Source organism: Phasianus colchicus, chromosome 1, assembly GCF_987193195.1.
Source record: "Phasianus colchicus chromosome 1, bPhaCol1.hap1.1, whole genome shotgun sequence".
NCBI classification, from domain to species: Eukaryota; Metazoa; Chordata; class Aves; order Galliformes; family Phasianidae; genus Phasianus; species Phasianus colchicus.
In genome coordinates this window covers 96,650,563-96,722,651 of record NC_143436.1, presented here as the reverse complement: position 1 = coordinate 96,722,651, position 72,089 = coordinate 96,650,563, and the positions used below count along the sequence as shown (strand labels likewise).

At 35.9% G+C, this 72,089-nt stretch overlaps 1 pseudogene; it reads left to right on the top strand.

Moving 5' to 3' along the window:
• The first annotated feature begins 23,975 nt into the window (after positions 1-23,975).
• LOC149919886 (uncharacterized) lies at positions 23,976-43,789 on the top strand (annotated as a pseudogene).
• The last annotated feature ends 28,300 nt before the right edge of the window (positions 43,790-72,089 follow it).

The following is a 72,089-nucleotide window of genomic DNA, read 5'->3' as shown; positions in this document are numbered from 1 at the left end:
AATGGGAAATTACTTGCTTGCTGACTAAGATAAAGGATTGCCAGAAGTTGCTGTTAGGAAGTGTTTGCGTTGCTCCATCTTTAGTGTTAAAATTAATCCTTCTTTTGTTTTCTAACTGGAAGCCAAAGTAATTACACAAGAAGAACTTGGTATGTAACTCATACCATTACTTTGAAATAGTGCCACTCTAAAAAGGCACCATTGAATATGAAGAAGTTGGAATGTTTTTGAGGATCCTATCCCCATGTTCCCTGACACCTAGAAGGTCATTTTCAGAGTTTCACAGCAGAAGCTGTAGGCCACTGCAAATCCTGAGCCTCATTCTACTAGGCATTGTCCATGCAGTATGACACTAACTGGATAAGCTCACAAAATTGTATCACAGTCATTATATTAAAAACACAGTTTAGTAGCACCTCTGAGCCAGCAACATCAAAAGAGTAAATGGGATTCTGCTATAGACAGACAACAGTTGGACAGAGCTTTGTCAACTTAGTTTATATCATTCAGAGAAATGAGATAACAGCCCTTTTGACAAAAAATTGTCATTGACTTATGCTTATTTTTGACAATCAGAAATTTTTGCGAGCAGTTCTGTCTTAGAAATCTCCCAGTCATATACCATGCAAGGCATTGCTTCCTTAATCTTTGGATCAGTATAAAATGGAGTAACAGTAGGTCATTAATTCCTTCTGGATTCATTCAGATTGCTTAATTTTCTGCCTGACCATTGTGTTAAAAAATGATTTATTCCACGGTAACATGATTATTGTTGTTGTACAAGTAATTGAGCTACAGCCAGCGTATGTTTGGCTTGTGGATTCATTGATAGGCTCAAAAAGACTGAAGATAATTCAGTTGGAAGGAGCTTATAGCTATAATATAGTAAGCATGACGTTTGCACCTCAGCTTTTTCATTCAGGTGGAGAAGTGGTCCCAGCATGGAATATCTCTGGCAAGTTACTGAATAGGTTTATCTTTTGTTTACCTATATGCAAAATAAGCAGAATAATAGTTACCCCTTGGGAATTTTGTCTTGCTTGCAGCACGACCTTTTAACATTTTACATAGGGAGCTCTGTGGGCACATATTAAAAAGGACCCTGAGGAAAACAAAAAGTATCAGTGACTGGAATATTACTTCTGTTATTTTTATTTTTTATTTTCTAAACCTTGTGGAATTTCTCATTCTCTGTCTGTATATAGTATTTCCATGGAAGGAATGACAGTCTTGAATTAATCATGAATAGGGTCAAGCCTGAGATACCTAGAATTTTGCTAGCTGATGAGAATGGCAAAATAAGATTATTTATAAACTCAGTATCTTCCTGAATCCAGGTAAAATTTCATAGAAGTAAACAGCTAACCTATCAGAAAACTGAAACAACACAAGTTAAAAATATATCTAGATTAATTTAAAAAAAAAAAAAAAAAAAAAGATAGGTATAGGAATGAGTTTAAAATCTTCTGAGGAATAATTTTTAAATAAGGAAGAAATATCCTGAGACCACCTTGTTTACAATTGAAAAGGGGGCTGACAAATCCACTTGCTTACTTTATCAAAGTTATATTTTTCAAATGATGTCCTAAGTGTTTAGGGGTTATATAGATTGTAGTTCCCTGTCCTATGTAGAAGTGTATTCTTAGGGTCAAGAACATACATTGGACAAATAGATGTAGTAGAGTAAGTAGTAAATCTTCAGTGGAAAGAAATATAAGCATCTATTTATCTATCTACATATTTATATACATATATATCCATTTAACACAATCAAGTTGTAGCAATTCTGGACTCCAGCGAAGAGTGAAATAAAGCGAAGCTTTGCTATTGATTACAATGGGACAGTAATTTTCTTGACCTGTTTTCTACTGTAACCAGCATTTAATAGCAAATTCTCTTTGAAAAACTTCCTACTTTTTCAAGTCATACTGATTTCCACTAACTAGAGTTTAGAAAATAACCAGAAGTTTTTCAGGAGATATTTCAGCCAGATAAACACTGTCAGACCTGTTCATAATCTGTTTATTTTCTGCATTACTGTTTTTACATATTAGAGCAAATACAGAAGGCTAAGTTTATTACTACTTTTGGAACTCAAAGTAGAAAGTTCTCAAGAACCAATTGCAGAAAAGACTAAGTTACGAAGGATTAAGTTAGGAAGGATAAAGAATTGTTACTAGCATACTGGACTTAGCAGCTGAATACTGAGAAAAATAATTTTAGTTATTTCAATGAATTTGGCCATTTTAGGGATTTTTTTAATTTTGATTGTGTGTTCTTTTGTTTTTATTTCGGTTGATAATTTCTCTGTATAGCTGGTGCAAGAAGTTGAAAATATACAGTACAATTGTATGGATGTTAAAACTTAGTATGTTGACAAGATGCAACTTTAGAATAGCAATGATAACATCCAGGTGTTTTTGTGTAGGTGCTAAGTGTAATGCAGAGAAATGAAGATTGATAGTAGGCATTGTCTGATATGCCCAGTTACTCGATAGGTCAACATATGCAATGTCTGGAATGTATGCCTTATAAAGCTTTTAAAACTCAAAGTTCAGATTTCAGTAACTTTCCTCATTAATCGATTCCATATAGTTTAGTCATATATAGAATGAACATAGATTCAGGGCTTGAATAAAATGTACCCAGAATTCTTCTTACTAAATAAGTGGAGATGCACTTATGCTGATGTACTTGCTAGCACTTAAATGATGAAGTAGAATAGATATTCATTCTAAAACTCCTTTCAGGTTCCCCACAGAAGTACTAACTTGATTAGACATCTGTAAGTTTGTTAATAGTAACACATCCATAATATCAATTTATTATATTATGAACTAAACAACTACAAATGTTTGCCATTGATTTAAAAGAAAGCAATAAGATTTCTACTTAATTAAAACAAAGCTGCACAAATAAAAACAATACAGTGCAAAACTGCAGCAACAGCAAAACAAAATTAATAAATGAATAGGATCATATTTTCAAGCAGACTTTTTACAAGATTTTTGAATGAGGCCATTTTTTGTAATGTCTGAAGGAAGTATGTATTTACTGTAATGCTGGGAAAAGGAGAAACATGAAAAGAAAGTAGTAGAGAGGGAAAATGCGGAAGCAACAATGAGGTACAGAAAATGACATGCTTGTGTTAATGAGAGAAAAAAAGATTTCATGTGTATTACTGCCCATATGTATCGGTTTCATTGGCACTCATTTGGGAAGGGAACAAAGACTAGGGAATATAAAAGCAATGTCCTCTATTTTCCATACATCTGGTTAACAACATGCATGAATTTCAACACTGAAAGAAATTTAATGTATCACAAAGCTAATAATCTCTATCAGAAATCACAAATCGTCAAATACAGCTTAATTTTAAATCATATTTATACAATTTTCTAATAATTAAACAAATCAATTAAACCTGGATTAATAATAAAAACGTATAAGTCTTGCTTCTACCATATAAAAATTTTTGTTTCAGAGCCAATAAATTTGTAATATGAAATTCTACATGCACTGGTAACTTTAAGTTTGGATACCTTAGCTTCTCACTTGTAATCTTTTCAACTGAATAGCAAAGAAATGAGTAAAATAACCAGAAAACTGTGAAAAGAATCCCTTGGTAAATGTGAGGTCTTCCACATTTTTCTGTCAGGATGAATTTTAAACAATATGCTCTCATCCACCCACAATGTTTAACTGAATAAGAAGGCAAACAAGCTCAATTATCTCACCAAAATATGTTACCATTTAGACTTTAGGAGAACTATTTAGTAGTAAGCATATTTAAACAACCAGGTTGTATTATTAATTCAGTAGGAGGGTCAATTATCTTAATAAGGACTGAAGGTGACATAGTGTTTTGTGATTTTTAATCACAATAGATTATTATGAAATTGCCTGAGGGTGAATATAATCAACTTGGAGCATCTAAGCAACGTTTACTTTGTACTAAAACTGACAAACAACTGCAGGAAATTCACCAGTGCTGTCAGACAGAACACTAACACGCAGAACAATAAAAGTATTATTCTTCCAAGGTGGGTGAAAGAATGACACCAGATATAAGATATCTACAAATGTTTGTGCATCTGTTTTCAGAAACATCTTATCTTATTCTGCATTCAGTTTCTTGAAGAGAAAAACTTGAATTTGCCACCTCCCAATGCACAAATAAATGTCCAAAATTTTATGGAAAACTAGAAAAATAATTCCCCAATTTAGAACTCAATATAAAATATCAGCCTGTGCATTCAGAGCAGATATGACAATGTACTGTAAAAGTATTCAGACATTATTTATTAAACTCCTGTGCTGACTGTCAAAGTACTTATTCTTACAGATAAATTATGTATTACTCAGCATCAAGAAGCTGCTGGGAGGTCACTTATCTGAATTTCTTATTTCTGAATTGACATCATTAAAATGCAAGAAAATTTGCACGGCACAAATTCTTCTTTTCTCATTTGATATAAATGGGTAATTGACAAAAGTATCTTGACTATATTTGATTGTTCCAACATTTCAAACAGGGAGGGAAATATATTTTAATATATTGGGCCTACCTAGAAAGAATTAATATTGTAACTTGACCTTTCTGTCTACATTGTTCAAATATATTCTAAATTGTTCTGAATATTGACTTACAAAAACCTAAGATCTCGAATACTGTAATTAGCTTTGCTTATAGCTGTCAAACCATACTGGAATTTCTTGTCATTAAAAGTGCCAGGGAAGAAAGGCATAATGTGAATCTACTAAGAGAGGGGGGAAAAAAGTTTTTTCATGTTATTCTTTGATTTTCATCATGAAATACAGATAGATTGGCCTTTTTTTTTTTTTTTCTCATCATCAGAGAATCAATAAATTGCGCAAAGCTGTGAACATTGGAAGAATGACTAATATCAACGTATTTCCTGTGGTGATCCAAGCCAGCCTCATTCCCAAAGATGAATCTCTGTGGTTATTGTAAAGCTATTAGTACAGCATGTCTTTAACGAGAAATATTTCATAAACCCTGTTTGTGTTCACAGAGAGGTGGCACATTGTTTATCCCAATAATGAAACAATTAGAATGTGTAGCAATTATAAGGAGGATATGCTCTAAATATTGTCCAAATCTATCATTCTCACTTGGATTCCTGCAGACTTTCCAATCTGCAGCACACAGTTACAAAAATCATTTCCTTTGGATTATTTTCTCTAAAATGAGTGTTTCCTTACTTGATTTGGGATGTAAGGCCACAGCACTACAACAATGAAGTAAAATGGAGGTAAAGGTCTGTCATGTCACTCTGTCGGCAAGCAAGAGAAAAATGAAAAAGAAGATTATAGGATTTGAAGAAGTCAAATGCTGTAATAAATTGAAACTAATTTCAAGAGAAAACTACTTTTATCCTTACACAAACTCATTCATGGATTTAAGTTGAGAAAACAACAGTATTACAAGCTTAAGTGAAGACCACTCAGTAAGAACTGGTGATATGGGAGTCTTCAAAGGAAAAAAAAAAACAAAAACAAAAAAAACCCCACACAATTAAGAGTTCTTCACCACTGAAATAAGAAGTTGGGTTGAAATATTTGAGCAATGAGTTTAATTGATTGGATAATTACAAGAACATATACAATGTTATGAATTTGATAGACATTGACTTGGGAATGAAATTGGTAGCTGAGCCACTAAGATAATACCAGAGGCATATCTGCAGAGCAATCCTAAGCTTTTCAAATGTTCAGTACCTATACATTCTGGCTGTTTCTGCACTGACCTGTGATTTTTAGTCTCTAGAATTCTTGCATAAGCAACGTTGCCCATCAAAAGAGGATATATCCACAACTTGTCCTCCTAAATACCTATATAGAGAGGGTGTTAGAAGGATTTAAGTATTCAAATTAATATGTCTACAAACTGAGTGCTTGTTAAGAACCAATTTAACTCCTTTCATTTCCCTTTCCTTCTTCATTTTTACAAGCAAACCTAGAATCAAAACATGGAAGAAATATATAAGTATGGCATGTGTATAGACCACATAGGTGTATCAAAAATCATGTGCTGGAATGCAGAGTTAGACATCCCTTGAGAGGATCTGTAAATATGAATCATTAGTGAATAAATCAGTACCTATGTAACATAAAACACTAAAGAGAAATAGAAATCAAGGAAAATGGCACCTGAAGCGTCTAAGTGAAAAATGAAAATTCATAGATACAAAGATGTAGAACAAATGGGCATCATCATGTGAATGCCCAACACATGGCTGTAATAGTAGCTGTAATCTGAGAACAGGTGAACAGGAAGACTGTATTATGCAAAACCTTCTATAAGGATTTTGAGGCAGATAAGTACACTAAAAGTGAAACCAAGCATACGCTTTTAAAAAAAAACATCTCAACAGTGTAAAAGCAGATGGGAATTCATGGTGCATATAAAAAAAAAAAAAAAAAAAAAAAAACCTGAATCATAAACCAAACAGCTTCTTGTTAAAAATTAGTAGGTCTAAAATATAATGTCTGAGTTGTAACACGAGAGATAAAGCAAATAAGGAAATCAATGAGAATGTGGCAAAGTAGCTAAAATTAGCAATCACTGTCATTGAGCTGTAAATTGGAGAGAAGAAAATGAAGGATCTGTATTGAGTATAGAGGTAAGAAATGACTGGGAGCTACTTCTGTAAGCAAAAACTAAGAATAAGCCTGCAAATCATACAGTTAGAATGCAATCAGGTAGAGGATTTTCAGATTCTTTTTCTCTCTTTTAATTATGGACAATTAGTCTTCTGCTTTGTGACCTTTCCGTACCTCCTTCCCCTTCTATTTCTGAGCAGGTTTCTAGATGGTCTCCCATCCACAACACTTCTTCAGTACTTAAAGAATTTTGCAGCGGACGAAGTTCTCACATTTTATATAGTTTTAAGAAAGTGAGTTAAACTTAATTAAGGCCCACATCATAAATATTTAAGCAGTTTATATTCACATCATCCAATTGTTCCCAAATAACAAATTATTAAAAAGCCCTTACAACAGGAATCCTAGTATGAAAATATCAGGTCTAAAAAAAAAAAAAAAAAAAAGTCATTTTATTTTAAAGAAGATCCACTTTTATACTTTGAAGCTAAATCTATAATTTCATAGGATTAAAATTTATGTAATAATGAAGAGAGACTGCTTGAAAACTGTTTATCTGCACTTTCTGCAAAGAGTAAGTGAAACTACAGATACTGTAAGTGATTACACAGGAATTCTTTTCTGTTTTTCAGTTTGTTTGACATTTTTGCATTTGGCAGCACATTATGTATTGACAAAGCAACTGTTTCCAGTACATGTTCAGTGTGTTAGTCAATTCATGTGTTGCTGACATGACTCTTCCACACAGCAGCTGAGAAACAAAATCTGAAACCCCCAGAAACGTGACTACAAGCCCACAGAAGCTGAAGAACTATGGTGGTCTAGTATATGAAGTAATTAGATTTTGTAAGAAACCAGATTTCAGTTTTTGTTTTGTTTCACCTTTTCCTTACAAACTACTTGTAGCAGATTTCATTCAGAGCTTTAAATAACATTAAATATAAACCTGATTGGCTGTTTTTCAAGTAAAAGCAGATTTTCACTGAAAAATGCTAACATAAAAATTACAAAAACAGAATCAACAACCTTGTGATAACAAGCAAGCAAATAGTTGTTCTAGAAGCCTACTTTTGTCAGACCAGGTGAGTGGAGAATGGAGGGCTCAGCTTAGCGATACCAATTAGGTTGCTCAAAAGACTATCAGGACTTAAAGCTCTCTGTTTTTGTGATCTTGTACCAGAGCCTCACAATTCAAGGTTTTTCTAAGTTATCTTAGAACAATTAGAGTAATTCAATACTGTGGACTATGATAGTACTAGGGATTTCAAGGTTTCTTATCACTAGATTTGAAAACTTTGGAGTTGAAAGCCTATGGGAATCCCAGGTGCAGCAGGGGCTTCCTAGAACTGTTAAGATAACTTTCAGTTTTCTCCACTTCCTGATGAAGAACTACCTTCTACGCTGCAAGAATGCTGGATAATCCATGGATCTCTTTAAAGTTTTAGTCTTTCAGCTCCATAGCAGTTAGAGAAGTATAAGGAAAATAAAACACAGAATTCCTGAGAATCTTTAAAGTCCTCTATATTTCTTTTTTTTCTTCTCAAAATATAATATATAATAATTGAGAATATATATATTTTTATACTTTTTCTCCTGAGTATTACTTTCAAACTATAAAAATACAGTTCTAAAAGCAAAAGAAATTTGCAATGTATAGTTAATCTGACCTCTTTCCATATCATTTCCATTAGAGTAATTTCTCTCTTCATAGAATAAACTACATGTTAAGAAATTTATACTACAGAACAGATGGTAAGAAATCTAAAAAGCAGAAAACAGAATGTTACAAAAATATATACTTTATCATCTTTTTCATCTTTTTGATTGTGACATACTGCAGATGTAAATGTTCTGACCATGGAGAGTCTTTCACATGAGGTTAGCTTTTTCAGTTGTCCCACTGACAGCTGTGAAACTGCTCATGGCATATACACAGCTACTAGGATAGAATCATGAAACAGTCTGAAAAGTAACTCAAAAAATGCAGTTGGACACCTTGCCTCAGACAAGGTCAATTTTATCTTTGTTTTTCCTGGCTGAAGTTATCTAATCCATTAATGAAGGTGTCCCATGATTGCAGTTGCCGTTTTCCCCCAACAATTTATCGTTAGTTTCAGTATCTTTATCATCACAATGTTCTTCATAATATCTAATCTCTCTTTTTCTGCAATCTGGTCTAATTAACTTCTTATTTTATTCACCATGGATATGTTGAGCAAGTTATTCTTTTCCTCTTTGCGAAAGGTTTTTGTATACTATTCATTAAAGACTGGGAACAAAGTTGAATTTCTTTAGCTGTAATCAGATAGAACTGGTAAAATAATGCCACACCTGCTTGATAATCTATGGTGATTTATATTTCATGCAGGCATGCATTGAGAGCACATTTGCTTGAGCAGAGAAAAACTAGACATAAGAAAATCTAACACAAATGTGCGGCTAGGAATTCAAGTGAGACAAAAAAAAAAAAAAAAATGAGGAAAGAAAAACAAATCAAAATAAAATAAAGCAAGAAGAAAACAAAAGCATTTTGTCCTTGTCTCGGTACATTAGTCTAACTGGTTGTGGTTTTCTACATTCAATCAGTTCAGTGAAAGTAATAATAGATTTATAATAATTAAATGTAAATTGCAGTTTGGTTAAATTTTGCTTATAGAGTTAGTGTTCTTAAGAATCACTTTTATAAGTTTTAAAATAAAATTGAATTGGAAATATGAAATGTGTATGCATTATATAATAAGAATTAAGGCACTTGACAGCCATATTTATTTTAGGCACTTGTCGTATGACAAAGTGTCAGTCTGTCCTGGCTCCAGTGCCAGCAGAATTTCATCCAGAGGGCACTCTGAACATCTAGGTTAGTACAGCACAAATGCAGTATGCAGTCTTACTTTTCCAGGTGTTTTATAACACCTGTAATGCACAAGCAATGCTTGCCTCATACCACCCCTGTTGAGATCAGAACATCTGCCGTGTTTATCACAGTGCATGCAGAATATGTGCACGTTGAGTCAATGATAGTGTTTAGATGTGATCCCTCATACTTTACTTTCCAATTTTTCACAATTTAAACAAGCTGAATCTCAAACTAGAAAAACTGAGCAACTGCTTTATTGCAGATTAACTTCCATTAATTATAAAGGCCTGTAACAGAACTCTTACCACATATTTCCTTTTTGTTACAGAAAGAAGGAGAGAAACCAGCTTGTTATTCTAGCGAATGAGGATAGCAAATCCAAGTCCCCTAGTCCTAACAATATTATAATCAAGTTAAATGTCTCAGAAACACTATAAGCAGATGTTATGTCGGAAGTGAGTGCACTGGCCAAAGAGATTTAGAGAATGGATGCCAGGAAAAAACAAGACAGCCATTAGCTTTACTGCCTGTATTAACCTTTCAATATTTTTAAACCACAAATTTTCTCCTGAAACATCATATAGAAGATCTATATTATTAGTGACTGCCACTGTTGATAGGTCAGTATGATAAGCACTGAACGAGATTTTTTTTTTTTTTTTTAACAAGTTTGAGTTCTTCTTACCACTCTTTATAGCCATTAGAGAAAAGTTTTAAATGTCATATTTGATTTGAATTTTATTTGAAATGGAAATAAGCAGCCCACACAGGCTTAATTATTTAGTATTTGGTTTGAAACATTAGGACACATGGCTTAGTTGTCAAAATACCCTCTTTGGAATTGGAAAGGGTACCAGGTCTTAAAATTCAGCTATTCCAATAATCATTCTAAGGCAAATTGCTTTTCTTCCAGATATTATTTGCTATAAGTCAATTCCAAATTTTGTGATGTGGCTGGATACCCTTTATTATTTTTAGTTCAGTTTTTGCACAAACAAAAATAAAGGAAGTGAAAATGTGAATTTTCCAGTCATTGCCTTACTTCTTAATGAAATATTGCAGCATATTTTTAATGCTGAATATTGTTTCAAAGAATAATATGTATACAACCTGGCAATGGGTCACAGAGTTTGCCAAATAGACAACAGCTGAATTAGATCCTGATCAGCTTCTCCTGTCAAACAACAGAACCTGTAGAAAGAAGGAGAGTTACTGTAATTGCTTCTAGTAATTAGACATGAACACAAGTAGTTAAGAGAAAATTGCTAGGGAGGGAAACAATTTAACAAAAAGAAGAGTGTGTGTCGGAAAGCAGAGTCTGAAAAAGAGCAAAACCAAAACAGCATGAAAACAATGGGACATGCTGTCTTTCCAGACACTGTAGTCAGTAGGTTGAGCTGGGGGCAGGTCTCCCACGTGAGAATGCGATGGAAGCTTTCCAAACAGCACAAAGGTGACTTTGTAGTCTGTGGGAGATGTATCACAGGATACTTGGCTGCAGCACTCACAGCAGAACATGCTGTAAGCTTTGCCATAGTTCAGCAGAGGGGTTGGACTGAAGGAGCCTTTTGCCCTGCTATTCTATCCTGAGAACAAGGGTTTAGTGCTAAACACTACAAGCAGTAGAAAAAGGTCTGGATACCAGGAGAATTTAAATGAACATGAGGAAAGCTGAAATCTGTGCTCTATAAATCACAGCACAAAGGTTATAAAAAATAATTCCAACCGTTCTTTCCCCAATCCCAAACCTATTCACCAAGTAATAAGGAACAGCAATTCTTTCCTAAAAATAAATTTTGCCTTTATTATTATTTTTTTAAACATGATAACCTACTTAGCGGATAAAAGAAATGCAATATATATACCTGTAGTCTAGAAAAGTGCTTGACACAATACCTTGCAGAATTGCACTGAAAATTATTTCCCAGTGTCTTGAAGAAGACTCGTGTCATTGTCACGTGCCTTGAAAGCTGGCCATAAAATAAAGCCTCAAAGTATTAAATGTGGAGTGTGTTGAGGAATATTTAATAGCATTCTGTGGACATTCGTTCAGCTTAATGTCTTTATTAATAATGTGGATGTGGGAGTAAAATATGTTAATGAAATTTGCAGGTAAAAATAAATTATAACTTGAGATGAACACCAGAGAGCAAAAAGGAATAATAGAAACTGGACCAAGTGACATTAAAGAATCAGAAAATTACGAAATGGGATACAAATAGGAAAAATACAAACTAATATTTTTGAGGAAAATAACATAAAATACAGATATTCAAATAATCTGAAAAGCTAGTATGAAGTGTTATGCTGGAAGAAGACCTCAGAGTAATAGTTTATTGAAAACTGAGTAAAAGCTTACCATGCAATATGGGTCAGATCATTTTACCTCTGCTCAAGGCTTTCTTCTTCAAATGATGAAGAAACTATAGCATTTCTGCTTTGCTACGTAATCCAACAATTTCATTGGACTCAGCAACTCTGGACCTTTTTAAAAAATAAGAAATTATAAAATAAAAAAAGGTTATCAGTTCTCAATTTCTGTAACTGTAAAGACTATTACACATAAATATATGAGCTCATTGTCCTGACAATGGCATAAGTATAGCCACGTGAAAAATAAACAAACAAACAAATAGAGCATCAATTTGATCCAAGGACTCAGATCACAGAAACAGAAGATGGAAGATCCACCACAAGTAAGCCAAGGCTTAATTGATCTCTGGTTCTTCGGAGGAAGAAGTGTCTGAGTGATATTACAGTGTGATTATACCATGGTGGTTTTATCACTATATACCATGATTTTAGATTATATCTATCACTATAGAGTGTGTTTGATTTAGACCTCATCTGAGCCTGTTCCCTGATAAACAAAATTGTCTACATGTAATTTTTCTAAGACCAGAAGAAAAAACTGTGTTTGGGAATTTTTTGAGAGCTGTCAGAAGCTGTGACTAAGGCCAGAGCATGCAGGATAATGTTAGGAAAATGGCCTTTCTTCCTTGAAAAATGCATAGTCTGTCTCATGAAGAGCTAGCAAGCATCTGGACTGGTGAGGTATCTGAAGGGTAGCTGCTTTAGCAATTTTCACTTCTTTGCCTGCCCCCATCCCCATTAAGTTGGTGTCAATTCCTGCCGTCCCTCCCACACCTAAATTAATAATTTTGAATCAGAAGCAGGTATGATCATTAGCTTTTGTTAAAGACCTTCAGACACTCTAGGCATCGTCTCTTCGAGATTATTAAATGAATTTTTCACTTACTCACCTTCTGGTTATTTTTCAATTTGTTTGAAGATGGCTGCAATTAAGCCTCTTCCAAGAAAGGGATTCCCCTAACGAGGCACAATTTATGTCTCAGCACTCTCAGCTTGCTCTCTATGATCCTGGAGTGGCTGCACTGCATTAGCTGTGGGGAAGGCAGCTGCCAAGCACCTGATCTGCATTTGTCCCACTGCTCACCAGCTCCCTTTGCCTCCATGAACTCTTCTGTTTCATTTCACATCCCTAATGATCTGCTAGATGCTATCTGAAGAGTTGTCCATGTGCAGACATGTTTAGTTTGGTTGCTTACTGTAAGGAAGACTATGAGAAAAGGGGGAGAGGAATGCTTTATGTACCACCAGTATTATACATTCTTATGTCCTCTGCACTCAAAGAGTACTGGGAAAACTGTTGTGAGGCCAACTAATTCAGCTTAAGGCACACTTTCTAGAAAGCTGACAGCCAAAATCACAGCATGCTGGTTGAGAAAGTATTAAATTGATGAGAAGGTGTCATTGACAAAATGGTTGTTTGCTTGTTTCTTTTTAAACGTACAACTTTAAAATTTTGAAATGATTGAATGAATTCCTATTAACCTATCTTCTTTCATATATATATATTTTTTTCTTTAAAGTGACCTGCCATCTGGAAATTTCTTGTTTGTTTTTTGTTTTTTTTTGGTTTTTTTTTTTACATTGCACAGTTAGCATAAAAGATAATGATAATGAAACAGTCTAAGGATGTTTAGAAGGCACTTTGAATATATTATTAAATGAATGGGAAATGATCAGTTAAGGCAGCAGAAGATTGGGAAGGAAAGCATATTTTACTTGCAAATAGAGCACGAGTTGGCAAGTAAAGTTAAGCAAGTTTTAGCACTATTGAAAAATTATGTTAGTACTTCTGAACATTTGCAGGATGAGTCCATGCACCAAAACACTTCTGCCATAAGGAGTGCTGAGAGATTATTTCATAAGAATGAAACAGAAATACTGCCCTCAAGACAGAGAGAATATGGATTTGCTAGAAATATTGTTAAATTAGTGGACATATGCTTTCTTGTTGCCAGATATCTTGTAGGCTAAAAAATTATGAAGGAAATAATCACAATGTTAGAGCAATATTTAATGAAGGCAGTGGAAATTCACATTAAAATCAAAGTTCAAGCTCCTCTGTTAAATATGTGATTGCACGTGCACTTAACCTTTACATTTAAAAGAACAAATCTACAATGAAATTATGCAGTAACATTATTTTCTCCTCATTTTATTGTTTCTAACCACTTTTAAGATCATTTGAAATTATTAAATATTATATAATAATATATAATATTTAATAATATTCAATAATTAGATCTGAAAAGTAATTAATAGTTTAAAAGTTTGTCCTCTGAAGACAAAGTCTCTGAGAACATGACAACAACCTGGAATTTGGGAAAGTATCTGGAAAGGCTAATGCTGTTGCAGTTTTATTGTCCATGAAGTAAGACATGTAAGGCTCTTCAAGTTTTCAGAAGTGAAATGAAATGGATTTTATAGAGGTAGCAGCAAGAATCCCATCAGTGCAATTCCTCCTCAGCAAGTCCCTTTGGTTTAGGTAGCCAAGACTTGTGGGGAGAAATGTGTATGGGAAAGAGGAAGAATGTTCTTCGCTGAGAAACGGTGAAAAGAGAGATCCAAGAAATACTAATTAGAGTATTATAAATACCAAGAAAGTCAAATGTTAAAAAGATTCTTGCCATAAACAGAGAAGTAACTGGAAATCCGTGCTATAAATTGTCAGAGGATTTAAAAGTACAAAAAAATAAGAAAAAATATAGTAACATTAAACAGGAAAATTAGCACATTTAGTAGTCCACGTCAAATAGATGATAGCATTTTTTAAAGTCACTAGGAACTAGATGATCGTTAAGACTTTTAACTAGATAATCTTCCAACCTAAGTCATCCTATGCTTCTATGAAAGTTGTAAATCCCCATCTTCTATTTTGTAATTATTAAAAATTATGTCTATAGCATTTGGGCTTACAAAGGAGGAAAAAATATACAAAAGATGTGTTTTAACAGATGTGATTCTGTCTTCCCAAATTCTTCAGACAGACAGAGCAGTAAATCAGGCTGTGAATTCCCCGAGTGCTCCAATGAGATTATAGAGCCAAGCTTAAGGACAGCAGTAGATTGTTGTGCCTCAGCCACATCCCTCAAATTACAAAATTCACTGAATAAGAGGATTCACTGTAAGACTAACATTCCTTCCTCTACACAGTATCAAACTACAAAAATTATGCCACTCAATAACACAGAAAGATTTCTTTTCCTCAGTTCTCTCGTGGCATATCTGTTAGTGGTCTAACACTTTGTCACTTAACCTTTAAATTATACAATTTTTTAAAATGTTGTAAAGATAAAAGTAAATAACATACCAAAATCTAATATATGGAGTATCTTTGGTTATATTAAAAGGAACAATTTTTCATTTATGAACACCATTAATCATAAAACACTTCCTTTATATTGTAATATTTTTCATAATATTTTTTTTCATAAAATACATTTGTGTTAGTAGTTTACGAGCTGGTTTGGCCCAGTTCTGTGACTAGTGGGGTGGAGGGATCTGCAGATTTGGAAAGGGGAAACAGGAGATCCTGAATAATTAAAAACAGCAGCAATGATCTGAGGAGAAACAAACTAATTTACTAAAAATGGAGCTGTGCAGTTGGGTCAAGCCACAGCGAGGAGAGCCTGACGATCAAAAAGAGGGATGTCAGGTGACCAACAAGGCCTTATATGTATTCCCCCTGAGCAGAAATTGTAACAGAACAGCAAACAGTCTTCTGGGGAATGTAGTTCTTCTCTTCTAGGACAGCTACCCAGAACTGGAGCATTAACCCTTTAACTCCTAGAGCACTACATGATGTTATGATGTGGAATACTGATGAACAAAAGTCATAAAACAGTAACAATTTGTCATAACATCTATTTTGTGATGAGTATCAAGATACGTGATAGGTTGTGGAACATAGTTCTTACAAGATAAGTTAACCACCTTCTGGAACAACAAGAAGGCATTCCACATATTTGAAGGACTGCTATACATTTCTGTTTTAGCTGAGTTATGATGATACCAGTATCACACAAATTTTATTTTATTGTCCCATCTTACTTCCCATAAGACCTTTCCTTTTCCACTGCTCCACTCACTATTCAAATGGTACATAAAAGTATTAACATTGCAGGCCTTTTAAATTATGTTCTTCTGTCAAAGGTAACAGTTTAGCAAGATAGAAACAGTGTGACTTTTCTGTCACTTGCACAAGAAAAATATGAAGGAAAAAAAAAAAAAAAGAAAAGAAAAATATATTGACCAGAGTTTGATGTTAATAAAAAGCCAGTGAATTTGGATAATATTTCCTGTATGGATTTTCATCCTGTAGTAATTCTATTTTAGGCTTTTTGATTGTTCCTTATAGGAGCTGAAGAAATTGTGCAATTATCTTGATTTCAATGTCAGATGATGCAGAGTTATTATTGATCAGAGTACTTTTCCAACACAAAGATCAGAGGGAAAATATTCATTAATTTTGGTTGAAGCCTATCTTAATATGAAAGATTCAGTACAAGTTAGTCTCACATTTCCAGTGAACTCATGTCTCTTAAGAATTATTTTTGGATATGCATAGTTATTTCTTAATCAACATTTTTTTTTTTTTCCTTGGTTTCTAAGGAAATCGGCGCAGTTTTTTAGAAAGTAGAACATTCACCTAGTTTCTAAGCTTGGGACTAATGTTTATTTTTGCTATCTCAGTTGATTTGGTGATTCTAGGGAGTTGTTACCTCTGTTTCTGTCTTCTATGGTTTGTCTCATCATGTGAAAAATAATGGATGTGATCAGAATGTGCAGATTGTAGTAAAAAACCTCACCTGTATAAGTTACTTTAATTTTAATGAAAAAGGAACAGATGATATGCTATTATAGTGAGAACTAATAAACCCTCACAAATATTTTCCTTCATTAAAACCTGAAGCTAATAAAGTATTTTTCAAAAATATCTCTAAGAAAAGCTCTTTTAGAACATAAGAGCAGAAATTTGAGATTGCCAAAAAGGATGTCTTTCCAATTTTAACAGTTTATATGTGGGTATATTTTGTAAGACAATTTTGCTGTGGGTTACTTACTGACTGATTGATTCATTGATTCATTTATTCATTCATTCAGCTTATAACAATATTTTATTGAGTAGTGAGAAAATGCATTTGAAGACCTGCTGCGATTTTCAGATAAGGCAGAAAGTCTGAATGGAAGTTTTTAAAGCAACCTGTACAGATATACTAGCACTGAAAAGATCTAAAAATGTAAAACCATTTATGCAATGGGAGTTTGAATAAACTTCCTTCTGTTATTCACTTCCCAGATTCTTGTGATTATACAGGTGAATACAGATAGACCCTCAAAGTCATTGCTTGAAAACAGTAAAATAAAACTTCCTTTTCCATTCTTGCAGACCTGTATGTATCTGAGTATTGCTAGGTGGGGACAGCATACTGCTATTGTGATGTTTCAAAGAGGACCTTACCCTCTCCAGCTTCCATATCAAAAACAGGATTTCTTTATTCTTCTGCTTTTTCACTCATGGCCTGATACAGTGAACGAAAGTGACAAAACAGCTGCTGCATCCTGTGGGTAAAAAACATAACCCTGAGATACCCTTGCTCAATTATGCAGCAAAGACTTGACTTGGTTATCTACATGAAACAAGCCAGTGAAACCTTCTGCTTGGGATGCCAAAACAGTAACATCTCTCTTTTCTAGTTTCTTGGACACTAGTTATGAAACTTGGGTTATTCTTCACTTTAAGAAGTTTATCTGTCTCATTTTAATGTTTTAATTTTAATAATCACTTGTAATCCTCCAGGGAAAAAGAGGACTATTGAATATTGTCATTTAATTCTTAAAGGTGTGAAAGAGGAAATATGTCCAGATTTTTGTGAGAGCTAAAATTTAAGATATTTGATCAGGCCTGATAATGTACAAACGTTATCTACAACTCTGAAGGAGAATAATCTCATACCTTGACTGTTTTCCATGTTCTTTTAATGCACAATGATTTTATTCAGTGGAGATGAATTTGATTGTGGGTGTCAGTAGCACAGGCATTTCGGAATTATTTTGGGTTTTGGAATTTTTTTCTATGACTGCATGAATCTTTTTCACAGTGTCAAATATGAGATGGCATTTTATTTGGATGAAAGAGAGAAGCTTAAATTGCACCCATAAAGGAGTTAGCATCTGCGAAAATACAGGATTCTTAATTAACGTTTCAGTCAGAAATCCACATTAAGTAAGTGTAAGAAAGAAAATTAATATATATATACATGGGTATAAACCCAGAAATAGATATATACAGACAAAGAGAATTCTACTGTGAGAATCAGTCAGATTGCTTGAAGCCCTCCCTTTGATCGTCTCTCTAGCGTATAGTATTTTTGAATGGAAAGTAAAAGCAGCTTGCAAATTTTTTCAGCATCAGTGCCTGAAACAGTAGCTAAGACAAGAATGTAGAAGTAGCATCTCTATTCCCTTCACATTTTCTCATGTCATTTCCATCCTTTCCTCCTAGTAAGTTAGTTGCAGAGGAGAAAAGAATGTGAGAAAAATCACTTTTACATTGTGAGTAGTCTGTCCAAGACACTTAAATTGGCTCTGAGTAGCACTGCTCCAGAATGGAGGGGAAAAAGCAATAACAAATGCAGGGAAAAAAATGGTAATTCACTTGCCACCACCTTTCCTTATCTCCCTGGTCAAAGACTTGTCTTTCATTAGATATAACAGAAGATATACTGTATAACAGGCATCTCATTTAATTGTCTGAGATTTGTTAATTTAGATTCTTTATGATCTATTCAGGAAAAATCATAGAATATTTTCTCATCTTTTCTAGCTTTTGGAAACTGACAAGCAGCATCTAATCCAGCTTCTTCCTTAGCTGCTATTCCCTTCCTATTTAAAGAAACAGAATTCTTTTAAGGAAAGGAATGTATCTGCTCATTGTACTAATAATTGGAAGCTTAATTCTCATTCCAACTAGCTTTTATTTTCTTCTGAGTAAGTTTCAAATCAGACTGGGAGAAGTACAAATGTCCACCTCATAGTGCTCATTATACTTTGCCAAGCAAAGGAAATATCCAGTGATTGTGTATGACATTTGAGGAGGAAGGGGAGAGATCCATCATGCTTCTTTTGTCCTTTTCTTTAGAAAAATTTTGTTGATGAATTCAAAAACCTACATACAAATTTTCCTGTATGCTCTTATCCATTATTTTTGTTTGCAACCATTTTCTTATTTTCTCAAAACCAATATTATTATTTGTTTTGCTTTAAAAAATATATTATTCATTTTAAACAGGAGTTTAAAAGAATATTACTCAGTCTAATGTTTTTATCTCCTCCATAAATTTTCCCTTCTTGTTTGGAATAGACTATTTTGCTGACAGATCTCTACTTGTAATTTGTTGCTATCCTGCTCTCTTTAATACTCTGTTTATAACAGTTACCATAACTCAGTCTAGCCAAAGGTTGAGGCGTGAAAAAATTGTTGTCCATCTCCTATTTCTAAAAGTACAAACCAGTGAGTAATGTAACTTCAGCTCCAACATGGAAGTATTATTTCAAAGTGAATGGCAATAATGATCTCTAAATTATGTGGCCCAATTTTCTTCTGACTTTTATGTTTTCCTGTAAATCAGCAGTATATTTCTGAAGGCTATAAAGTTGCACTGACCTTTAATTAAGCAGGTAACCACAGAATTGGCTTCTGCTTTTAATACCTTCAGACAGAAAAAAGACACAGATTCCCCATGATTATAGTTTAGTTCACCTTGATAGCTAAAGGAAGGCAAGCGGGAGTCCAGACATAGGTTATGAGGCAATTCAGTGTGCTAACCAAAGTATCCACTTCCTCAACCCCTTGGGAAACAAACAGCTGGTATCTCTTCAGCATACAAATGCAGCAAGGACTGGGAGCTTTCAATGATCAGGAAGAGGTGCCTTTCTCTCATCTCTGGGGAACCTTTCAGTTATGAGGGATCATGTGGTGTCATTGAGTTTGTGTAGACACTGTGTTATTACAGATGTTACATTTATTGCATTTCAAATTTCCCCCAATCCTCTTCCCCAACAAAATAAATATACATTATAGCAGTTATAAAGCTGAGTACTGAACTTAGTAAATGTACCTATAGCCATCAAGAACTTTAGACTTTCAGTTTTGAGCCTCTGGTACTGTTTTTAAACTCCAATTTACTGGAGTTTACATTCACTGGTTGCTTTTCCTCATGTAAACTTTCTTTTTTTAGGCATTATTCATGTTATTCCAGCATTAATGTGATTTGGTTAATTACTCACTGTGGCTATAATCTTCTGACATTTAATAATGAATTGATTATGTGAACTACTGTAACTGTTTTAAAGGCTTTGGCCAATGCAGAAGCTTTGGGTAAGACTGCTCATGGTAGGGGAATAGACAGAAGTGTATACAAAATGTACAGGAATGGTAACTTCCCAACTAGAGAGCAGACTTTTGGTAAGACAATGTTTTTCCATAGGACTTTATCACTGAGCACTTCAGAAGTTTCTGATGATACTGGATGCTTAGCTTTCTTGCAGAACCAGGTGAAATTAAAATTCCTAGCTCAGAAAGTTCATTCATTCATTCATTCGTTTGTTCTTTCATTCCAAGAAAAAAAAAAAAAAAGAAAAAAAAAAAAAAGGAAAAAAATTACAATCATGAGAATTTAATAATAACATTAATAATAACACTTTCCCTCTTATATCTGAATTCCTTTCACAGAAATTACCCAAACTACTCCAGGGTACTTGAGCATTGTTTTTCCTTGTTAGCAGCTTTGTTTTGATTTTAGTAACACTCTATTCTGAATCACTAAACATTTGCATTGTCATAAACACATATTATGCCATGACTGGACAATGTCCAGATAAAATGAAAACAGACTCTAGAATAATCTTCTGTTAACATATGTATTGACATCAATAAAGGCTAAAAGATTATGACAGTTATTTCTATGCCAGAGAAAATACGAGGCAGAAAACAAGGCACAATGTGTATTTGGGTCAGTGCTTGCATCAATGGATGCATGATAAACTTTCAAAAGAAACAGAAGGTAGTTTAGTTTAGGCTCAAAAGAGGTAAGGAAAAAAAGAGGTCTATTTTTTTTTGACCTTGTGACAGGTTGACAAAAACCCCCAGTGATGTACTAGGAAACTCCTCAGGAGATCTATTCTGAATTGAAAGAAGGACCTTTCAAAATGTAATGGCTTTTAAAAGAATTTAAAAGGAATTTATAACCAGAAGCCAGACTTCTTTCTGAGATTACATGTCAGGAGATATTTACAGTATGTTGTGGTCAAGCTCATAGATAGTACTAAAAAATTCAGATTCAAAATATGAAGGTATCATCTTAACTACGGACTTAGATTTATTTTTTCCTAAAACATTTTGTAATGTTAAAATTGTATTTAATCAGAGAGGACATTTCCTATGATATGAAAAGAAATTGAAAGCAATGATAAGTTAAAGGAACCTCAGCCTGAGTCGGCAGAAAGCAATTTAGTTATTTTTGTATTGTTGATGTGTTGCCAAGGTCACAAACAAGACTGATTTACACAGGAATATGAGTTAGAAAGGCTATTTAAGGGAGCCATAAATACTTTCCTTAGATGTGCCTAGATGGATTTACTTCTTCCATCAGTCGCAATGAAAATTATGATTTACCAGTAATCTTCTTGCACAATTCAGTGATAGAGTATTTGATAACTTTTCTGGAAAGGAAATAATTCTCCCCATATTCTGCATTTTAAATTGATATGCAGAGTAGAATTCAAAATCAAACAAGATATCCTGGAAATCTGAAAGGAACTCATCTGTTAAAGAACTCTTAGCATCATAGAACCATGATCTGAAAGGGTTAAGGAAACCTTTTACATGGCTTTGTGTTAATGAGAATGTCTGCCAAGACTTGGAGAAACAAGAGTATACTATTTACATATGGGGAAAAAAAAAAAAAAAAAAAAAAAAAAAAAAAAAAAAAAAAAAAAAAAAGCAAAACAAACTACCAGATCCAGATCCAGTAAGCTTTTCTACCAACAGCCCTCTTCCAAGAACCTTTTCTCAGGATTATCTCTGCACTATTGGAAAGGATATTTCACTACAGTTTAGCAAAATTCTGCTGGTAAAATGGCCTAATAGTTTGTGGTTTTTCCAAGGATTCAGTCAGAATGTACATTCAAGGAAGAAAATGATCAGCATGTGCTTCAGAAACTTTGGTATGAAACAATTTCCAGGGTGGAATCACCTCTTCATCCCCTTAGCAGTGTGCTTGAAGAAGTAACTTGGGTCCCAGTGCAATGCAGATTGAAATCAGTGGCAGCTGGGTTGCACAGCTGATCTCAGCGGGGAAAAAAAGCCCATGTTCAGACAGCAGCTTGAATGGTTACCTCTGCTTCAGATGTGATACATTCGTTAAAGCTTCTCCCAGAAGAAGATCACCAGACAACAGCAACATTTCCTCTCCCCAGACTTTCCAAAATGGCCTAGGAAACTCAAGAGAAGTTACCCAGAAGATGACAAGAAAGAGAAAGGTGCAAGTCTTTATCAAAGTGTTTAAAAGATATCCAGTACCGTGGACTTGGGAAATAAGATAACTAAAGAACTATAGGCTCATGCTAGGAGGGGAGAAGTCAGTCACTCCATTGAAATTATGATCTCTCCATAGCAAGTAACTTTCTCATAGCAAGTAACTTTCTCATGAATAATACAGAAATAAATATTTTGAGGTGGAGGAAGGTTTGTGATAAATTAAAGATTTATGGAAAACAAACAAACAAAAACAACAAAAAACAAACAAAAAAAAACAAACAACAACAACAACAACAACTTTCAAACAAACAAGCTAACTAATCCACGCGCTGCTCACAGACTCAGTGACATTTTATCCCAAAACTTTGTAGAACTGCTACCTTGTTTCAGCTTCAAATAATTCTTAACATGCTTGGCATAACTGCAGTGGTATCTGGAGCTTTACTTGAAATTACAGTAACAGTATCAGAGAGAACTCAGTCAGAAGTAGTCCAGGTAGCTCCTCTAAAATTGAAACAATGTTAAAAAGTAGAAAGCGCTCATTGCAGATGCCAGGAACTGTCACTGCAAGATCACTCTAAATCACTTATTTATCAGTAAGCAATCGAGGAGATTTAAATTAATATTCTTGGCTTTCAGGACTTTATCATGCCATATAAGCCACTAATAAAGTAGTTGCTCAGTGATTAATCACTACCCACAGCCAGTATTCTGCCCAGTTTCTCATTTCTTATATCTTGCATCTTCTGACATATGTACTCTAAAATTCAATCTCCATCTCCATGACCTCAGGAAAGTTTTGTTGTTGGCTCCAGAATGGCTGCATTTTCCAAAGCTGCTCCTCTTCCCTCTTTCTTTATTTCTTTCTTTTCTTTTCTTTTCTTTTTTTTTTTTTTTTAAATATATATATATTTTAATTATTTATTTTTTTCAGGAACACAAATCAAACACAAAAAAGCCTGTGAAGTGCAAATAATTCTATGGTATACCAGTGGTAATGAAAACTCATGCTTCATACTATTTATACTGGTTTTCCTCTCTGGGTAAGGGCATCATACATGCTAACTAACAGAGCTTTTAGCAAAATGTGAGACACTAGCTGAGAAAACACAAAGAGCTGAAAAACTTGTGCTAAGAGAAGAAGGAAAACAAATCAAATAATAAGAGTATTTTGCAGCAAGTCACGTTATTCTAAAAATTTTACTACAAAGAGAAAGCCTCCTGCCAAAATGAGTATGATGTATTTCTGTATTAGGAAGTACTCTTTCTTAGAAGGAAATGGTTTTGGGAAAAGTGGAGAAAAGCAAGAGCAGTGATAATAAAGAACTAGAATTAATCTTCCACATTTTTTCTTTCTCACTGCTCCTCTCTGAATGACATTTCCATTTCTTCCGTACCCAGTATCCCATTCTCATGTATTCTTTTACTGCCAGTGATCTCTCTTTTCCTCACAAACATAACACTCCAGTCAATAGACAGTGTTTTCATCCCTGAAAATCACTTACACATACAACAAAAAAACCCTGAATACCATGGAGAATCTTGGGTAGTAAGTGGGTAACATTGGACTCAGAGTTGACCATGACCCAACGGGAAATGAGAAAAGGAAATTCAACACTTCTCTACAAAAGAGGAAAAATTGAGGTTAGTGATCTACTTGAGAATTGTGAGTATTTTTTCAAAATATCACCTAATATAAACATGAAGGCAATTTTCTCTATATAAAATTGCTTTGCTACTTCCTAATAATTCATAGAATTATTCCAGAGGCTTTAGTTCTGGGGAAGGTAGGAGAGAGGTAATTTTAATTCTGATGTAAGTAAATATAAAAAAGAGAAAACAAATAAACCCTTTGTTTTCATGAAGAATGTTAAATTGTCAGAACATGAGTAGGACTAAATAAATTAAAATCTGAAACAATTATTTGAGAGTCAATAATTAGGGTTTTAAATGCAAAAGTCTTACACATCAACCACTAAATCATTACTGAGACTGTGACAATGTGTCTGCTTGCCATTGTTTTTAGTTAATGGGAATGAGTTTTCTGCTCTTAGTAACGGCCCTTTCTGAGAAAATCCTATTCAAATTTATAAACTGCAGACATTTCTCAGAGCTCTGCCTTTGTAATCCTGAAGGAGTATAGTAAAGGGCACTGAACAAAAATATCCATGGTTTTTAAAATATCTTCCTCGAGTAGATTAAAATAAATTAAAAAAAAAAAAAAAAAAAAAAAAAAAAGGATGTATTTACTGGAACTACAGACATCTGGTTTAGTGTCAGAGTCAGATCATTCTAAGAAGCTTTTCTTAGCATAGGCTTGAGGAAATTTTATAGCAAGATGCAATAGTAACACACTTCTGGTATAACAAATTGCTCTTTATTTAAAGTTACTCTTTTAATATGAATAAGACTTTAAAGCCTGTCAAAGATGGCATGCAAAGATAAAAATAAAGAAGTGTCAGGAACAAAAATGTTCTTTTTCTCTTCCTCTGAATTAATTTGCATGTCAGTCAAGAAATCTGTCAATGCATATGCAATATAAGCAGCATGACTTACATTACTAGAAGTGTAGGGAAAAGGAACAAGAACTGAAGAATAGGAAAAAAAGACAGCTGCGATGAGCAAGGATTCTTCCTAATCTATAGTATGTATTCAACTATAACAATACACCCAAGATGGCAATGAAGTGATGACAGAACTGTCAATTACAGCTGAGCAGAGTGTAAACAGATCTACAAAATCTGCTGAGCAGAACTAAGCACCAGGTGGTTGGTAGGGCTTCTTTTTCAGTCCAACCCACCAGCTGGAGCACAAGCCTTGCCTAGTCGTAAGGTCCCACTTCCCCCCTTGGCAGCCTGTTGGTCATCCTGGGACACCAAGTGTGGCAGGAACAATCTCGGAAGAAACAGGACTAAAATAAATTCAAACCTGATGGAAAGCTGTAGACATAAAAGGTGTTGGCTGAGATGTAAATTGGATTATTGATTGCTGTAGAGCAAATTCATTTGAAGCCTAGGAAGGGATGAGTTGGAACTCTCATTTGAGGTCTTGTTTGTCTAGCTGAAAAAGGGGTAGGGATTTTGACAGCTTATTTAGAACGGTCTTTTAAGTAAATTTTTCATTTGAAACTTTTCTACATTAAAAAATCATTTTGTTTTTCAGCATTTATGTGAAATGCACTGGGAGGCAAATTGGATCTGTGTAAAAAATACCATTATTAAAGCTAAAGTTGCCTTTCAATCAAATCCTGCAAATTTCTCTATTCAGAATCTGAAGCAAGACTGATTTCAGTCATTACATGAAGGAAAAATCCCAAGGGAGTGGGATCAACCTCCCCTCAGTTGCTGTTAAGCTCATCTCTAATGTGGCCAGAAGAATGTAACTAGAAACACTATACAGTACACAAGTTAGAACAGAATTCAGCTTTGGCACTGTCTTGGAAGAAAGGAGAAGCAAGGAAAAAAAAAAAAAAAAAAAGAAAAGAAAAAAAAAGAGCAAAAAAAAAAACCTTAAAATCACTTTTCTCTCAAGCATGAGCAGCTGCAACTGAATATATGGAGATAGAGGATCTGCTGAATAATGAGTTCTTATTTCTTAAGTGCACTCTTGCACTTAACTGGAAGTTTTGGATTTCAAGGTTCCAGTCCAGTCAGCATTGCCAGCACCCAGAGCTGGCATTTTAAGTTATAAGTAACCCTGTGAAAAGTGAAAGTTATGTGTTGTTTCTCTCAAGCATTAAGATTTCATCAATCTGAGACTGTTGCTCATAGAAAGTCTGCCAAGCTTTTATTCCACAACCCAGCAAATAACTTTGTTTTTAGTTAAAATCTGTCTAAAGAAATAATGTTTCATTAGGTCCCCTTCTTAATTCACTTTTTCACAATACTCAACCTTCATATGCGAAATGTGGTTTCATTTTTCTGTCTTGACTGAGCCATCTCAGCCCCCTATTTCCAACTTGCAAAAGCCTTACTGATTCTGCCACTCCAAACTTCATAGAAGAGACACATTCTCTTGCTGTTGTTTTTGCAAAATAGATAGAGTGTATCTTTGGGCCAGAAGATCTATGGAAAATAGATTCACCACAAAATTGAAGATACTTGATTTTCATTCTCTGCTCCAGTGCCATTTGATGATTTTATACTAAGTATCCTATGAATAAAATACAAATACTATTACTGAATCCTGTGGGAACTAGAAGGCTTTACCATACCAGATGAATTCATACATATTTGCTTTTTTTCCTTCTTTCTCTAATTTTGTCCTTCTTTCTGCTAGGTTTGTCAACAACAACTTTGGGGTCAGAAGGAAGAGGTTGTTGAGGATTCCAAATTGGCCTTCAACATCTCACAAGTGAGTCACATTGTTGTAAACAGGAAAGATGGGAAGGTTCCAGATGCAACTCTGGAATTGAAAAGATTTAAAAAATTTTAAAAGAAAAGTATTCTTACTCACAGTCTCTCACACCAGTGGACATATTTCCAACTGATCCTGGCAGCTAGGCTTCAGAGGAGAGATGGTGGCTGCCATATTTTCATATGCCTCTTGAGGTTGATGATCATTTCTGGCTTTGAATGTCTTTTATACTCACTCAGAGCTAGCAGTGATTAGGAAGTTTCACCTCTCTAGCACATCCCATTTCAAGGAGTCTTTGTCATCTGTTCACTGTTTTATTCCTTACTGGGGCATCATAAAGCTTCAGTCATGTTCTCACCTTCTTATCACTGCCTCCTGATGGCTGGAGTCTTTTGAACAGGCTATCATGCTAATCCCAGGGGTACTGAGAAGCTGCATGGAAATGTGCCAGGTCTCTATAACCTACTGACAAAAATGCTTTCAATTCCTGTACCCTTTCTCCCAGTGTTCTTTTCTGGTGTTTCCACAGTCATTCAAATGGTCCCATTCATACCTGCATTTGCACTAAAAATCTCTTCAATGTAAGGCCAGAAATGATGAGTCAGATCCTTTCCTTGGGTTTCCCTTTTAGAGTGAAGAACAGATAAGATTTTTATAGAATCAGAAAATATTAAGAATTAGAATATTACATTCCTCTTGTGCCTGCTTTATTAGACAGTCCTTAATTTTAGAAAATTGAGTAATTCAGTCACCATGATAAACTCAAATGAGGGTGAAGTTATCAGATGTAAGGAAAGGGTGTTTCCTGCCAGTAAGATTTAAAAATAAATTAAAATCTGTGTGTTCATCTATTTTCTCATATTAGTGTTCGATGACATAGGCAAATCCTAACCTCTCAGTTCTCTCCCTATCTACATGATGATAGACACCAGGGCTCACAAAAATTCTGCTGCAATGGTAGTACAAACATAGCCTAAGAGACTGGACTGCTGCTTTACATGGTAGGAGCTGCAATGCTCCAGGCAGAATTTTTGAGATTGAAAATTAATGAAGAAAACACTGGGAGCACATAACACATCGAATTTATTTCTTGTGTATTTCTCTTTCTGCCTCCAAATTTTCAGCATGCTGCTACATCTTTTTTTTTTTTTTTTTTTTTTTTTTTAAGCTCTCTCACATCCAACTTAAAAAATATGAATTTGTTCTTTTCTTTTTTTCCGGAATATTCCTTTCCCTTTCCCTCTCTTCTCTTCTCTTCTCTTCTCTTCTCTTCTCTTCTCTTCTCTTCTCTTCTCTTCTCTTCTCTTCTCTTCTCTTCTCTTCTCTTCTCTTCTCTTCTCTTCTCTTCTCTTCTCTTCTCTTCCCTTCCCTTCCCTTCCCTTCCCTTCCCTTCCCTTCCCTTCCCTTCCCTTCCCTTCCCTTCCCTTCCCTTCCCTTCCCTTCCCTTCCCTTCCCTTCCCTTCCCTTCCCTTCCCTTCCCTTCCCTTCCCTTCCCTTCCCTTCCCTTCCCTTCCCTTCCCTTCCCTTCCCTTCCCTTCCCTTCCCTTCCCTTCCCTTCCCTTCCCTTCCCTTCCCTTCCCTTCCCTTCCCTTCCCTTCCCTTTCCTTTTTATGAAATACTGTTTTGCTGAAATGGAGTGTTCAGATTAATGTGCTTAATATTTATAAAAATGAAGCATTTGATTTCTGTATTTTAATTGTAGAGCAGAATGATCTGTGCAAGTATTTTCTCAGTGGCATAATCTCAACATAAAAAGTAAATTAACCAAAGCATTTTGTGCCCCTTCTTTGCCTGCTTTAATGGACAAAACTTTAAAGCTATGGAAATTTCTGGCGATTTCAAACATACCAAACTTTGCTCACTATAAAGACACGCATTCTTTTTATTATTATTATTTATTTTTTTACTTGCACAGTCCCATTCACATACCACAGAAAAAGTGCGTTTCTTGTAATCCCTTGATAGTGTTTCAAAAAGACAAACATGTTATTCACAAAGTAACAAACATTTTCTAATGACCATTCCATTTGAAGACACCTTTACTGAATGATATAAAGTTACTTCATGCACAAGTTAAGCTCCCATAACCAAAGAAACTGAACTTTGAGATCTATGAATATAGAAACCACTTAGGCTTAACAGTGTTAGTTACATTAATACACACCTTGCAAGGAAGCAAAATATATACATACATATTGCTGAAAAATTCACAGAGTATAGTTTTTATAAATTAGGCCAGCTATTTAATGAATTAAATCTAGTCCCAAATACAGAGAGAAGTACTTTAATTTAAAACACGTTTTAGTCAGTAGGACTACTCCTTGGGCAGTCAGTTTGGAGACCTTGCTGTTTTGGGATTAGAGCTGAAACTCAGAGAGAAGAAAAAAAAAAAAAAAAAAAAAGTGAACCATCTGTCCATTTTTCTATTTATCTGTTTTATTAAATGGATATAAAAAAAAATGTCAGTTTGAAACTGGTGATATTTTGATCAAGAACAAAGCATCACAGTATTATATACTATGCTTGTACTATGCTGCCTGAAGATGAAAATTATTACAGGAGCTTGTAGTGAAAACATGTGAATTTGTTACTGATCTTAAAGGAAAACATCAATGAGTCTCTGGCAAAAGCCCAAGTCAGTCAGCCTAGATTTCTAAGATTCCTAATTTTACCTTTTTTTTTTTTTTTTTTTTTTTTTTTTTTTTTTTTTTTTTTCCTGAACGGATATTTGTCTCCTGCATAGAACACCTGGAAATCTGTCATTTTACTTCCTCTGATCATTTTAATGGTTTATTTATCTGAATACCTGAGAAATTATTGCAATAATACTTCAGTTTGCTGGCAGATTTAAAATTCCCTCCAAAATGATAACTCTTTTAGAAGTCATATATCACTTTAGAGAGACTTCCAGGTAAGCTGACTATTACAGTGATCACTGTCACACTGTAGTGGAAACAGAGCTCTACATTAAATAAAAATGGAAGACCAGACACATTCTACATCTCAGAACATCACGTATCACTGCAGATGATTTCAGTATGACAAAATAGAAACACACTCACAATTTAGAGGAACAAGAACAGTCAGCTTGTACTCTGAACAAACCATGGGCTGAGAGGAAACAAGAACAATGGGTGGAATCATACAAAATAAGTATAAACATAAGTTTTGATGCAGAGAGAAAAAAGACTCGGCCCTTAATGTCTCTGAAATATCCATGTATACCTAATTTTCTAAGCTTCTCATTTCTGGAAATCAGGCTTTAGAACTAATTATTATTATTTTAATAGGAAAAAGGTTCTTTGTGGAATCAGGTTCTAATCCTGTTTTGATCAACTTACTTTTACACATAGGATTTAAAAAAAAAAAAAAAAAGGATAAAAAATGGAAAAATCGAATACAGAATTTGTCTTACCATTATTTTGGATAAAGAAAGAAAGTTGCAAAGCCAGATATGCATCTCAATAAGGTACATAGTTACCATACTTAAGATGTGACAGTGCTATTGTAATGCTTGACAAGATCTCTTTGCAAGACCTCTCTGTCCTTAAGTGAATCAGCAGATCCTTCTAGTTTAGTGTTGTCTGCAAAATTACTTATCATATCTTCAAACCTTATATACAAGTAATTGATGAAAACATTGCATAGGACCAGCCCTAAAAGAGAGCCTGTGGAACCTCACTAGTGACAGACTGACAGACAGATGTAACACTGTTTACTATAATTCTTTGAGCTTAGAGTGCTTACCAATTGTTATCCTGTGATGTTTCATTCAACAAGTTAGGAATTTAAACTTCCCCCCCCCCCCAGAAACTAGAAGCTTTTATAATATAATCCATTTAATGCAACATAGAAATCTTTCTGAGTACAATTTCAAAGGCATAATCTTTGATTTTTTTTCCTAGTGTTTCAGTAAAGTATTTGCTTTTGTTTTGTTTCTAGCATCATAACCAGCAAGTCTTCATTCTGTAAGAAACTGTTTTTATTTTAATAAAAACACTAGAAGTATCTTGACAGTGGGAACAAAGATGCAAAGATGCTTCCATCCAAAGTCCGTCTGGCAGAGAAGTCAGGGACAGAACTGTGTACCCATTTCCTTAGGTTATGTATACTACATGATTCCTTAGGTATGTCTTGAGAATACCTCTGAAAGGAAGGAGATGAGGGAAAACTTTGTTTTCATGATTGGGGAATGTTAACATTAAAAATGTATCGACACGCAGTCAAGTGTGTAGTTAGCTCTTTGAAACTCATCTACAGCTCAGCTTTGGGCATATGTACATAAATCCTGAAACCATCAATAACTGTGTGATTAAATCTCTTACTGGATAAGAGATAATACTATTTTGTTAACATTAAATATATATATATATATATATATATATATATATATATATAAATGACTTCTGATTTTGAGAAGAATTTCACCTATGAAAGACTGCATGACAGACTGGCCAGAGGGCAGACTGGAAGTATTTCAGACTTGCACTATTTGTAGACAAGAGTTAAAATCACACCTATAGTCATTTTGGGAAATCCTGAAATCCTCAACTTCACATATTGGCCCTAACAGCATAAAGAAATGATGAGTTTTTGTTGTGGTTTAGCCCAGCAAGCAGCTAGACATCACACAGCCTTTCACTCCCTCCCTCCTGTCCCACTGGAATGAAGGAGAGAATTGAAAAAAAAAAAGAAAAAAAAAAAAAAAAAAAAAGTAGAATATTTAGGTTGAGATAACAACAACAACAACAATAAAACCTATTTACTAAAACAGAAAAGGAAGAGAACAGTAATGATAATGATTACATATCTATCTATTTACAAAACAAGTGATGCACAAAGTAATTGTTCACTAGCCAAAAACAGATGCTTTGTCAGTCCTTGAGCAGCAGCTGCCACCCCAAACAATTCCCCTCAGTTTCATAACTTTTTCACATGATGTCATATAATATGGAATACTCCTTTGGTCAGTTTAGGTCAGCTTCCCTGGTTTTGTCCCCTCCCAGCCCCTAGTGCCTCCTCAGTTCCCTCACTGGCTGGACAATATGAAAAACTGAGGAGCTGAAATGTCCTTGGCTCTGTACAGCACTTCTCAGCAACAACTAAAATATCAATGTGTTATCAACATTGTTTTTTCTCATAAAGCCAAAACATAGCATTATATTGGACACTGTGAAGAAAATAGTTATGTCGCAGCTGAAACTGTGATAGTTTTACAGAGAAATCTGAATCAAAAGAAAGTCAATTTTCCACATAAATTGCAAGTGTAGCAGTTGATCTGGATGCTGAAATATTCTATTCTGATATGATTTTACTAAAGTATTTTTAAGGATATTACTATTGCTATTCTTAACTTTCTAAATCCTGAGTGTGTTCCTGCTTCACGTATTGTTCTTCAAAAGCCATATGTTCAAGCATAGTGACCCAGGCTATATTTTTAAGGTTCTTAAGAATAAATCAATTTACCTGCATTCCCTACTATTCTGTATTGAAGAGCATCATTATATTGCTGTTTCATGTACATTTTTTTAAAGTGAGTTTTGAAAAATAATTACAATTATATGTTACAACACTTTGGCATCTCTGGAAGATATTGCTTACATTGTTTTAGTAGGGGAAGAACAATAGGCAGCTGAAGGGTTTGTTCCAGCAAAGACATTGAGATGCAATATATGAAGGATGGAGTTCAGTTGTCGAAGAGAAACTGTTGGAGCAAGAAAAATGATGACATGGCATCAGAGCTGAAGCAGCTGCATATGGGATAATCCAAGAAGACAATACATATGCTGAGGCAGGAGCAATTGTCAATAGGGACAGCTTGTCTGGTTATTTGGATGCCAGTTCCGTAACACGTGTTTGATTGTTTACTGTGTTAGTGGAGACAGTCACTTGACAGGCAGCTTGTTTGAGAAGTTCAGTGTTACCTGTCTTCATTCCTTTGTTAGGAGAAAGGGATAAGTTGCTGCAGGCAGTGTGAACAGAAAACAAACAAACAAACAAAAGAAAACAACAACAACAAAAACAATAAACAATGTCAAACTAGCCATATTTTCATATTTATATTGAAATTTGTGTTGTCAAAGACAAGTCTTGTTAGAACTAATCAAGACAGCTGACTATGACTCCCTCTCACCTCACAACGATATTTTCAGAAATAGCCACATTTTTCAGATTCCCATTGTAAAAAAAGAAAAAAGACAAATAACATCAGCAAAAAAAAAAAAAGCTGATAAACTAGAGACATCTTTCAGAAATTAACAGAAAAAGAAGAGCCAAATACAGTGGTGAAGAGAGGAACAAGGGGAAACTTACTGGTGCTTAGCAGTGAGTGTAGTGGGTTAATTTTATATGGCAGAAGACAAGTTACATATCTAAACAGAAAATAAATAATAATAATAATAATAATAATAAAAGCAAAAAGCAGTTTAGCACTGGAATTGCTTTTACCACCACCCTCTGTGGTCTTTCTCTCAACCCCTGCTTACTCTCTCCAAATTAATTTTCTCTGAAGTTCATTTTTGCAGTCTTGTTTTTTTCCTTGTTTTATTTTTAAAATGTATTTGTTTGAATCCTCTGTCTTTATTGTCTGCTTAATGTGTTACCTCATGTCAGCTTAATATTCACCATGCATTTGCTCTGTGCATTCTCAAAATAATTTTGTTGCCTTATGCTTGTGAAGTGCAGAATTTGTCTTATCTTTCTCTAACAAGAATGTGCTTGTTGGTCCTGTTTACCTGCACAGCAGATGCCAGTGATCTGGTTTTCAAAACAATCTGAAGAGCAAGAACTTACATGAGATGAATATCTGCCTTTCCTGCCTGTCACATGCTCTAGTTTTGGTTCATTTTCTCAGAAACAGTATATAATAATTTCACTTACCTCATTTTAGAAATCTCATAATTGTGAATCTGAAGGCTAATATTGTGGGCACAGAAAAATTTATAAATAACAAGAATGAAACTTCAATTAAAACATACGCAGCATAAAGACATTGCTCATTTTTACATTTGTATCAAAATTAGTCAGAATTCCAGACAAGGAATGAATGGCAAAAAGATGGGGAGCAATCTGAAGGGATAAGAACAAAGAAAGCAATAGGAAGGAAAATAAAATGAGAAGGGGGCAATTGACTACAAGCTTCCGTCTGACTGTGTACTAAGACTAACTGCTATGATCTGGAAACTGCTTCTTGGAATCTCTGAAGGTACTGACTTGGATGATGGAAAATGTTTTGTAATGTTTATTTGTAGTCTTAGATTAAAAAAAATATGTACTATATAACATATATATAATTGCTCAAAAACACATAAAAAAGAAATTTCACCTAACTTTTCCTGAAATGACAAGTTATGCACTACCAACTGAAATGGATTATAAAATATAGAACATTGGTCCAAAGCAGTTTTTTAAAAGAACTTCTCCACAGATGGCAATTAGGAAGTACAATGGTTGCTGAGTGAAAACCTTTGCTACAGCATTCAGCAACAGGAACAAAATTCAGTAAACTGTAACACCTCCAGCTTGGCATACTGCAGTTATTCGAAGTTACATATTTTATTTTTCTAGTACAAGCTGTTTCTCTGTAACTAGCCGAAGAGCAAACAAATAGCTGTATATTGTATGTCATTTATTTGTTTTTCTATGATTGCAAATACCTCATCAGTACAGTGAATACATAAAAATGAGAACACTGCCATTGAGGGATTTGAAATATATAGTTTGTAAAAATATCCCATCCTACTGGTTAGGGCCAAACTTGAACAAATAAGGTAAAGACACTGCAGAGGCTATGGAACATGTAAACTAGGAGAATGTGAGAAGCTAAAAAGCAAACACTGAAAAAAGAAAGACAACATTTCACTTGTATAGGTGTTTAGAGCTACACTGAGGCATTCTTTTATGGTAGAATGAAGAACTGATGTTGGAATGACTATGCACTGACAATAAATAGCAGTAATTCAAAGTGTAAAATTAATCTGTCATAGGCATAATTTTAAATGTTACTATTCTACTCTATTTTATAGTACTTCTAAAAACCATGCAGGGGGACCATCATAGCTGAGATGCTAAAAAAAAAAGACCCAGCATCTCCACTTGGCGTACTATCCTAGGAGCCTAACAGCTATTGCAGGGAAAATAACATTTAATATTGCAATCTAACAAATCACTCCCCTGAACAATTAACAAAATATTCACAGTCACTTTACAGGACTACTAGCACAAATTAAAAGTAAACAAAAGAAGTTTTTGATTTAAAACAATTATTTGTCTCCAGCTGGGAAGAATTTAAGAAGCAGAACAATAGAGAAGTTCGAAAACACTTTAAATATCCAAAAGGTATAGACAGCTCAAAAGAGGGTCAGACTATTATAAGAGAATATTTTTCTCCCCACAGAACAATAGATAGGAATAACATTTCCTTGAATATAAAGGAGGGTGAAGTCATCACTATAGTGTGTTATTACTTCAGAGTTCAGGTACTCAACTCCTTTCTTTTTTTTTTCATAGGAATAATTCCACTGGGTTCGATCATTAGATGTTCATTCATGAAAAGCATTTGTGTTGTTGGTAGTAGTTTCATTTGGCTTTGGAAGAATGTTTTCCCAAGGCTCAACATCAGAATTGCACATAAAATTGAGAATTATGCAATCTGCAAGAGAAAGAGTTTGAAGTTCAACTTCCAAATGATCCTACTGCATTTTGAAACAGTCTGAGGAAGCAAAATGCCAGACAGCAGTAAGGTATCTGCACCCTTCAGAAATACTTCTCAGATGACTTAGCACTTATTCAAATCCTAAGTCCTCAGATAGTTGACTTGCATAAGTGGAGGGAAACATAAGACATTTCAGTGACATATTTAACAAAAAAGTTTTAGATCCCATTTCACAGCACTAACAACTGCAGCACTGTCACTTTCCTAATATCTAGCAAGTATAGAGGAAGTAATTAGTTAATCAAAAGGAAAAATTATTCACTTCTATATTTACAGGTGAACTTAAATATGCTTAAATATTCAAAGATTTGGCTCATTTATCACATTAAACATTTGTTTTCTTTTAACCTAGTTCAAAAGCTAAAGTAGGATATATTGTTTAATCTAGTAAAATTATACTTTGCTCAGATTATGTAATTTATTCAGTTGCCTTTCCTACTGCAGCTAAGACATCTTTAACAATTAGGATATTCCTAGTAATCTTCCAACATTTGGGAATAATGGCAATCTACCTTTATGGGAAATGTTAAGAATCATTCTTTGGAAAAAAAAAAAAAAAAAAAAAAACATTCCTCAAATCAGATCACAAACATAAGGTAACCACACCTTCATTCTCATGCCTGCACTCACTTGTGCTCTTTCTCTTTCTAAGTCACTGGTTCACTGAAATGTTAAGTACTCCATGAAAAGTGAAACAGCTACAGAAGGAAGAAACAAGAGCATCTGTGACCCAGGTCAGCTTAACTACACTGGGAATTGTAAATTGAACTCCTTTCAGCCAAGGAAAGGAATTGAGAACTATTTCCCAAACCTGTGCTGGCCCTTCAAAACACAGCCTGATAAAACTGGTGGCACAGCACAAGTCCAAGTTTGGGAAAGTGGGAAGAAGCTGGGATGAGTTGCCACCTTCCCAGCAGTTCTATTCTGTGCAGTACAGCATACCTATACAGCTGTTCTGCTTGGACCATTGAATTTGAAATAAGAAGATATGGTGTCTGGTTTCATTTTTGAACAAGATGCATTAGAAACATTTTTCAGGGAAAAATATAGGGCGGAAAAGTGTTTCCTGTCTCACTATTGTGTAAGACATCTGCAATAATCTTGCAAATGGTAGGATAGCTTTAAAAAAATAAATCCATTTATAGGGAATTCTTAAGCATTTTAGGGGACCGTTAATCTTATAGCTGCAAATTTTGCTGGCAAATTAGTAGCTTCTAAGTCAGGTTCTGTGTCTAAGTTATATTTTATGTTTGAGTTTAAAAATCACCTGACAACTACAGAGAGGTGATCAGGTATGGGCTTTGACTTTGGGATCACAGCAGGGGATATAGCCAAGCTCTTGTCAGCTCACTGTGCACATGTCAAAGAGCTTGTCTTCTTGTAGTAGTGATACTTTGAGCACATGCACTGTCAGCCCGAGCCTGATGCTCTCTATGTACCAGTTCATGGGAGTGGAGGGGAGGTGAGAGGCCAAGGCATTTCAGTTCACAGAGAAGGAAAGACAGTAAAGAAAACTAACTCCCAATACATGCCTCCATTTACATTGAGAAAACCTTTTATAAACAAGAGCATAGGTGCCTATTTCAAAACATACGCAAATTTTCAGGTTTTCACCAATTGGTGGAATATTTCCATTTTAGAAATATCTTGTTTCTAAAGATAAGTAACTGCAAGTTATAGGTTGCAAAAATTGATATCATAGACTATTGTATCTTCTTAGTTTAAAATAGACATCCAACACATGACTACCTGAAACATTTTCTTTCCCCATCCATCTCCTGCCAAAGTTCTCAAAGGACAGTATTTGTACAAAGCAAGCATTAAAAACTCACATAGAAAAAAGTACTATTTACATCCTCTATGCAGCATTATTTACAATACCTTTTATCATGTTTGGTCCCAGTTCATAACAAAGCTTTTCTCTTTCACATCCATTTGGTTTTCCCTTTTTAGTAAAGCAATTTGAAGTTCAGTTTCAACTGAATGCATAATGATGAATGTATATTTTGTATATGATTTTAACATTGAAGGTCTGCAGTATTTCACAGCAAATGTAAAACAGTTCACACTTTCCTGCTTTTCCTCTTAAAATCATTATATCTCTTAATTTGCATAGAAGGTGGCCACTGGAATTATTTGATATCAAAATGAAATTGGATGTGTTCATTTGAGTTGTACCTATGCAGTACACGTGTTCCCTGACTAATCACACTCTTCAATGATTTCTGCTGAAGAAAAAGATAAACACAGTTTCCACAAACATTTGTTATTAGCTTTGTTTGGAAATATTCAATCCAGTAACCTTGTATGCTGGGGTACTTGCAGGGAAAAACGTCATTTGGGATGCAAAAATAATCAAAACAACTTCAGTTAAAACTTCAGCAAGTGATTGGAGAATGCTTTTATTAGCATTTGTTCAACTAGAAAGGGAAATCTAATTTCCATACAAAAGCCTCTCAGATGAAATAACAAATGAAAGTCAATACTAAAAAGCAGATGCATACTTTTTTTTAATTAAATGAGCATTGTATAATCAAAGCTAAATTTCTTCTTTTGGTCAAAGCATGATTCTGCACTTATGCGATTATTATTTCAGAATTATCTTATATGTGAGAAAAATAGCTGAATATAATTACAATTAATAGCTTTATATACAAAATGTATTGGTTTTGAAAAAAAAAAAAGGAAAAAGGCAAATCAAATTTAATACATTTACACTTAGAACTATTAAAAATAGACAAAGATTTATCACTGTAAAGAATAAATATTTGACAGAAAGTTAGCATCCCCACAACAATGTTTTCCTAAAATAAACAAAAGGACTACAAATTTTTTTTTAAACAGAGCAGAAATCTTTCTGAATATTTTATTTTGCTCAAGAAGACTTTACACAGCAAATATAAGGCTTCCTTACTCTTTTTATTTTTAAAAAATAAATTATCAATCTGTTGAATTATGCTATTCATTCATTCCTCTATGGCATATTCTAACTACTCAGCAATTAATAACAACCAGTATGTCATATCATATGAAATCAGAAGACAATATCCTAAAAAGGGTGGCAGAGCCATATGTAAAACAAAACTGCCTTCAAAATATCAAATGAAAGGTTATTGTTATCTTAGATATTATATTGTATAAACTCACGTTGTAAATGTGTGTTTGCACTTTTGATTTACAGTAATCACATTCACTAATGCGTGACTTATAAATAGGAATACCATTTAACCATTTATTCATTAGAGATCTCTTTCACTAAGGAAAACTACACTATTTTAAAAATATGCTTTGCTTTCTTATCTCTGAATATGTGTGTGTAGGACCTACTTTCTGGTACATATTTATTGAAAAACAAATCTGGATTTGCCTATGGGGGGCGAATGAACTGAGAAGAAAAAAGTATAATGCAGAAGCTTACTGTATTTGAAGAAATTGGTATAACTAAACAAGTCTATATTTGGTTTAGTAGCCACAGGATAAGTTCATTCTCTGTTTGTTACAGGGAAATAATTCACACAAAAAGTTCTGCACCAAGTTGAACCATGATATGGTTATTGATACTAGAAATAAGAGCACTATTTAACATTGAAGTTGGAGTGCATGTACACAGGTACGTAACTGCTCTAGGATCCTTACACACTGACAGTTTCTATTTTAGCTCAGTAAGCCAGGACACTGTTTACAGGCTGCCAATTCAATTATAAATCTGTGCTAAACTTCCACCTATGGATTTTGGCCAAAGTGCTTTCTAATCCCCCTTCCACTCTTCCTGCAGGATAGTTGAAATTTACTCACAGTCTTTCAGAACAGAAGTCCATTGGCTGCAATCCTGGATTTCCGTTTCTGTTATCCAGCCCTTTGGTGCCTTCTCTTACATCTTAGTTTCTTTAGGAGCTATAAATAGAGATACCACTTGAAAAGCAAAAATGAACTATTGAAAAGTTCTATACTGAGAAAGATCCCGCTGAGTACACAAGAACCTCCTACTCCACTGCCATCTGGCTATGGCATGATGAAGACATCCTAAGATGTGGCTGAGTGTTTAAGGCTGGCTGCGGTTTGACCCTAGCATCAGTATAGATTTCCTCTATGAATATACTGGAGGAAAAATAATAAGAGCTGCTCAGGAAAAAATATTTCGGTGTTTTGATTTCAGCCCTATCACCAGCACCAGCATCATCTTAATCCATAAAGCTAGATTTCCAGACATACCCCACTAATTTAACATCCTTTTAAGAATATATATATAAATGAAGAAGTATTTGTTTTTTTTTTTTTCTGATAACTCATATTTTTTCCTCACCTGCTAAAAGGATTCCACTAGCTCAGAGTCTTAAAACTAATGCTTTTTGAATTAATTCTCATGTATTTTCAAGGATTGTCAGAGGAAGATTTTGACCCTAGTTATCCTATTAAACATAATTAGACAATTTTGAACAGCAGCAGCTACAAGTTATTGGTTTTTCAACTCCTTGCATTCCTTGCATTGTATGAGATTCACCTATAACATTTAGACTGTCATTTTCTATGTCATTATGTTTTTCTCACACTAACGATGCCTTAGAAATGTTATGGAATAAAAGCCTGCAAAAAATGTCATTCAAAATAACACTTATCTGGAAGGTTTTGGAAAACAAAACACAACAAACCAAGAACTCAAAGCTTCTTCTCAGTGTGTAGACTGATTTTTCATAAGCTATATGATAATATCTTGGAGCTTCAAACTTATCAGTGAATTTTTAGCAATTTGCAAGTCTGGCACTAAACTTTTTCAGCTATATCAAGTTGCCCAGAAAAGCAGATCAAGAACTTGAGGAGTTTTCATGTGTTGCAGCTAAGAAGGAGCTTGCAGGATTACATCTGGACATACACACAGAGTGCATATGTGTCTACATACATAACAAAAAAAGCCCTTCATGTAGCGTGAGCTTCTGTCATACACAGAATCAAGTCAATGGAAAGGAGACAGCTTGTTTGTTCATTTAAGTTATACATACATATATACATTAAATATGGAATATCATACGTATAGGTTCTTTTACCACGTGACTGGTAGCAACATACGTGATGTTCAAATTCTAGGTGCCACTAAGAAAGAAATTATAGGTGCTTGTTAGCTGCAATTCCTCAATTAACTAGTGATCCTAAATGATTTACACAACAGCATTGCTCTGACAGGAGAAAGGAAAGAGGAAAAGGCAAAAAAGGAGAAAAATGTACTGTGGTATTTCTTCTTTTGAAGATATTTTTTTCTTTAGCAGATTTGGACTAGATATTAGGAAGAAATTCTTTACTGTGATGGTGGTGAGACACTGGAACAGGTTCCCCGAGAGGTTGTGGATGCCCCCTCCATGGAAGCATTCAGGTCCAAGCTGGATGGGGCTTTGAGCAACCTGGTCTAGTGGGAAGTGTTCCTGCCAATAGCAGGGGTGGGAAGTAGATGATCTTAAATGTCCCTTCCAACCCAAATCATTCTAGGATTCTATGAATTTTGTTCTGTTTAGTTTTTGAACTGTTTTTAAGACCTAATCATTGCTGCATCCACTGAGATACCCATCACCTTTTAGCTAATTCTTTTGCCTAACTGCTCCCAGTTCACCTACTGACCAAATAACTCTACAATATTCTGCCAAAAAGCTTCCTCAGTTATTTCTGCTTTCTATAAGGACAAACATGTCATTAAAATGTGTTTTTTTTTTCTTCTCAAAGTAATTTATTCTGCTGGCCTCATTTTATTTCAGTCCATGACTTTTGCAATCCAAAGCTATGATTCTTTGGTGACTAGCAAACCCAGAAATAATTAAAAGATGAGGGAAAAAATAGTTAATGCCTTAATTAACCTTAATTAATAACATAATATGCCTTAATAATTAATAACATAATATGCCCTAATAATTAATAACATAATATGCAAGCCTACATGTTAGATTCTTGGTTTCTTCTGTCCATTTCCCTTTTTTTTTTTTTTTTTTTTTTTTCCCATCAAACATCAGCAGAATTTCCCTGTCAGGGATTCTTTCACTCCTAGGAGACACTTGTTAAATCTAAGGTGTCAGTCACTAAACTTTTAACTGATAAATAAAGATTCCACAAACTTCACAGTGCTCTCTGAAAAGAAACAGGATGTTCAATAAAGAAAAGATATAGGATGGGTACTCTAAGAACTATTTTAAAGTTATAGTTAGGAATTGATTAAATCTTCCTAATCTGATGCTAGAAATTTTACCGAGATTAAACCTGATACAAATGTTGGACAATCATATGTGATTATGATGAAATAGAGAATCTGGTGGAAAGATTAAAATACATTGGTTTTCCTTCATTTCTTCTTTTTTGTCTGTTTGTTTTGTTTTTCAACAGTTATGTGTTCATGCAGTCTTCAAACAGGTCTGAAAAATCCAGAATGAGATATTTCCCACAATTTAATGTAAAGCAAATGAGATCCCAGACTGAATTTTTTTTTGCCAAAATCAATGAAAACTACACAAACAGTTTCATCTTTTGGGACCACTTAGTCTGTATCATTAGAAGTCCTTAAAATAATGAATTCTGTGTAGTACATTGGCTGGGATCCAGAAGGAATAGGAAGAATAGAAAATAGTTCACTGTTAAAGAATGCATTAAGCTGAATGCAGCCAAGTTCCTTGATCTTTCAGATGCAGGACTGCAAAATATATATATAAAAAAAAATAGTTAATTAATGTATTAGTAGTTTAAATTATGTCCTTCTTTAAAGCAGTTGAGACCTCGTAGATCTCAGAAGAATCTTTTCTGTACTTGTGCTTATGATGCAAAACATCTTAATTTCTGGAATGAAGAGAGAGTAAGAGCTTGACTAAGACCTGAGATCAGCACTTTGAGAAATACCAAGAACAACAACAGCCTGCTCCTGGAAGAAATGGTAAAGAACATATCCATTGTATTTATATGTTGTATTTGGAATGGCAACTAAGGAATAACTTATTATTCTAGTTCTATGTGAAAATAGAATCATAGAACATAGAATCACAAGGTTGGAAATGACCTATAAGATCATTTAGCCCAACAGTCTTCATATTACCACTGCTACCACAAGGACTAAACCATATCTCGCAGCTCCTCATCCAGGCGCCTCTTGAACACTGCCAGGACGGCGACTCCATCACCTCCCTGGGCAGGCCATTCCAGTGCCTGACCACTCTCTGAGTGAAAAAGTTTTTCCCCATGTCTAACCTAAACCTCCTCTGATACAACTTGTGGCCATTTCCCTGGGTCCTGTCTGTTGCCTGGGAGAAGAGGCCAAACCCCTCCTCACCACAACTTCCTTTCCAGAAGTTGTAGAGTGCAACGAGATCTCCCCTGAGCCTCCTCTTCTCCAGACTAAACAATCCCAGCTCCCTCAGCCGCTCCTCATAAGACTTGTGCTCCAGACTCCTCACCAGTTTCGTTGCCCTTCTCTGGACATGTTCCAGGGCCTCAGTGTCTTTTCTGTAGTGAGGGGCCCAAACCTGAACACAGTGCTTGAGGTGCAGCCTCACCAGTGCTGAGTTCAGGAGCATGATTACCTCCCTGCTCCTGCTGGCCACACTATTTCTAATGCAGGCCAGGATGGCACTGGCTCTCTTGGCCACCTGGGCACACTGTTGGCTCGTGTTCAGCCGAGCATCAATCAACACCCCCAGGTCCTTTTCCTCTTCACAGTCATCCAGCCACTCGTCCCCAAGCCTATAACGCTGCATGGGGTTATTGTGGCCAAAGTGCAGGACCCAGCCTTGTTGAACCTCATCCCATTCACCTCAGCCCGGCGATCCAGCTTATCTAAATCCCTCTGAAGGGCTTCCCTACCCTCAGGCAGATCCACACCACCTCCCAACTTGGTGTCATCTGCAAACTTACTGAGGGTACACTCAATCCCCTCGTCTAGGTCATCAAACAAGATAGGCCCCAGTACCGATCCCTGGGGGACACCACTTGAAACACGTTGCCAGCTGGACTTAACTCCATTAACCACTACCCACTGGGCATAGCCCTCTAGCCAGTTTCTTACCCAAAGGAGTATATACCTGTCCAGGCCACAGGCAGCCAGTTTCCCCAGAAGAAGCCTGTGAGAGACCGTGTCAAAGGCTTTGCTGAAGTCTAGGTAGACTACATCAACAGCCTTTCCCTCATCTACCAGTCTGGTCACCCAGTGATAGAAGGAGATAGGTTGGTCAAACACGACCTGCCTTTCATGAACCCGTGCTGGCTGGGCCTGATTCCCTGGACACCACACACATGCCGTGCAATCTCATCCAAGATGATTTGCTCCATTACTTTCCCCGGCACTCAGGTCAGGCTGAGGATGTAGGCTATCTGGTCCCATGGACTTATGACAGTCCAGATGGAGGAGGTGCTCTCTGTCTCCACCTGAATCGCTGTGGGTGTTTTTTGAGTAGCGTCCCAGACTTCCAAATCAGGGCATAAAATGCCCAGAGGATAACTGGTCTGGCTATTAAAAGCAGATGTAAAGAAGGCATTGCGGACCTCAGCCTTCTCCTTGTCCTCAGTGGCCACATTCCCTGCTGCATCAAGTATAGGATGAGAATTATCCTTGGTTCTTCTTTTGCCGTTGATATATTTATAAAAGGATTTTTTATTGTCTTTAACTTCAGTGGCCAATCTGAATTCAAGTTGGGCTTTTGCCCTCCTAACTTCCTCCCTGCATACCTTAGCTACTTCCTTGTAATTTCCCCAAGTAGCCTGTCCCTTTTTCCAGAGGACGTAGACTCTCTTTTTCTCAACAGTATTTCCTGGCTCATCCACACTAGTCGTCTACCCCTGCAGCTCACCTTACAGCACTCAGGGGCAGCCTGTTCTTGAGCCTTTAAGATTTCCATCTTGAGGAGTGTCCAGGCATCCTGGACCCCTTTACCCTTAAGAAGTGACTCCCAAGGGACTTGTGCTACAAGTGCCCTGAACAGATCAAAGTCCACCCTCTGGAAGTTCAATAAAGTAGTTTTGCTGGTTGCTCTTTTGACACCCCCAAGAATAGAGAATTCTACAGTTCCATGGTCACCCTGCCCAAGACGGTCCCCAACCTTCACTTCTCCCACCAGTCCTTCTCTGTTAGTGAAGATTCAGGTCTAGCAGGGCACCACCTCTGGCAGGCTCTCCTACCAGTTGCATAAGGAAGCTATCTTCCACGCAGTCTAGAAACCTCCTGGACTGCTTTCTCTGTGCTGTATTATACTTCCAACATATATCAGGGAAGTTGAAGTCTCCCATGAGAACAAGTGCTGGCGATCGCGTGACTTCTGCAAGCTGCTCATAGAATGCTTTGTCCAACTCTTCATCCTGGTTAGGTGGTCTGTAGCAGACCCCCACCAAGATGTCGCCACTACAGGCATTTCCCCTAATCCTTACCCATAGACACTCAACTCTGTCATTATTAGCCCCAAGCTCTTCAACATCAAAACAGTCTTTGATATAGAAGGCCACAGCACCACCTTTCTTTCCTCGTCTGTCCCTTCTGAAGAGCTTGTAGCCATCTATCACAGCACTCCAGTCATGGGAGTGGTCCCACCATGTTTTAGTAATAGCAACAAGGTCATAATTAGCCTGACTCACAATCGCTCCCAACTCTTCCTGTTTGTTGCTCATGCTGCATGCATTGGTATAGATGCGCTTCAGTCGAGTCATCTGCCTCATCTCTGGCTTAATCATCATTCTCCTAGGCTCATCTCTTGTGAGACCTGTTTTGTCCCCTTCCCCCTTTGTAGCTAGTTTAAAGCTCTTTCTATAAGCCCTGCTAGCTCCTGTGCTAGTATTCATTGTCCCCTTTCAGTTAGGTAGGTTCCATGGACAGACAACAGGCCAGGGGCTGAGTAAACTGCTCCATGATCAAAGAATCCAAAGTTTCTGGCTTGACACCAGCCTCCAAGCCAATTATTCATTGCTCGTGCTTTCCGATCCCCCTCGGTGTCCCTTACTCCCCCCCCTGAAGATATAGAGCAGAAGATTATTTGAGCTCCGCCCTAAATGCCTGAAATCTTTTTTCATAGTTCATAGATTTGTCTAATCAATTTCATCACTGCCCACCTGAATTACGGGTAATGGAAATCAGATGACCTAATCAGCTTAGGGAGCTTCCTGGTTATGTCCCTGACCTGAGCCCCAGGAAGGCAGCACACTTCCCAACGGCCAGGGTCAGGTCTGCATATGGGGCCCTCTGTTCCTCTGAGAAGGGAGTCACCCACCATGACCACCCTTCTTTCTTTCCTGTCAGAAGCAGTCTCAAGGCGTGGGGGTGACTGCCTCGCCCTAGGCTCTCTCCTAGGCAGATCCTCTCTCCTCTCCACTCACCTCCCCTTAAACTGGAACCTGTTGCTTAGATGGTACCCCGCTGAGATGGAACAGTCAAAACTCATATCATAGCTTGCTTTGTAGCCGATTCCAGTTTCATTTTCATAAAGAGCGGTTCAGACATATGGTTTTGTCAGAGTGCACAAGGTGCTGCAAACAAGTACTGCAACTTTCCTAGTGGGGACAGCAGGAGGACCTGCGGAAAGGTGGCATTATAATGCCAATCACAAGAGCAGTGGCTTTCCAGGTCACAAACATTCCCTGCTGAATACTAGAGAATACAAGGATTGCTATTCATTGTCCTCTTGCTTTCTTTCTGCTGCTTTGACTGACAAGGGAGAAGAAAAGGTGGGTTCTTAGTTTTTCTGACCCCTTTGCATAACTTCTGACAGTATTGCTCAGAACAGCAATGCTCTGGTTGAGGTGCTGCATGTTTTTTGTTTACAATACGTACAAGAACACATAGTTCAACAATAGCAAATCTAAGACCTTTCTATGTAAGCTAATGTTTTATTTGCTATCCTTAATAAAGCTTGATTTTTATTTGCTAAGCTAACTCTGTTTCAAAGCAATTTTCTTAATGTTTCTAATTCCTTGACTGAACTTTTGTTTTTGCTTCACAGAGAACACAGAATGAGAAAAGATCTCCTATGTCATCGTATCAAGCCTCTGGAAACCCCAAAGCCAGAAAATAAAATACTTCAACACAGAAAGAGATGCCAGACCGAAAGGAAGGATGCAAATTACAAAAGCATACGGCTGCTAAAATGTATTGGTTGGATAGTGTTCAGCTACACAGTGCTTGGATATTCAGGTAGAGATTTTCTGTGATACCAAAGAATCCCAGCTTTAAATCTATGCTTTAATAGATATGAATAAAGGATATGTAAGAAAACTGAAGGAATATTCTTGCTGATCAACATTACGACCCAGGGGGACATTGGAAGAATGCGTCTCTGTATACTCTGAACAAAGAGTGGATATTAGTTTTCCTATGTAGCAATTTTAAATTCTTCTTATCATTTAGTCCTTTCTGTATGTATTTGTGCTATTACATACTTTAGTGTATCATTGTAATCGGACTAAAAATTTGGACTATTAAAATGTTAAAACATGAATTGGACTAAAAATATGTGGGTTTTTTTTTGCTTCACATAGATTGTGTGATTTGAATGCAGTGTATTAACTATCAACTGATAGCAACATATGTTTTAGTGCAGGGTATCTCCTTCATACTCTGCTCTGTTTTCTCAGATGAGTTGACATTTGTAAATTACTCCTTTCTACTATGGTTCAACAGTTAACAGTAAACAGCGTAACCAGTACAATGCTAACTTATCTGCTTCTATTACTGCAACTGCATGACGTTGGTCTGGTTGGCTAAAGAAATGAATGAATATCTGGAGATTTCTAAGTCCTTACTTTATATGTCAAGGTTTTGGGAGGAGAAGATTGCTGGGGGTTTGTTTGCTTCTAACTGTCATTGATTAATTTTTATTTTTAGAAAAAAAGAGAAGTGAAAAGATGGAAAGTGCCTACCTGAGAACTACTGAAGCAAACTTGGAAATTTCAAAGATGATGTTTCATTTATCTTCTATCTGAGACAAATGCACTCATTCAGCTTAATGCTTATTAGTACCACTATAGGGCACATACAGGAAATGCAGCATAAGATTTGATTATTTTATTCTACTTATGGACTGAATACTAAATCTACACAAACACAAAAATCCTTACAACAGAGTTGCTTTAAATTTTAATAAGACTCAGTGAATAGACTGAATAAATTATTGAATGCATGCAGCCACCCAGGACACAGGAAAGAGAGAGAGAGGGAGATAAAGAGAGAAATGGTTACTAGTAATAAAAGAAAAGTAGCAATCCCAAATATGACAGGCAGACAGTTGGCCACATTTTCTTCTTTGACTTAAGAAATGGACTATATAATAAAGAAAAAATATTAAATTCACTCAAGAATATTTTCAGATTTCAGAAATACAGCTTTCTCTGTGGAAAAGCTGAAGGATATATGCGTGTGTACATACACTGATTACAGTGTATGTACACACACATAAAAAAATGTACATGTGTGTGTACAGCTTAACTCTACAGGAAATATTTTGATCTCATTCTCCAAAGTGTCAAGTTTCATGGCACTTTGAAAAAAAACACAAAAACATCTTTCTACCGAGGCAGCATAGAGCCAAATAATGTGAGGAACATCACCAAAAAATTAGTTGTTCATCTCATACTGTCTTTATTTGGACAGCATAGTTAGTAATATTTCTTCTAGCAAACAGTTCATTGAACTTTACTTTCAAATAGAAGAGAAGTGATGACAAGCTTTTATTTAAATTCCTATAAAGAGAACTAATTAGAAACAATTTACTTAAATTCCTCCTAAAGCTATGGATCACTACAAGCAGTTTTAAAGAAAAAGCACTGGATCCATACTTGGCAATTCATAGTACTGTCAAAGTGACAGCAGCAGGAATACTTCATTTATGTTATTTTCCTTAACCAAATTGTCTCCCTCAATACTACTTTCTGTCAAGTACTTGGCAACTTCAAGTACAGGATTGATAAAAGGAAACTATTATAAATGAGTTTTTTATTCTAGGGAACATTTCTCTGTAACAAATACACAAAATAATACAAAAATGCAAGGCCCTTTTGAGACTTGTTTTCTATGATTGTTAGCTGAAGAGTACTGGGAGGTTAGAACTCAGCATTTCATGAAGAGCTGTTTGAAATAAAGAGAAAAATGTGAGAATTTCTAGGAAGTTAAGGGCTCTAAGGGGAATGGATGCTCCAAGTATTTTGTTAAAACTTGTATTAGTGCATTATTAACAACTGTCACTATGCTGTAAGTCTGATCCCTGAAGACTCATCATTGTGCTTTCATAAAAGCAAAACACCTACCAATTTCAAATTATCCATGTTGGCATTTTTGCCTGTAGTGCAGTCATGGCACCTGGAGTAGTTCCCTAGAAATATTTAGATTCAAGATTTCAAATGTTATGAGGCTAATCTATGGCATAGTCTGAGTCAGTGAATAAGTTTAGTCTTTATAGTCATTCCCAAAACAAATTAGTCAGACAGACTCCTTAAAAGGCAAGTAAATATGGGAGAATACATGCTGGAAGTGAATTTTAAGCTCACAGTACTCAAGAATTTCATGAGACTCAATATTATCTTCTGAAGGAAAGAAAAGTATCACAAGTGGAATGTTTATATATATATATATATTTCCTAATGTATGCATTCAATATTTTTAGTAAATTAGTTGTACTCTTGGCAAAACGTCTGGATGCCAACAACTCATCAGAAAAAATATGTATAAAATTATTTTGCAAAATGTCTGAAGTCAAGAAAATTTTCTGTTGCTCATAGATAATGTATCAAGAGTAAAAAACTATAAATTGGTTAAATACATTATTTAATGTAAAATATATACACAGTTCTAGTCTACAAGTGAAGCTGAAGTAATATTTTTCAATTTGTGGGCAGTTCAAAAACAATCTGTGGTCTCAAAAAGACAGAATTTTTTAAGCTGATTAATTTCTCCTTGATAAAGTGTTTATAACTACTGAAATATGACTGTGTATAGATATACCATTTGCAAGACATTCTAGTAGCAAATTGACATGATATAAGAAAATGTGAAAATTCGTCTTTAAATCTTTCATAACATTTTTAAGAAGGCAAATTGTGTTTACTATCCAACTATTTCATGTAACTACACAGTATTCTCAAAGCCCTGAGTTGACAAGTGTGATTTCCTAAAAACACACTGTAAACATATATGCTAGGAGATGTACAAGGTCAACAGCTATGTGAACACTGGTGTTTTCCTTCTTCCTCACTAAAATCATCTCTCACTCCTAAATCTTCAACTAACAATCCTTCATCTCTAAAGATGTTTATTTGTATTCTAATATTTCAGAAGTTCCTACAAAATACAAAATAAAGTATTCCTAATGGAGTAAGCTTTCTTATATCTATAGCAAAAAACAAAGGAAAGGATTTAACCTTTTAAACTTTTTCATAACCGAAGTTTCTTAGTTTAGATCCAGTATTAGATCACAGAACTAATAGTGAACTTCCCTTCCCACACACATTAAAATAACTGTCTAATTTCTAAAACAGCTAAAAGAATATAGGTGAGTAGCTCTGTTCAATGCTAGAGTCAGTACTGACTATATATATATATATTTAAAATAATGAACTATAGTTTTAATAGGAAAAGTTGTTCATAACCAAATATTTTCCCCTTAAGACTCAAAAAAAAAAAAAAAAAAAAAAAAAAAAAAGCCATATCTACATTTCTTTTCCAAAAAAATACTTTGTAATTGAGACAGCTGTTAATATTATTATTTTTTTAACTAACAGAGTTTCATTTTTGATTCATTGAAGCTGTAATTTCACCATGACAATAAAAGCCCCTTTAATCTCCTAATTATTGGCCCTACACAGTGTTGTCCATTCCAGGCTTGGGACTTCAGAATTTTATGAAGCAACTTTACAACTGGGCAGAACTGAACATGACAATTCTCTTCCAGGCTGATTTTAAACTGCTAACTGTACATAGAATTGGCCAAAGCTTTCATAAAGTCCTGAAGAATTAGTGTTACCCATAGGTAAAAATAACTGAGAAGCAGAGATCCACAACAAACCTATTCTTCACACAGATTAAAAAGGTACAATATTCACAAAATATTTTTACATACTTTATGTATACATGTGTATATATATATATAAGCTCTTTTATATATGTCATAACAAACAAGACTCTAGCCCACAGAAATAGGTATGAAGGGGGAAGGGTACAAAATGAGGGCTGCTGGGGTTGAGCGGGTTGTTCAAGGGCTCATACCAAGCTTGATGGGTGAAGATGGTGGAGTACAAAGGGATGGAGGGGGGCAGGAGAATGTTGGGGATGCTGCTGTTCTAGGGGATCCTAGATCCTCTATAAAGGCGGTAAGATGGAAAGCCCAGCTGAAGTGACTTTATACCAATGCACACAGCCTGGGAAATAAGCAGGATGAGTTGGATACCATGATGTGCTTGGAAAGTTATGACCTTGTTGCTATCATGGAAACATGGTGGGATGACTCCCATAACTGGAATACCACCACTGAGGGATATTGGCTCTTTAGAAGGGGTAAGTGAGGTAGGAAGGGTGGGGGAGTTGCCCTCTATGTCAAAGATTGGATAGACTGTGAGAAACTCCCTCTGAGAAACAGTCAGAAACAGGTTGAGAACCTCTGGGTTAGAATTAGGGACGGGACTAACAAAGGCCAGTTGGTGATAGGTGTATACTACAGGCCACCTGATCAACAGGAGACTGTTGACGAGGCTTTCTTGCTTCAGATGCAGAAGGCTTTGTGCTCACAGGATCTCATCCTGATGGGGGACTTCAACTATTCGGATATCTCCTGGAAAGACCACACAGCCAGTTGCAAGAGGTCCAGGAGGCTCCTGGAATGCACTGATGATAACTTTCTAGTCCAGGTATTGGACAGACTGACCAGAAGTGAAGCATTTCTGGACCTGCTCCTCACCAATGCAGAGAATATCATTAAAGGCATTAAGGTTGGAAGCAACCTGGGCTGCAATGACCATACCCTGGTTGAGTCTGTGATCTCGAGGGATGCGGGCCTGGTGAAGAGTGGCATTAGGACCCTGAACTTTGGAACAGCAAACTTTAAGCTGTTCAACGGATTGTTGGCCAAGATCCCCTGGGATGCTGTCTTTAAAAACAAAGATGTTAAGGAGAGCTGGCTACTCTTCAAGGATGCCTTCCTGAGAGCACAATAGCTCTCCATCCCTCTGAATAAGAAAACAAGCAGAGGAGATAGGAAGGCAGCAAGGACCTGCTGGGCACGCTGAGGGTAAAGAAAGGTGTGTACAAGCTCTGGAAACAAGGTTGTGTCACCTGGGAAAAATACAGGGATGCCGTCTGGACTTGCAGATCTGGGATAAGGAAAGTCAAGGCGCAGGATGAACTGAACTTGGTGAGGGACGTGAAAAACAATAGGAAGACTTTCTACAGGTACATTGGCCAGAAGAGACAGGCCAAAGCGAGTGTACCTCCTTTGGTAAATGTAAAAGGAGAACTGGCTTCAACAGACAAAGAGAAGGCTGAGGTACTGAATGAGTTTTTTGCCTTGGTCTTCACTGGGGGCCAGCATTCTACTATTTCTCATGTGCCTGAGCCCTGCATCCTAAACCTCTAGGTGAGGACCGGGGCAGTAAATCCCTCCCACTGTAAGGACAGAGCAAGTCCGAGACTGCCTCATGAGACTGAACGTGTACAAGAGTATGGGGCTGGAAAGCATGCATCCCAGGGCTCTGCAGGAGCTGGCTGAGGTGGTTGCTGAGCCACTCTCCATCATATTTGAAAAGTTCTGGCTGTCAGGTGAGATTCCAAATGACTGGCGGAAGGATCACATCACTCCCATTTACAAGAAAGGGAGCAATGAAGACGTGGGGAACTACAGGCTGGTGAGTCTCACATCTGTCCTTGGAAAGATCATGAAACAGATCCTCCTGGACAACATTCTTGATCACATGAGGAATAAGCATGTGATCTGAGACAGCCAGCACAACTTCACCAGGGGAAGGTCATGCTTGACCAATCTGGTGGCCTTCTATGTTGGAGTGATGGCATTGGTGGACAAGGGTAAGGCAACCAATGTCAATTAGCTGGACTTGAGCAAGGCCTTTGACACGGTCCCCCACTGCATCCTTATCTCCAAATTGGAAGGATGTGGATTTGATGGGTGAACCACTCGATGGATAAGAAATTAGTTGAAAAGCCACAGACAGAGGGTGGTCATCAATGGCTCTATGTCCAGGTGGAGGCCAGTAACAAGCAACGTCCCACAGGGGTCTGTCTTGGGACTGGTGCTCTTTAACATCTTTATCAATGATATCAATGACAAAATCGAGTGCACCCTTAGCAAGTTTGCTGACGACACCAAGCTGAGTGGTGTGGATGACACAATGAAAGGAAGGGATGCCATTCAGAGGGACCGTAAAAGGCTTGAAAGGTGGGCCCAGGTGAACATAATGAGGTTCAACAGCAAAGTGCAAGGTTTTGTACTTGGGCTGGAGGAATCCCAGGCATCCATACAGACTGGAAGGAGCGGTCCTTGAGAGCAGCCCTGCAGAGAAGGACCTGGGGTCTTGATGGATGAAAAGCTTAATATGAGCCAGCAGTGTGCCATTGCAGCTCAGAAAGCAAATGGCTCCATCAGAAGAGGGGTGGCCAGCAGGGACAGGGAGGTGATTATTCCTCTCTACTCTGCTCTTGTGAGGTCCCATCTGGAGTGCTGTGTCCAGGTCTGGAGCCCCCAGTACAAGAAAGACAGAGCTGTTGGAGAACGTCCAGAGGAGAACCACAAATATGATCAAGGGGCTGGAGCACCTCCCCTACAAAGTCAGGCTGAGGGAGCTGGGCTTGTTCAGCCTGGAGAAAAGAAGGCTGCACAGTGACCTCATTGCAACCTTTCAGTACCTAAAGAGAGTCTACAAACAGGAAGGGAATCAACTCTTTGAAAGTGTAGATAACAGCAGGACAATGGGAAATGGTTTTAAGTTGAGAGAGGGAAGATTTAGGTTGGATGTCAGGGGGTAGTTCTTTACAGAGAGAGTAGTGAGGTGCTGGAACAGGCTGTCTAGAGAGGTTGTGGATGTCCCGTCCCTAGAGGTGTTCGAGGCCAGATTGGGTGGGGCCCTGGGCAGCCTGGTGTAGTATTAAATGGGGAGGTTGGTGGCCCTGCCTGTGACACGGGGGTTGGAGATTCATGATCCTTGAGGTCCTTCCAACCCTGATCATTCTGTGATTCTGTGAAATTCAGTGATGAAGACAAATATCAGTTACATTTACCCAGGAATCTCCTTACAATTAAATTGATTGAGAGCCACAGAGAGGCTATTGAATTGTTTCAAAGTAATGGCTAAGGAAATCCAAAATTATGAGTGTTTTTACTGGGTAGAGAACAGAGACGCATGCTACAATAACCATGTTGAGAGCATTGCTAAGTGGGAGCAAGCATATCAGAGTTCTTCTACAAATCCCCTGGCAGCCTGCCATGAAACCAGTCAGTTTTGGTGGCTGCAAGGAACAAAGTTGAAAAACAAGCAAACAAACAAAAGAGTCTGGATATGAGCCAGATTAGGCATAATGGGTAAACAGCAGAAAGCTATTTCACAGCTGGGAATGGCAGGGGAAAAAAAGTATATAGTGAAGGGAAAGTCAGGATCCAGGTACAAAATTTATTCTTTTTGTAGTTAACTACACATCTGAGGGTCAGAAGATCTGAGTTTTAGATGTGGCCAAGCTGACAATGCAACTATAACATGGGGCTAGCAAATACATTCTTCTCTTGCCACAAATGACAACATTCTGAGAGTTGTTCTTGTGCTGAGTAGCTGGGAGTGGGACTGTTGTTTTTTTTTGTTTTTTTTTTAGACCCAAATCAGATAGTGAAGTTTGTATGTCTCCAACAGTTATATATTGTGCTATCATTTTGAGATAAAAGAGAATAATATTGTATTTTAAAGTACAGAATTACATCACCTCAGGACTCCTAGGAAAATCTTCAGGAAGTCATTGTCCGTTGTTATTTTGAGTTTTTCTTCTATCTGGTTCAGGGGAAAATACTAAGTGTCACTTATGTGGGTGAGTATGACTTCCAGTGAAAATAAAACTGTTTCAACTTACAAAAAATACACTCAGAAGCTGTCACTATGAGGAACTGAGTTGTTATTAGTTGTTTAATGAAGAGATTTATGGTCATGCAACAAGAGTTTTAGAATGTTTATACCAGATCATAGGCCAGAAAGTGAAAAAAAATAAAGAGATTCAACATCAGCCCTAACTGCTCCGAACTGCACATCAGATATTTTCCACTATTATTTTACAGCTCTAAATAAATTCAACATAAAGACTTTGTCATGGTTTTATGTTTTTAGGCTACTGGTATTTCACATCATAGCATCATGTCATGCATGCACTGTGTTCATGCTCGTGTTCTGGGTACCAGTCCCGGGAAAGAAGAAGAACAACATCCCCCAGAGGACTTTGTGTTCAGAGTGGAGATAAAGCCACTGCTAAGGTCATGACACCTGTCTCTCCTCCCTGCTGCTCAATCTGACTGCACGTTTCATCTCAGCATTAGAGTAAGACCTTCAGTTTTTGGATACTCTCTCTCATTATATTTTATTTATTAATTTCAATTCTAATTATATTGTAGCATATTGGATTATAGTGTGTTATCTTTCATTCTTATATCTTATTTAGTAAATTAGTTTGTTTTTCCTCATATCATTGCCACTGTTATTTTTTTTTTTTTGGGGGGGGGGGGGGGGGGGGCAGCATTTCTCTACCCTCTTTCCCTTATCCCCCTTTTCTGGAGTCTCTCCACCCCACTAGTCACAGAACTGGGACAAATCAGTCCCTAAACCACTGACAGACATTTAGATAAAAAAACAAAAACAAATTAATTATGCTTTTGGAAAAATAGTTGCTGAATGTTCTACCTCACAACTGTAGGTTCATAATTTTTCCTATATAGCAGTAATAACAGTTTTATCATTTCATTTCCTTTTTCCATTAAAAAAAAAAAAACAAAAACAAAAACAAAACACTATTATTAACAGTATTAGCATTTAAGTAGTGGCAATTAAACTTGAAGTTCTTGCACATAAAAAAGTGTAATTAGAAAAAGCCTCTTCTTCCCTTTGCAGATTTTGTTTGGAGACATTTTCTTGAAGACAAGGTGCACAGAGTAGCAAAACTTCTAGCTCACAAATTGTTATGCCTTTAGAAAGGGGCAGGAAAGAGTGAAAATCTCATCCACAACTCTTTCCCCTCTAGATACGATGTATTTAAAGTCAAAGAACACACACTGATGTAAAACTGGCATAAATGAGAACATAAAAGTAGGACTTCTCTCCAAGAAATTGCAGATTATTATATCATGCAGGAAGTTGCATAGACTTCATAATAGCGGAATTACCCAGTAATTTATTTTGCTCCTGATATTGAGGCAATTAAAAAAAGAGAGAGAGAGAGAAAAAAAAGGTTTTCCTGTTTCAGTTAAACTCAGCAAGGCTACAACTCTATGAAGTTGCTGAAGTAGTCAGGAAGGAACACTGATTTCATTTTACCCGTGTCCAAGCCAGTGCAAGAAAGCCATATACCAAAACAAATTACTAGATATAGGGATTTAATAATGTGGATTCATTCTTCTTTTCCCATTAAAATGGGCAAAAGTAAGAATTCATTTGTAATTTAAACCAGAGACAAAAACTTCTGTTTGAATATTGAGGAAGACAACTCAAGGCAAACCTAACCCCTTCTGATCTGGGCCACTGCCATAGTAAAATGCGGATATTACCTGGTTTATTCCTTGAATAGATTAAAGAAAAAAAAAAAAAACCAAAGATGGAGCACATACATGATCGTGACATCTTGAAACATGATTATATGCAACAGACATGGTATATTAGAAAAAAAACACTTTTTGAAAAATAAATCTTGTTTGCTATTTACTGAATTACTTCATGAGCCTTCTCAAGAACTCTACATCTTTTAGGTTTTTATTTCATTAGCATGACCTCAGAATGCTTGAAGTAATTCTGGCAGATTTAGGTCAATGATTATTGAGCTACACATATTGTGCAAAACTTTACTACAAAAGATTTTGTTTTGAGTTTCTTTTAATTTAACTATTCTTCACATGCACAGGCAAATAGCAGCTCCATAGGACTGTAAAATCTTAAAAAAAAAAAAAAATCTTTAAAATTAAACAAAATGAATACACTTTAATTCTGACAAAGCATACTGCCACTATACCCATCACTGTCAGATTCAACTCAGCATTTACTCCTGGACCCTCTGTTTTGCCTTTGTGCCTGAAAAATAATGGTAAGGGTAACACAGGAGAGTTTAGAGTAGGTTTTTGGAGTTCAAATTTCTGTTCCTTCAGATAATGAAAGAGATTATGCTGTACTTTTTCTCTTCCACTTTATGAAACAATATATGATATTGTAAAGACTCTTGAGAAAGAGCAAGAAAGGAGCGTGACAGCTAGAAGTTGGTGTGCAAATAAGAGAGTTTAAGTCACTTTGCTTACATGGTGACCAAAGTCTTTCATTTCTTCTACATTGGTTCTTGTCATTTGATTGACTCAGCTGCACATGGCAGATATGTGTTTACTATCTGTATGGAAACCAAACCAAACCAAACCAAACCAAACCAAAACAAAACAAAACAAACAAACAAAAAAAAGGTTACAGCATTAGATACGATTATTTTAGGTTTAATTTTGTACTTCACTGCATGACCTTAAAAACTCACCCTCCAGACTAAAGCTAGGGATAAGAAACTAATGGCTGAAATGAACACCAGGTTCAAGCACTCTCTTTTGAGCAGCTTTGAGAGGATTAGACTATGTTATCTATTTTCATCTCTTCCTTTTCAGCAGTAATTGGCACAAAATTAAGTAGTTTGAAAGACCTATCCAATTCATGACTGGCTTTGCTTTATTTGATGAAGTCTATGAAGGCTTGAGGCAGAAAACAGTCTAGTCTGTCTTCTGAAACGTGTTGCTTACACTAGATATTAAAAGAGGCTCAACAAGAAGTGCTAGTTAATTGGAAGACAAAACAGTACAAAGTGCATCTCTAAATATACAAGTATTTCCCAGCATTGTAAACTCCACACTTTGAGACCAAATGTACCACAGTTTTCATTCCAAATGGCTAAATGCATGACTGGAATGCAATTAGCTGCAACTCAATAGCCACATGAAGGGATGTCCTGCACAATAGGCTTCTGTAATTTGTACCTGAGGTTTCTGAGGAAAAAGTGGGGACAAAACCCTTCCTTCTAAAATAGTTTCCTTTTTAAAAGATGAATTCTCTGAAGTTTTTGAAGGTTCACAGAACTTTCATTTAAAATGTATTGTTTAAGCAGAATTAATATTCTTACCAAAGAAATTTACTTTCTTCATGTCACAGATTCAGCAAAGAATTCGGAAAAAAAGAATTCAGACTTTTATCCTGCAATAGACCTCTCCTTTCATAAGTTCATCAAAGAATATTCTTTTTTTTTTTTCTTTTTTTTTCTTTTTTTTTCTCTCTGAAACTAGATTTAAGATTTCTATACAATATATTGTAGCATTCCTATTCTTTGCACACTTTTAAAGGACTCAATAGGATTTGGCCAAAGCTCCATTTGTTACAGGAAAGAGGCTATATTACTTGTTAGATATAAGACATTTAATTAGTTCCTTAAAAGAATTATGATCAACTCATCCTATGCTGAAAAGAACACTTCCATTTCTCTAAAATGGTGAGGAATATGGATTAATCTCTCTCATTATACCAAGTTTTTTTTTTTTTTTTTTTTTTTCTCTTTGTGTTTTCACAGTCTTAGTAAGTTGAACATCATGCACATGCACACAAAATACTTAAATAGATGTCTAATGGCTAATTCATTTCCTAACCAAAGGATTAAAGTTATGATGAATATATAGATTTGAACTCATTTCTTTCTCTGATTTGTTCATTTGAAAGAGCTTGAATCAGATATAAACTGCAATACTGAAAAATCTTAATAATTTATTTCAAATACATAGTTTAGTGTGGAATTGGTCAAGTTTACAAAGAGCATATGAGATGAAATTCCCTTGAGTCTATGAAAGTGAAGATCATATTCTCAGAAAGATTTCAAGGACAAAATCAGATTATTTCAGGGACTTAAGAATAAATTCATTCAGGATGCCTGGAAGGTTGCCTGAAAACACAGGAAGAAATTTTGCAGTCTGAGTCAACCATTTGCTGCTCAGACATTCTCCAACAAACACTTATAACAAATACTCCATCCAATTTGTTCTGCTGAGCCATGTGAGGTGGTCTTCCAGACTCCATGATTCACAGCCATCCCTTGCCACTTCTATTTCCAGTCTGCTTTTAAATGAATATTGTTTTTCTTGGGTGAGAATTTTGGTTCTTGTTAGGTGCATAGTCTTTGTAACTCTCTTGAATTATTAGTGTTCAGTACCACGTCCCAGCAAGCACTTATAATACAGTAAAATCCCATTTGTAGTATTGTGGCTTGTCTTCTAATCATCTTCTAAGTCAAGGTTTTAAAAGGTCTGTGATTTTTCTTTTTCCACTTAGGATTCTCTCTTCTCTTTCACTATGGATTACTCATGTACAAGAATGTGTATTTTCTTGACCATTGTTTCAAAAAACAATCAAACAACAATATCAAAACAAAAAAGCAACATCAGCTTAGAATAGACCATTCAGAATTACGAGACATTATATTTAATATGATCCATGCCAACTCTTAGGGTCACAATTTGGAAAAGTTTATACAAAAAAATTCAAGGTCTAACAAAAGGTTCAGTGAGGATTATGGTTACAGCTGACAACATGCATCAAATTTTTGGAATGAGAAAAGCCTAATTGGACTTTGCATGTATGCCCAAACTGAATGAATCCTAATGCTGTATCTTGTTTTTCAATTTTTCCATTTAAGTGCTCATCATTAACAGTTTTTTAATGTTTTGGTCCTTGCTGTTGCTACAGGTTGTTTCCTCTCACATATTGAAGCAAAATTCAGTTTAGGATAATTTTTAAGATGTAACCTGCCTCTTGAAAGAAAAAAAAAAAAAAACAACTTGGAAGAGAGTACATTTTTTTCAGTATTTACATGGTAACCATGACAGTTCTGGTATAATTAAACTAAAGCTATTTTGGGGGAGTAAAAGCCAAAAAAAGAACTTTTACTTAAAGAAATAAGACCATGGAAAATCCATCCCAATATTTATCAGTGCTTGATGAAATGTAGTAACATAATATTTCTTCTCATCTTTTTTGAGGAATATAATAAATACATTGACATTAGACTAGATCAATCTATGCATCAAGAGTACAAGCTAAGAAAAAAGAGCAAGAATTTTTAGCTATAAATTATGCTATTTTTTTTTTTTTTTTTTCTTTCTTCTAATAGAGCTCAGATCATGTGGGGATCACTTGCATTAGTGATCTACTCCAAAAGTAGAAATACTGTAATCTCTGATCCTTCATAATTTCTTTGCATGGAATCAGCTATACGGATTTCGGAAATTTAACATAGAAAAGATAATGATACCTCAGGTAATTAGTCTGTATGTTGCTAATTTATTTAGCCCTTAGAAAGAACAAAGAAAATGAGAAAAAAAAAAAATCCAGTATATAAATCATCTTTTTCTTATTCAGACATAAATATTAGCTATAGAGATGGATCATGGTTTGCTATCTTTATAAAATGAAAGTCAGGCTTTGTAGCGAACACGTGAACTAAAATTTCAGATCAAAGAAAGAAAGCAGAACTTTCCCCATGGAGTTTCATTTGATTTAGGAAATATTTTTTTCCCTTTCAACTAGTGTAATCCAAACACACTGATCATTAAAGGCAGACTATAACAGGCTGTCTGTTACGGTCACAGGGCAACATCTATCACAGCACTTACAATCCTTCTCACTCTAGAAAAAATGTATCAGCATTTTCCACTATTGTGTTTATGCTTTCTTATTGGTTTCACTAGTACTGGCAAGGACTTCAGAACAGGCAACATTTTGAAACAGAATTCTGTGCAAAAAATGTAATGTTTTCAAGGCATATGTACTCGTTCTAACTGCATAGCCATTTTTGTCTCCTTACATAAGAAACTAACAAATTTATCTCAATTATTTATTATTACTGTTAGAGAAGATATTCTTTTAAGGATCCTGTTTGAGAATTACAACACACACAGTGACAAACTAACAGCAAATTATAACAAAGTAATGACTGACCAAAATGATTAGTGTATGCCTTAATTCTTAAGAAATACAATGAGGACATTTTAAAGAACAATTATACCAGTGGCATTTCTGAAATACCTGTGATATTTTTAAACCAAACTCAAATTCAGAATAAATTATTAACAACTAACCAGATACTATTTTTTCATAATGTCTAAACATTCATCTTGTCCAGCAGTTCTGTTTCCTAGCTGCAGTGTTCTAGGTACACATCTTTTTTTATGAACATGTGTACATGTCCAACAGGTTGAAGCAGATAAATTCTGTTGAACTCAAAAAGTAAAAACAGTAAAAGATTTTGATTTTTTGCAAGCTCTCGTAACAGATACCCTGCTTTATTTCCCCTGTAGCCACCTCCTTCAATATCCTTTTCATAGATAGTCCTCTTGAATAGAAACCTAAAAGCTGAAATGATATGTAAAGAAATTGAATGAAGAAAGCAGGTGAATTTTTAAATTTCTTTTCTATATACTCAAGCAATTTGCATTTTTAAAAAGCTGTAGGTTTTGTTGGTGGTGTTCAGTTTCATCCAAACTCTCCTAAACATATGTTAAGCTGGGTCTTCTTAGAAACATTAACTTAATTGTACTTGTAAATTTTCTGGAAATGTAGTTAGTAAATTAAATCCTCTTCAGGAAGACATAAATTGATACTTTGTAAGGTGCTATAAAACACTGATGATAGAGACAGAAGGTACCAATAAACTACATATTGATTTTGCTACCAAATCCCCTTGCAATTCTAAAATTTCTCCTGAGCATCTCTGGGCACTTCTCAGAATAAAAAATTGATTTCATAATGTTTCTGTTTTGAGTTGAAGAAGCATCATTAACTACATTTTATAGTCAATACATTTTCAGATTAAAAGGATGCCCTAAAAAACTGTGGGACACTCGTTCACACATGTGAGGGGAATGTGTATAGAAATCCTGGCAAGCAAAAGCTCAGCCATAACTTCACTCACAAAGTGGGTGGGGAAGTCACTGCTTTCTGATTTCACGCCTTTAAGGGTTATGCACTCTTTGCTAATAGCACAGACAAGACCAGGAAGGGACCTGCACCTCTTTAACTACTACAATTTGGCTTAGAACCTCATTTTTACCTAACAGCACAATGCTGTGTTACTCACCACCAATTCAGTGATGCATAATTGGAATACAAGGCACTTCTGTAAAGATATGAAAGCATGTATGTTTTTATTGTTATTTCAGAAATTCTGGAAAATATGCCATTCTGATTCAGTTCAGAAAGTAATTTGTATTTGAGCCAGGTTGTTAGTGAGCCCTTATACTCACGGAGACAGTAAGTACCCATTAGCTAGAAAATGCAATGAACCTAGCAACTTGAATCAAAAGTCTTTTGCTGCTATTTTATAGAGGGAAAGTCAAGAAGAGTTGTTCTTCTAAGCAGCCTCCAGGTTTCCTGAAAACAAAGACTTACTCTGCATATCTGCATAACCATATCCTAGTCATCTGCATAACCTTCAGACCTGAGAAAGTTTAAGATTAAATGAGTTGGAAAAGATTAAGTAAATTACATAAGGCATTTGTAAACTCTCACCACACACAATCAGGTGGAGTACTCTAACTCCATTGCCCAGAAATATTTTCGTCTAGTTTATCTTGGTAATCATAAAAACATTCAATTAAATTCAACGGTAAGGGCATTGAGACATGTGAACACTCATTCTTTTATTTTTGATACTTTGTTCCAAGAAGTAGCTATGAAGCTGCAAGGATAACAAAGAAGAACAATCGGCCTTTTGGATTTAACCAGGTGGACTACCTTGACAAATATTTTGGAAAGGGAAGCTGTTTTACTAAGACTAATACAAGAGACAGAAAAAAGCAGTACTGTTGAAACATGGGCAGTAAGATGAACAGAAATAAAATTAATGGGATACTGTTGTTGTTTTGTTGAATATGGAAGGTGAAATATTTACAACAAATCTTGTTTCCTATGAACAGATGCATAGCTGCACAAAGTCAGATGTAAAATATTGACATATTAATTTTAGCATTGCAAGTATTTCACTGGGACTTCTTTTTAGATCTGTTTTCTTCCTTTGAGAACAATAATTAGGTCTCTTTTTTAAGCATGCAAACCTAGATTTTTATTGACTTTGGAAGAATTTCTTCCACTTTCTACATTCACTAGGCTTGCTGTAAAATATCTGTTTAATTAGGTGGTAAGCCACTGTCTAACTGATTTCCAAAATAATTTGAAATTGGATCAGATATTTTGAGTTGCCTATAAATTCCAGCTTGTGTGAAAGCCAACTCTACATCTCATGACTGTTTTAATAAACTGTTCCATCATTATTCCAATTTTACCTTCTTGAATGGAACTCTGTAAATTCCTAAAATTATCTCTTACTGAGTTCATAGCCATGTCTTCTAACATTTTAAAAGCATTAAATTGCTGAGAAGATTGAATCAGGAAGAAAATACAAGACACATCAGTTCAAACAATCTCATGATGAGTTAATCAGTGAGCAATCTAGTCTTCCTCTTCTATGACACTAGAAATGATAAAATAAAATAGTCTGAGCAATGCATTCTGTCTGCTATATCACCCAGGTATTTGCACAACACACCAGCCTGACAGTTTTTAGAACAATACACTTTCACAACATGTTTTACAGTTCCTTTGCTGGGATGGTATACTTCACTATTCTTGCTCACCCTTATCCATAGCTTAGGAGCAGCTTCACCTGCCAAAACCCAGAAATTTGTGAATATAAATGAAAGAAATGACTACTGTGCTTTGCTCCTTAAACTGCTATAAGTAGATAAACTAGTATAATTGTTTCCTTCCCAAACATTATATATATATATATATGTGTGTGTGTGTGTAAAGGTGTGTATCTGTGTTACAGAAATTGACATCTTACTCCTAATTATAGTTCATAATTAGAACATTGCAGTTCAGCCTGTATAGCACAGACATAGCTAAAAACAACTTTTAAAAATCAAGCCTATTGTTTTTTCTCCTACATAAAATCTAGTATAGATTAACAGATCTCAGTACGTTTAGACTAAGATACAGGGATCTGCATTTAAGAAATAAAGAGAGCAAACTCACTTAGACAATGAGAACAAAGATTTTATCTTTCTCTTTCTCAAGATTTTTGCTCTTTGAAGAATGTTATTTAAAGAAACACATTATCTTTTTTTTTTCTTTGAAAGATCATTTTTTGTATTTGTAACACTCAGTAAAACTTGATTTTCAAATTATCTCCACAAAATTCTGCAGAGAAAGTGGTCTCTGTTGTAAGAAATTGTGATCATAGGGCAAATAATTTTGCCATGTAATGAATATTTCTGTTTTACATTGTTCTAGTGTAAAGAAGAAATTATAGACAAACGTTTTTCAAGTATTATTGTCTGAAAGTACAAAGATCCATTGAACGTTTTTTTGAAGTAATTTCCTACATTATACTACTTATTGAAAATATTTATATACTTATTGAAATAATTATGAAATTGCTAGTAATAATTTATGAAATCTATCTAAAAAACAGCTTTACTAAATAGAAAAGTTGTATCTATTTTATAAATTTAAAGCAGTATCCCAGGTTTTTTTTCTGGATATAAAGTTTTTTCTTGCTGGAGATGCACAAAACAAGTAAATTAGGATCTCAACCAACTCACTGCTAAGCTGCTTTGAAGACCAGCTGCCCATGGAATATCTTCTGAAGAATGTGATGGAGAGTAACAGACTTCTGTGTCAAACTTGATACAAATTCCATTGCAAGGAGACCTACCTTCAACTTACAGTGGTGGACAGGCAAAGCACAGAATTATCTGAAGGTGCTCTCGTGCAACATTACAGTTCTAAGAAGTTCTCCATATGGCTGCCCACTTTCTTAGGATTGACAGCAGCTTGTGAATCTATCTGACCTTTTACATCGTTAAGTCTTGAACATAAACAGTTATATGTAGGTGGCTCCAAAAGTAATGCCTCTTATTTATTTCCATGGAAACTACCACAGATACAAAGAACACAATAGTACTATTTGATAGATCAAATTCTCAGCTACAAAGCACTATTTTTCAACATAATTACCATCATTAACTATGCATTTTTGCCAGCAATGAACTAGTGCCTGCATGTTATAAAAATCTGCACCAGTGGAGGTGACCCGCTGTTTTACAGCTGCGGTGTCATAGCTAGGAAAATGTTGCCTACACAGTCCATCTTTCATAAAATCATACAATCATAGAGTATTTTGAATTGGAAGTGACTTCTTAAGCTTATCCAGTCCAACTCCCCTGTAATGAACAGGGACATTTACAGTTAGACCAGGTGGCTCAGAGACCAGTCGGCTCAGAGACCAGTCCAGCCTGACCGTGAATGTATCCAAGAACAGGGCAATCTGTTCCAGTGCTTCACCACCCTTACTGTAAAAAACTTCTTCCTTATATCCAATATGAATCTACCTTCTTTTAGTTTGAAACCATTTCCCCATATCCTATCACAACAGACCCTGCTAAAGACTCTGTCCCTTTCCTTCTTATAGCCCCACTTTATATTCTCAAAGGCCACTCTCTGGTCTCACTGGAGCCTTCTCTTCTCCTGGCTGAACAATCCACAAGTACCTCTAAGCCCCTTGTGGCAAGGCTGTGCTCTATCCTTACATCCCCCAGCTTGTACTGCTAGCAGGCATTGCCACAACCCAGCTGTAAGAACTTGCACTTCAATTTACTGAACGTCATGAGGTTGACCTGGGCCCACTGCTTGAGCCTGTCTTGGTTTCCCTAAATGGCGTAGAAACATAGAATTGTTAAGGTTGGCAAAGACCTGCAAGATCATCTAGTCCAGACATCAGGTATCACTATTATGTCAAGTCATAGAATCATTAAGGTTGGAGAAGACTGCTAAGATCACCAAGTTCAACCATCAGCACATCCCACCATGCCCAATATATCCCTCAGTGCCACATTTCCATGGTTCTTGAACACCTCCAGGGAAGATGACCCCTTCAATTCCCTGGGCAGCCTGTTCCAGTGCATTACCACTCTTGCATCCCATCCCTTGAGTGTGTTGACTGCACCATGCAGCTTAGAGTCATCCACAAACTTGCTGAAGGTGCACTTGATCACTGCTAGTGTCATTGGTTAAGATGTTAAAGAACACTGGTCCTAGTACTGACTCTTGAGGGACACCATTTGTCACTGATCTCTATCCAGACATTGAGCTATTGACCACCACTCTCTGGATACGAGCACACAACCTGTTCCTTGTCAATTGAAAAAACTACCCATCAACTCTATATCTTTCTATTTTCTAGAGAAGGATGTCATGGGACACTGTGTCAAAAGCCTTAATGAAGTTCAGATAGGTGACATCGGTTGTTCTTTCCTTGTCCACTGATGCAATTACACCATCGGAAAAAGTGACAAGTTGGTCAGACAGGACCAGCCCTTTGCAAAGCTATGATGGTTACTGAGGGTGCACTCAGTCTCCTTATCAAGACCATTAATAAAGATGTTAAATAGAAGCAGCCCCAGTAACGAGCCCTGGGGGACACCACTCATGACCAACTGGATTTAACTCCATTGACCACAGCTCTTTGGGCATGGCCATCCAGCCAGTGTTTCACCCAGTGGAGCGTATGCCCATCCAAACCATCCCCACCCACCACCTCACTGTGCTTATATCCACTGTTTGGTCTCTGTAAAGGTTCAGCAAGCATCAATGAAGTCTGGAGAAGAGGAGGCTCAGGGGAGACCTTATTGCTCTCTATAATTGCCTGAAGGGAGGTTGTGGTGAGCTGGGGGTCAGCCTCTTCTCTCATGTAACTAGTGATAGAACTAGAGGGAGTGTGCCAGGGGAGATTTAGGCTGGACGTTAGGAAATACTACTTTTCTGAAAGAGTGGTCAGGCACTGGAATGAGCTGCCCATGGAGGTGATGGAGTCAACAACCCTGGAAGTGTTCAAGAAACATTTGGATTTTGTGTTGAGGGATATGGTTTAGTGAGAACTATTGGTGATAGGTGAATGGTTGGACTGGATGATCTTGTAGGTCTTTTCCAAACTTGGTATTTCTGTGATTATGTGATTCTGTGATTCCGTGAATGATTGTCAGGTGGGTACTATTTTTTTCCTTAAGGAGGAGTTCCAGGATACAACTTTGCTTCATACACACTTCCACATCAGACTCAATTTTGTCAGACTGCCCCTCTGCTACCATCTGCCACATAGGGATAAATTCTACTGGAATCAGGGAGGAAGGTTCAACCTCTACTTCATACAGCCAACATCCAATTCTGAGATTGTGAGCCAGTGTAAAAAAATAGGAGATACTACTTTCAGAGCAGTCCTAATAGTTGGTTATAAAGAGAGAACTACAGGAAGGGCACATAATGAAAGGAGTTCACTTTAGTCAGCTAGACATGCCGAGTCCTCTGGCTAATTAATTATGGCTTATTCCACTAGTAGTGGAACACATCATTGCCTCTTCCCTGTTGTCCTGTGCCTTGAATATCTCATCACATCTTTTTTCCTACACAATTCTTCCACATCTCTAAGTTTTCCTCCAGAGAAAGCCTTAGCAGACAGACAAAAAGGCCACACACTCTCCCACAAGTCCCACAGTTGATGAAGGAATTGTCACTCAGGCCGCATCACAGCTGCACCCAAAGTTCAGCTGGTGCACATGGGCAGGGTACCCAGCACTGCAGGTTTTGTCCATGGCTTTCAGTGATCTACATTGGTTTGCACCAGGCTGAGGTCTCCTGTTATGCAAGTTAGCTAGCCAGCCTGCAGACTACTCACAGAGCCACACAGAACACTAAGAGTTTCTAATTTTTCCACTTTCAAACTGATTCATAGGAAGTTTATTTTTAGGAAATTATTCTAATTTCGATGAGTCTTTCACTTATTTCAATGGAGAAAAAATAAACAAATATTACAGTGAAAGGCTGGAAGAAAGGATCAGAACAAATTTCGTTTTTGGTGAACATTCAATTGATAACTGTGTTTTTAAATGTTTCTTTACTGTCTTCAATTACTAGAGATTTTATTCACCTGGAACATTGCTGTTTGATCCTGTCCTTCCTGATGGTGTCAGACCCCCTCAAGCTTAGGTGTCCAGTAAGTTTGAGCTAAAATTGAATTTAGAAGCAAGAGAAGCAAGAGAAGTACAGCCATTGAATGAAAAACTAATCAACAAGTAGATTGGATAATGAAAGTATTTTTCTTCTCTGAACTTAATAGATATTTCTCTGCAGACCTTGACTGAGCTGGGCTGTATTACAACCTGGCAGGAAGAGCTATTATCTAAAGATCAACGCATCCTTCATCAGTCATAGAGTCAGCTCAAAGGCCTCTAGGTGCATTCAGTGGAGCAAAGCTGGATAAGAATTGCTCAATTGCTCTTAAAAAATCAAAGAAAAACAAAGAAAAAAAAAAAAAAAACACCTACAACTGTATTTACGTTTAGCAGTACATATAATTTAGTGTTGATGGAATCAAAGCTGTTTTCAGAATGTGCATCTGCCCTTTCCTTATTCATTTCTACTAGTCAAAGTGAGCAAACACCAGTCTAGATATATTAAGGAATAACCAAAATGTTTTTGTTTTGTATGCTACACAGACATCTCTAATCCCTCTAACAGTATTTACCAATACACATACCTGACATCTTGTGTTCTGAAACATATTGTGGCTCGCACTTTTCTTGTTAGCTTTTGGTGTATTTGGAAATGCCTTTTGAGCATGACTGCATTCTGTTCCCTTAATTAAAGATGAATCTGTACTACATTTCTTCCCTCCACTGCAATTATTTAGCCATTTTCTGCCACCTCATTTTTGACACAGGGGGCCCTGCTGTCCAAATGAAATTTTAATGAAGGCTTGAGGATGTGTTTGTGTATTGTTGAGTTCTACTGCAGTCCTGTGACATGCAAAGATCAAGAGTCCAATACTCACAGTTTGTGGGAAAGTGTCACGTTATTACTTTTTAAAAGGAACAAATGCTGGCATATGGTGTATATTCTGCCAGCTCCACTTCCAGTACTTTTTGCCCCATGCACACTTCTTTGCAGTCTCTCTTTGCTGTTTTACCTACCTAAAATGGCCAGAATCTCACATGCCAAGAGAACACTCTGTTTCCTTCTTCTAACCCTGCCACCTTGGCATTTTAATTTTCAGAAAGGCCACATTTCAACACCCATTACACAGACAACCTCACTGTCCTCTATTACATATTAGATTCCATTTCTTCTTTATTATTGCAATCCTAGCTACAACATAAGAAATCCAATTGATCTACAATTATTTTGAATTACAAGTTAAAGAAGAAATAAGATCTTCATTTATTTATTTTTTTTTTTCCTGGGTAGTCCTGTGAACGCTCCAGGGTCAATGATCAAGAGGACCTACTCTATGAGTACCCACAAGGCATGCATTGCCTTCATGGACCTTCTCTTGCTACAATCCCAACTTTCCATTCCCTTCTTGCAAACCTTCTTTCATTCAATATTATACTTCAGATTCATCAAATAAGCCATTAGCCACTCAGAACACAGCCATGCTGACTGGATTATTCTACAGAATGTAAGACACAAGACAGGTTTTCTGGAAAAGTTCAATCACCTGCACGGGTGTCACTAGATAGTACTCTTTAGGATTGCTCAGGAATACTAAACTAAAACTGGGTGATGCCAGTTTTAGTTAATTTAGTTAACTAGTTAATGTCAACTTTTCTGAATTTTTAAGAAATTGATTAAGCTTATATGAAGTATTTCAATAGCCTCAAAAAACTTTTATTCTGAAAATAATGTGTTGAGTTTCATTTGTAATAAAATATAGCTAAGAACTCTCAAATAAATTATTTTCATGAAACCTGGGGTGGAGTAGAAATATGAAATATATTAGACCAAGAAGGTTGAGAGATGATAAAGATTGTATTTTAAAAACGAAGTCCTATTTGATCTTAACACATCAGTTTCCCTTCTAATTACCTTGGTTCAGAAGTGATCTGATGGTGAGAATATAGAATTCTAGATATTTTTAGAGCTACCTTTGCTAGGGAAAATATCTCACAAAATCAGAGAAATGCTAAGAACAAGATATAAGCATCATTTCATTACAAATAAGTCCAGTTGGAAATAGTCTAGGTAAGCCATAAAGTATAAGTAGAAGTGAATCACCTATAGTTTTTAGAAAGATGTCTCCTTTAGAAGTTATCTTTTCAATCATCACATTATTTCAGTTTGTCAAAATTCATCATGACAGCAGCTTCTGCAGATTTATCTGATACATGAATACAGACAAATAGCAAGAGATTTGCCTATTTTCAGTGTGAAAACAGTAGTAGAAAATATATGATAACAGTAACAGACTTATGACAGAACTCTTCTGCCATTTTCCGAGAGGAGAGAATAATCTATGAATTTCTATTTCTGGTGGATTATGATTGCATGTTTCCTTTTTGATTTTCCCTTTTTCAATTTTCTGTATTAAAATCGTTATGTAACAGTCATATGCTTGACATTCATGAAATTGAGGGTAAACCTAAAGAAAATACTTTATGAGGGCAGCTTGTGTATGCATTAAATTAAGAGATAATCACATTATAGAAAAGATATATAAGAAGAAATTTTTAGGAAACACGATGTTTCTGAGATACAATATTCTATCTGAAATATGTCATTCTGTTTTCTCAAATAAAAATAGATATCATATTACCTTCATTTTATTATTTATATTGGTAGCTATAATAGTTTTAAATTATTTCAATATTTAATAAAAAGGACACACTTCAGAACTAGTAGATAAAACTTATCATTTTGCTACATTTTGTCTGTACCTAGCAGGTTTCTGTAATTAATTACATTATATTTCCACAAAAGAAAAAATATAATTTGCAGTGCTTTTCTGAAGTGGATAAAATGAAATGTGCATTTCAAAGATGTGTGAGAAAGTAGGCTGTGTGGAAGAGAATCAGACCAAATAGAAAGTACTGAAATGTGTGTTCATGCTATACAACCTCTTATAACAAACCTGCAGCAATTACAAACCTCCCAGAAGTTTGCTGCTTCCAAAATAGTTTTCTTTCCATGCAGTTTTGCACAGTAGTTACATGAATGACATTCACTCTTTAACGTAGCCTAGCTTTCAACGAATACTATCATAATTTTGAGTGCATGCAGAATTAGTCTCCTAATTTTAAGTACTTTAATTTTCAATACGTATGAAAGAAAGTAATATGAAAGAATCTTCAGTTGTTTCACGTCTTTCTTTATCTTCATCATTCAGAAAAAGTGCAATTTTACCATAAAGCATCTTTTCACAACTTGTAGTGAAATATCCTAGAGGAATATGCTTCCATATTCCCATATAGTCAAAAGAATTATATGAAATATCCTCTGTAACTCCTTCTCTTCTTGTATAGTTGTAGGAGGAACAAAAAGCTGTTATTAAAAAGTTTTCTAGGTCATGTTATCTATCCAATTTGTTCAATTTTATGATATACAAACTGGACAGGGAGCAGCAAGGAAATATTCATTTTCACTTCACATTCCTTTGTGGACAAGTATAATATCTGATGTAAATGTCAGCATTTTCTATTCTACATGATGACATACCAACAAAATTCTAAAGTCTAAACCTTTTTCCCCACTCTCCAAAAACCTAAATTTCTGAATTCTTTCATAATCATTAACTTTATTTGATTTGGGAAAAGCCAAGTAGAGACTAATAAAGTAAGAACTGAATTGTCTGCCCAAGACACATTGATGGAGCAGGATATAGTGATCTACTACTGTCAAGCGATCCCTCAATCTTTAGAAAACAAAATTTATCTGTATGGAATACAATGTAGCTGAAAGTGGGACTTTCATAGATGTAGGCATAGTTTAGCTAGATTAAGCTTTAAAGGAGTTTATAAGATTTTCAGGTACTATATGCTCTCCAGAACTCTATTGATCCTCCTGCTTTGAGAAGTATGTTTTAATTATTTTTCCTGATATTGGAATGACCCAGAGCATACCTTTTTTGTTTTTTGATTGTGATAAGATGCAACTATCACTCCAGAAATCAGACAGAGCTACTCATAGAAGAAAAGATTGTGCCAGATCACTCAGCTCTGCACCCCTGAGCCACAAGCACCATTCAGTTTGGGGTGAATTATTGGTAGGTATCATGCAGAGGGTGATTCTTCAGCTTTTCTTTAGGCTTACATGTTGTACCATTTCTGGCATTGAATATCAAGCAGAGAACTGAAGTGGTAAAATCATGCAAATGCAGTGACACATGCTTTCAGCAATCAACAGGAAAACCAACCTACCAAACAAAAAAACAACAATAAACCATGTTTGCTTACCCTTGCTTCAATCTCAACTATGACTACGATTCAGTCATACTCAATTGACTGATTTTAATTCAGTTCAAAGTACGTGGCCTTGAGACGGAGTAATCATCTACA